Genomic DNA, 70,987 nt, shown 5'->3' on the forward strand with positions numbered 1-70,987 from the left:
TGATACTAACTTGGTAATTGATATCAAGTTAGTGACAGTAAGTGATATTGCCCTTAACAATTTGATAGTAATGTCGGGCGCAGTGGCTCACGCCTGTAATCCAGCACTTTGGGAGGCCGAGGCAGGCAGATCATGAGGTCAGGAGATCGAGACCATCCTGGCTAACATGGTGAGAACCCGTCTCTACTAAAAAATATTTTTAAAAAAATTAGCTGGGCGTAATAGTGGGCACCTGTGGTTCCAGCTACCCAGGAGGTTGAGGCAGGAGAATGGCGTGAACCCGGGAGGCAGAGAGTATAGTGAGCCATGATCGCGCCACTGCACTGCAGCCTGGGGGACAGAGCGAGACTCTGTCTCAAAAAAAAAAACCAAAAAAACAAAATAACAACAACAATTTGATAGTAAGATTTAGAGAGCAGATGAAGTGTAAATAGCCAAGGGATTGTTGGTCTTTTAAAAATAGGTTAATATTTATTTAAAATATCTGCATATGTCTTATCCATTTTCTAATTGATCTCCTTAAGTTAATTTTATTCTTTTGACTATATTTCTTCTGAACTTGTGAATATAGTAACCAATAATTGTATACAAATTTAATTTCTCATAGTTACAGATAAAATATCCTAAATTTTAATGGAGAGGAAATAATTTAATGCATATGTGAGAATTTTTCATATTAGTCTTACAGGAAACTGGCTTTTCTTTTATCTCTACAAATGTTCTGAGTGGTCTGGAGCAGATTCAGTACATGGAAAAATATTAGGTTGGTGCTGCTGGAACCTTGTCTTTTAAGGCCTGCTGAGGTTGAATAAATTAGGTCAAACTGACATAATTTATTAAGTAATTGCAGTCTTTCCATTACTTTTTTTTTTTTTTTGAGATGGAGTCTCGCTCTGTCCCCCAGGCTGGAGTGCAGTGGTGCGATCTTGGCTCACTGTAACCTCTGCCTCCCAGGTTTAAGTGATCCTCCTGCCTCAGCCTCCTGAGTAGCTAGGATTATAGGTGCATGACACCACACCTGGCTAAGTTTTGTATTTTTAGTAGAGATGGGTTTCACCATGTTGTCAGGCTGGTCTCGAAATCCTGATGTCGTGATCCGTCCGCCTCAGCCTCCCAAAATGCTGGGATTATAGTTGTGAGCCACCGTGCCTGGCCTTTCCCTTACTTTTAATGGCAAAGACCACAATTACTTTTGCACCAACCTAATACCAGTGAATTTCATTCTGCCAACCCCACTTCACCCCAAATGACATCATTTTAGTACTCCTTATTACCTCTTTAAAAGAAGTTAAGTGAAAAATGAAATCAGGATATTTTGGGTTCATTAGTCCACCTGTGAGTTAGGTCCACCTGTGAATAACATAAATCTCAAAACAACAATGGCTTAAATAAAACAGAAATTCATCTCTCACTTTAAAGAAGGCTGGAGATAGGTGGTCTAAGGCTGGGATGCTGTTCCAAGTGTTAGGAATTTAGCTCTTTTTATCCTATTTCTCTGCCATCCTCAGCCCATGCATTCTATCCTGTGATCTAATATTGCTATTCAGACTTCAGCCACCACATCTTTATTCCAGCTACAGGTAATGAGGAGCCAAAGAAAGGCAACACAAGCTACAGGAGGAACATTGTTCTAGCAGCTGTGCATCTGGTATTAAAGCGAAAAACGTGCCAAAGTTAAGCAAGAGAGACTTTATTCAAGACTATTGTAATAGAGGAGAGAGATTGAACTCAACTCAGCCTCTGAGTTCAGGGTGAAACAAAGGGCTGGAGAGTTTTTAAGAGCGGGGTGGGGGTAATGGTAAGCCACCTGTGATTGCTAATTAGTCTTACCCACTATAAAAGAAAATTCTGACCTATCTCCATGACGGAAGGTAGGCTTTTGCCCTCCCACAGACTGGAGGATAAAGGCATTATCTTCTTTCAGAAATTACATTTCAAAGAGATGGTTTTCAGGTTTTTGAGAAAGACATTTCTGGGGGTAATCAAATAGGTTAAAAGCTTTTTGAGGAGACATATGCATTTGAAAGGGAGCCAAAAAAGAATTTGCAACAATGAGTTTGTTTTTTTAGTAAATACTTTAGGAAAACGCACAGGAAGAAATCTGTCTGAAGTTTAGTCAACCGGAGAAGTTAATGCTGTCTTGATCACCAGTTAAAAGTAAAGATTCTGTACTTAGGAAAAATGGGAGAATGGAAATTGGAGAAAAACTGATTTGGCCCAGTTTGCTTAAATTTTTTTCTCTCTCAATACTTTGTAGAAAGACTAAAAGTAGAGTATTTAATTTAAAAATTAATTTTTCAAATGGTAGAATTTTTAGGTACCACTACTGCTTGTGTGGTTAAAAAAAAAGAAAAAAGACAAAACAAAAAAAACAAAGGATATGGGAGACCCTTCCATTGTTCTAAAAATTCGTCCTGTAAAGTTAATTTGGGTTTGTAAAATAGAAGCGTTGTTAACTGACCTCTACCTATGTGAGCTATTTTCCCTTCCTTCTATCAACATGCTGAATCCTGACCCAGCGCAATAAACACCATGGCCTGTAGACTATTCTTATAACCTGCTGAGTCTCTCCCACCACCAAAACTGCGTTTCCAAGGAGTGCATGGCGTTTGTTCCTGCACTTGATTATTCTGGCTCTACTTGTAATTACATAAGATAATTAATTGTTATGTGTCCTAATGAAATATGGGTGTGGAGGGAACTTTTCCTATGACAGTTAAGTTCACTGATTCCAAAGAATCAATAAACAGAATCGCTAAAAACAAATTACTGACAATTTAGGTAAGGGTGAGATAACTCTTGGAAGAAAAGTCTTGGAAAAGTCTTGGAAGAAAAGTCTTGGAAGAAAAGCCAAAAATCTTGAGGGATGCTGCAGTTAGATTTCATTAGAAATGTTTTTAAGTTCTGTAGACAGTGTTTTATGGACAATGATATTTATATAAGAAAAATAACATGGAACTCCAATCGTAGACCTACTCAAGGCAAGGCGTTGGCCCTATATCAAAAGTTAATGAATAAATGTTTATACATTTTAAATTTAAATGTTTATACATTTTAAATTTAAATGTTTATGGTACTTTAAAAATTTATTCCTCACTTGACCCAACTTTTTCAGTTAATCTACCAACTACGTTCTCAATCAATGCAGATGGAAGAAATAAACCTACTTAATTCTCAAGTGTTATGATGGATACTGACATCTGAAAAGACTTGTCCGTTACATCAGAGGTGGCGAAGAATGCTGTTGATTGAGGTTCTTTTTCCATTGTCTTCCATTTTGGTCTAAATAACAAATGTTTCCCTGATTCCAAATGAGATAACTTTCATCCCCTACAGACAAAATTAGACAAAACTGGGCACAAAATTATGTTTTAGCTTCAATATTGGGATTTATTTTTTGTGAGTTAGTTTTGGGTTCTGTCTTTTATGGAGAGTGAATATGAGGTCACTGCAGGGAAAACCTCTTTCTTTATATACAAAACTGAAAAAGAAAAGGTAAGTCATTTTAAAGCAAGTGGCATTAATAAAATACTTTCCTGTAAAAACACTTTAATATGAAAATATTGTGGTAGATGTAAGTCTTAGTGTTTATTGAAAGCAACAAACTGTCATTTAAGTGGATTTATTGTTGGATTTTTCCTAAATTAGAAGGGCAGTTAGTGTGTACAAGCTGCCATAAATCGTCATTATTTTTAAGAATTGTTTTCAATTTGTTTTAGTTAGCCTCTTTTGATTTTAAATAACAGAAATGCAGGCACAGCACTTAAAGAGATTACTATTGTTAAATAGATAGGATGCAGGGATAATTAAGAAATAGGGTCCAAGAGCACTTAAACCCAACTCTAGAAATCAGCTATTCTACAGAGCAAGTAAGCAAGTCTAAGTCTAGACTTAGACTACCTATATTGAAATCCTGAGTCTACAGTTTATTTGTGTGACATCAGGCAAGTTACTTTTTATCAGTCTTGGTTTCTTCATCTTTAAGATTCGGACTTAATAGCATCTATCTATCTTTTAGGGTGTTATGTGATTAAATTAAGAATGCAGGTAAGCACTTACCACAGTGTCTTACACTTAGCAAGTTCTCAATAAATATGACTCGTCATTGTCATGATTGTTATAGGATTAGTCTGATGAGTTACGGAGCTTTGAACTCCAGTCTCTGCCATCTTACTGTTAGTTTCTTCCCCTTGTACTTGTACTTGCTTTTCAAAGCCCCAATTCTATCTATGGTTTTTTTTATGTTGTTGTTCTGATCAGTATCCAGTCTCTTGTATCTAGATTGGTTCAAAGATGAATCTACTGTCTTCTTCCTATAATGTATTCCAACTAATATATGAAGGAATAACAGGACTAGAATATCATTTTGCAAGCTCCTAATGAAACAAATGATCTTGCCAGGTGTCAGCCAACTATGGCCTCTAGGCTACATCTGGCCTGCTTGTTTTTGTAAATAAAGTTTTACTGAAACTCAAAAAAAGGAGAATCTACTGTCTTGATTCAGGTACCCAGCCTTGATGCAGTCAGCCACGACTTCCTAGGTAGTAGAAGCTGTGAGTGGGTGCAGAAGAGCACTTCAGAGGAGGTTAAAAAATTGCAAACAGCATTTAGAAGTGTACCTCTGTTGAATTTATATTCTGTCTTGTTCCTTTCTGTCAATGCTCTGTTTTTCTGTGTTAACATAAATTGTCTGTTCTGTTAATCAAATGACAAAACCTCAGAGAAAGATTTAAAGCATATGTCTAAACTAATCACCCTCCCTTTACTCTGCCAGAAGTAAGCCATTTAATACCAAAAGGAAATGAGTTATCCCTCCTATTCTGGAGATTTGAGTTCAACTTATTGGAACTTTAAAACATTATCAGTGAAAATCTCAAGACTTGGAATTCGTCTGTTTTCTAGTCATGATTTTTCTTTTTTCTTTTCCTCTGTACACATTTTTTTTTTCCAGTTGAAATGTTAAGGCTTATAATGACACAGGCTAAGGATCCATAATCTGAAAATCCAAAATCCAAAATGTTCCAAAATGGAAAACTTTTTCAGTGCCATGACTCCACAAGTGGAAAATTCCATACCTGACATTATGTGACGAATGCACAAGACTATTTACAAATATTACATAAAATGCCCCTCAAGCTATGTGTATATAAATGTAAATGAATATTCTGTTTAGGCTTAAGTTCCATTCCTAAGATACCTCACTACATATGAATAAATATTCCAAAATCTAAAAATCAGAAACACCTCTGATATTCATCCTGTATTCCTTCTGGAACATAAGCCCTGAGAACTGCCAAAGGCGAAGTATATATAGTCTGTAATAATTACATGATGCTCAGTAATTCATAGCTTACTCACATTTCAAATAGTCCTGCTTAGCTTATGGAATTATACTAAATTACACTAAAAATATACTATAGAATTACAGTAAAGTGGTAAGAATGCTTTGGATTTCTGCTTCTGGCGAAGAGAGAATAACATCCTAGATGTACCCTCCTACCTGAACATACTCTGCCAGCTGAAACAACTTAAAATCCAGACAAAGGAGATGAAAGTGTTACTTGACATACTGTTTCAGGCAATGAAGGACAAGAGTCCCTGAAAGATGGGAAACAAATGAGGTAAACCTTCCTATCACCCTATCTTATTTCCTGGAGAAAACTTTCAGGCCTTGGAGCAGGTAGATTCCTCTAGTTAAAAGTCCATTGATCTCTTGAATTGAGGAGATGGAGCTCCAGGTCAAGAGAATTCAAAAAGGCAGAATACTGGAGAGAAGGGAGCTGCGTGTAGAGAAAACTCTGGAGAAATGTGAAGAGTCGCCCTCAAGTATTCAGTTAAGTAGTGGTCAGTGCATGCAAGTGACAAAACTACCTGAACTTGGGGAAAAACCCACCTGAAACGAATAAAGAAAACAGTGCGCATGACTCACACATGGCTGGGAATAGTGTCGGTTTTCAACAGCCGAAGTGGAAAACCTCATAATTCATGAACAGTGGTACTAAGTACTAACGAGGATCTTTCCTCAGTAATAAACTAAATTTAACTTAGTCTAAAAGCTGCTCTGGCTTAATCTAACAAAATTTAAAAGCAAGATTCTAAATGATCAAATTGTGTTCAAGTAACTTGATAGTTTTCAGTTAGCTATGTAACATAGCTAGTTAGTTACATAGCTCAAAAACAGTTAGCTATGTAACATAGTTAGTTACATAGCTCAAAAACATTTATAAGAATGCAAAAATATGCATCGCCAAATAAAGGAAAATGTACAGTATTTTCTGTCCAATCAAAAATCATCAGGCATTTAAAGAGGCAGAAAAATGTAACCCACAATGAGAAAAATAAATCACTTGAAACTCACTCAGAATGACAGATAATAAAATTAGCAGATTTTAAAAAGCATTAAAACAGTTGTTACAGCTGTATCCATAGGTTGAAGATGTTAGATGAGAGATTAAGTATGTTAAACTAAATTTATAGAAAGAAAAACTAAGTTATCTGATATTTAAAAAGTCCTGTGTAGGACTATGGCAGATTAGATCATTTAGAAGAAAAGATTCATAAACTTGAAGATGTAGCAAGAAAAACTATCCAAAATGAAATACAAAAAAGAATGAAATAAAATAAACAGATAAGTAAAATGTGGGACCATTTGCAAGTAATTGAAAAACTTGAAAATGAGGAGGGTCACAGAAAAAAAAATATTGGTCATTTCCCCCCCAAATTTGATGAAATCTATAAATACATATATCTAAGAAGCTCAACAAATTCCAAACACAAGACACTTGAAAAATAACCATACCTTGGCACATAATAATCAAATTAGAACCAGTAATAAGGAAAATCTTAATCAGAAAAATAACGTATATCATACGTAAGGACAAAGTATTAAAGTAGATGTTTCATCAGAAACAAAGTGAAAAGACAGTGAAGCAGTATTTTTTAATTACTGAAAGAAACATTGTCATCTCAACCTTGCTTTTTGTATCAATAAATTGTTTTTAAAAAGTTATTAAAATTATTTAAACTCTGATTTGGCTATCAGTGGGGTGCTATGCAGACATTAAAATTATGATATATAAGTGTATTTATATATCATTAAATACAACAGTGAAAATAAATCCACAATATATTGTTGAGTGAAAAGAAAGTTTAAGTAATGTGTACAAAAGAAACCACATTTTTGGTTAAAACAAAAAGAGAAACATCTGATATACATACATAAGCATGCCCAGAAAAATATTTAGAAGGATATATAGAAAGTTTCTCCAAGTGATTATTTCTGGCTAGTAGAATTTCTAAACTCTTTTTGATATTTGTTAGCTGTTGTAAGGAGCATGCATTAATTTGACAATTTTCAAAACGGTAAAGCTATCTTTGAGAAAAATACTTTGTAAGAAAATTATATTACTTCTCTTAGTAATGCATTTTAATGTCTCCTATACCTTTCAATTAGAAATTTATTTTAATTATGGGCTATTGCCCATTGGTGAGAAAGGAGAATTAAAACAAAACTGATTGGCCTTTATTTTTATTCTAACTTGTTCCAGAATACATTCATGCTTAAATTTTTAAAAAATTTCCCTAAGTATTAGGTATTGTGAATTTGTAATTTTGTTATCAGGCTCAATTTTCAAGTTGGGTTTTATTAAGTTTTAGTATATGTGCTGCCGAGGTGAGCACATTAATTTTTTACATTTTAGTAGTAAAGCATTTTTAAAGTTATTTGAAATACTGATTTTCACAGCATTACGTTTGGCATGCATAAGTGTAAGCTCTGAATAAGAGGTAAGCCACCATCCCATCAACAAATGATCAGGTCATCACCCTGCCGCCAAGTCCTTCTGTGTCCTCTGAGGATCTTGTTTTCTTAGCAACCATCTTCAATAGGAGCCAAATCATTGAGCTAGATCATGGCCCAGCTAGTTTATAGGTTCTCTCTTAGCACGGATCAATCCAAACAGTCTGATGGGATCATCATGAATGTTTTCCTCTACTGCCTGACTTTCTGGAGAGAAACTGTCTACTAAGGTGGTCTTAGAAACGCTGGCATCTATTGCATGTAGTTGCTCATGTCCATCCTTGTCTGAGAAATGAGAATTTTGTTTTCTGGGCTTTCTGCGCTTCCCCTTAATGCTGTGATCGAGTGAGGCGTAGCACATCTGTGTTTCATTGGTTGCCTAAAAGAAAGGGATGTTAATTTTTCATTGTTAGCCTGGTCTTTAGCTTGACTTCTGGAAATTTCTATGGTGAATGAAAACCAAGTAACTTGTTTTCTAGGCCTCACCTACCTTGTTTTGCCAAATTTGTCAGTACAAAAAACAAAAACAAACAGAACAGAAAACTATAGTCAGCCAACATATTGAGTTGAAAAAGTGCTTAGATGAAACTTTTTCCTAGATTTTTATTTCTGTCTTATACTCTAACTGTACATGAGCATTTTAGGTTGATTCTTACCTGCCTCTACCTCCACTTCCACCTAAGGCAGTTCTGGCTCTGTGTTGCTCTTACCAAGTAACAATAATCCAGTTTATTAAAGTAGGAATAAGCATGATAGGAAGGAGTTTACCAAATCACAAGGTCTACTTTAGAAGTACCTAACAATTGGTCATTTAATGGTACATAAAAGTCCCCAATCTTTCTACATTTTTAAGATTCAGAAGTATAAAGATAACCATATTCACTTACATGATGGATATCTGGCAAATAACTAAATTTCTTATCTTTCCCTATTATTTTCTTATCTGGCTTCCCCAGCTCCCTTTGGAACTCATTTGGGTTGGTCTTGGAGATATCCATTCACATCCAAGAGGGCCCAATGGGCTTCTCTGGACTAGACCTGGGTGAATACTAAAGAAAGACAGGAAACTAGGCTATCTAGGGGAGGCAACATACTAAAGGCGAGACCTTGAATTTGGCATTGGAAAGACTACAGCTGAATCCCAGCTCTGCCATACACTGATCATGGGATCTTGGTCAGGTTTTTAAAACTATTCTGAGCCTCAATTTTCTTGCCTAGAAAATGCAAATCATCATAGTGTGGTTATGGTTAGTACATAGAGATAATGTACATGGAAGCTATAACTACTGTCCAAAAGTAAGGTAGCATTGTAATTATGAAAAGTTGTAGACTAAAACTTTAAGATAGCCATTGAACAAAACAAAGATTTATGTATTAAGCATTACTCATTAAGACTGGGCCAAAATTGTATTGATTTGCAGGGATAGAGTGAAGAAATAACATTTGGATTAACAACATTTCTATTGCATAAGTAAGCATCTCCCCATTGGCACTTGTTTTCATGCTAAGAGTGAAACGTTTTATATTCTCTGCCAGATAGAAAAAATCGTCCTATTTATACCCTCTGCTTTGTATATGTGTGTGTGTGTGTGTGTGTGCGTGCATGTTTTTTGAGATGGAGTTTCGCTCTTGTTGCCCAGGCTGGAGTGTAGTGGTGCGATCTCGGCTCACTGCAACTTCTGCCTCCCAGGTTCAAGCAATTCTCCTGCCTCAGCCTCCCAAGTAGCTGGGATTACAGGTGCCCACCACCACACCCAGCTAATTTTTGTATTTTTAGTAGAGACGGAGTTTCGCCATGTTGGTCAGGCTGGTCTCGAACGCTTGACCTCAGGTGATCTGCCCGCCTCGGCCTCCCAAAGTGCTGGGATTACAGGTATGAGTCACCGCGCTGGGCCGTGTGATTTTTTTGTTGTCGTTTTTTGTCTAGCTTTTTATTCTTAAAATCCTCATTTCTGGAAAAACTGTAATAGCTGCCTAACTGGATCCATGCTCTATTTTCTTCCCACTGCCATATACTGTCGTCAAGTTATTTCTAATTTAATCTCAACCTGTTTTCTTTATTGATAAGTGAAAGCATTCCAAATAATGCATGTGTGGTCAACACTTGGTCAACTTTATCAAGTGCTACAGAGTTAAAGAATGTGAGTCCTAAGAAAGGAAAATAAATTGTATGTTTAATAGTCACTGGAGACTTCCACATTGCAGTGTTAGTTAAGTGCATGGGTGGAAAACACATAGCCAGGGTAAATGAATGTCTATCTATGAAAAGAAATCAAAACAATAGAGGAAGAAGCTAAGAATCCGTTTAAAAATTAGAAGGAAAAACAGTTCAAGTAAGGTTTTTTTTTTTTTTTTAAATATTGGAGGGATTTTCACATATTGGTAGGCAAACAATAATGATTCATTTAAAAAATGGGAACTGGAGAAAAATTAGATAATTGAAAGTACAAGATCCTGAAATAATTAGGAGAAAGGGTCAAGATCATGAATAAGAGCATTGGCTTTGGAAAGGAGAGAGGATGCCTCTGGAGGAGGAAAAGATTGATTAGAGATTTGGACACGAAGAGAAGAGGAGCAAGCTCACACTTGTGTTTTTCAAATGCTTTAGGATTTGGGAACTCTTGTGAACTAACTTTATTACTAGGCTTTCTGATTAACTCTTCCTAGTTAATAGAAGACTGAGATACTAAAATTACAATTTCTGAACTGTACACATCATTTTCAAAGGCCAAGGGGCCTATTTACATTTTTTCCAATGAAGAAACACTTTGTCTATCAAGCTTTATGCATAATATCCTAGATTTTGACCAAAGTAACAAAGTAAGCATTGTAGTAGCAAACTGGGTAGTGTTTTTTTATGATAATAATCACTGTAGTGAAATGAAATTGAGCAAATACAAAGAGATTACCTCTAATTTGTGAAACTAAATTTATGAGAATAGTATAATAGAAAAGAGTAATTTTCTTGGAAATACCTTTAAATATATAATTTATAAAAAATCAGACTTTAAAGACATTTTAAGGCTTTGCATAATTTTCACTTGAGTGAAAGCCAGATGCAGCTCAAATAAAGCTACCCTGTACAATTGACGTGTATGAAATAGTAACTTCTATTCAGAATTCTCAATACTTTTGTAACTAAAGTGCTGTGAATCTCTAAACTTCAGATAATATAGTGTATTTTAACCTTATTTGAGAGGTTTTCTTTTTATTATCATGGATTTAGCAAATCATATTATATCATGCAGGTTTTCCATATGTTTATCTAAACTATATTTTATAATTAACTAAACATTAGATGACAGATTTGGTGACTATATTTTTCCCAAACCCTACTACATCTTGGTTTCTTAGTTAAAAAATATTCGGCCAGGTGCGGTGGCTCACGCTGGTAATCCCAGCACTTTGGGAGGCTGAGCCAGGTGGATCACTGGGGTCAGGAGTTTGCAACCAGCCTGACCAACATGGTGAAACCCTGTCTCTACTAAAAATACAAAAATTAGCTGGGCATGGTGGCAGGCACCTGTAATCCCAGCTACTTGGGAGGCTGAGGCAGGAGAATCTCTTGAATCTGGGAGGCAGAGTTGCAGTGAGCTGAGACTGTGCCATTACACTCCAGCCTGGGCAACAAAGAGCAAAACTCTGTCTCAAAAAAAAAAAAAAAAGTTTAAAAATCTGATTTATTAGGGGATTTATCTGAAGAAAAAGAGCAAACTTCTACTTCACTGGGAAATTTTCAAGATGTGAGTCATTTTAGGGAAGAGAATGTTCTGTAAGATAGGACTAAGTTTGGATTCTGTCTACTTACTTAGTACCTAAGTGTTCTAGGGCAAGTTTTCATCCTTTGTGAGCATTTGTCAAATGGGAATGATAATGCTGCCTCCCTCATAGGAATCTAAGGAGATAATGCACATAAAGCACATAATACAAGACCAACACATAAAAATTGCTTAGGAAATGCTGGTTCTATTACTATGTCTAGGCAGTAATAAGACAGGATCTGAGAGGAGAAGAAAGACTATTTTAATTGAAATGTGTAGCATTTCAAGAGCATGTAGGCTAAAAATTTCTAATGGCTTTTAGTAAAGTTAGAACTAAAACTGAAGAGGTTGAACAAATTGTGGTAGGAAAAAGAGAAACTAGCCATTTCTTCCTGTTTTTTTATGTTTCTCTTTACGTTTTTGTCCTGCCTACCTCCACATAAACTGTGTGTATATTTTGCAATCTCTTGCAGTAAGACCACAGCCATAGGACTTGCATTAAAATTGAAAGTCATTTGCCTTTTAAAATAGGGATATGATGTTTTATATCTAGCTAATTTATCTTATAACTAAAGGTCTCCCTCTCCCTACCCCAGCTCTGTCTTTTGAATTTCTGACATTTAGGTCTTGTAAGCATTATCCATGTGTCAACTTCTGTATGATATGATCTCTGTGATACACACAAAATTTTCAATCAGAAAGAAAAAGCTTAATAGATTGCCTTTGTGATTGTGTACAATTTTAAAATCTATTGCCTTTGTGATTGTGTACAATTTTGACTCTTGGAATATGGTTTGAGTTCTGTTTACATGATTCTGAGTTAGAGTCAGTTCCCAGAACTTGATACCCGATTGATTGCAAAATTTCTAACAGGCTATTTCAGATGTGTATCATAATGTACTACTCTTATGCTCTTGAAACGTGCAAATATGGAAACAGAAAACAAAACTCACCTGTGCAGATGGGGTGGCTTCGTGCCTTTCATTTACAGATTTCTCTGGTCGGGCTTTCATTTGTTCATAGCAATTTTCATCCATTGGTTCTTGGGAATTAAAAAGATTGTGACTCATGATAGAAAATTTAAAAATACTAGTATGAATAAAAATACATGATCTAAACAACATTTGACTGTAAATATTAACTGCCCAAGAATTACTTAACTAGTGTTTTTGGTGGAGATACAAAGAAGTAAGGAAGCCCAAACTGTTACCTGCAGATTAAGCCGTGAAGTCTCTTGAGCTACAGGGTTAGTAAGATAAAAATAAATCCTTGGCATAAGAACTAGATCATATGAATTTTCTTGTACCATTGCAGGACTTGACAGTCTTAAACTACCATTTAAATGTTATAGAGATCTCACAAGTTAAAGGATTGCCTGTACTCTCTATTTAAGATAGACTGCAAATGGTGCATGGTGCCACAAAGCACAGTACACATACATCGGTGATTACAATTTTGAAATTCATTCCTTGAGTAAGGAGTTTTACTCAGGGACGTTTCAAGTCCAACATCCTCATTTTGAAAAAGAAGGTTTATATTATGACTTTTGTCCCATCAATCAGTGACAGGACATCTCAGTCAGACTGCCTAAGGGTCTGGGACTGCACAATGCTTGTCCTTAGTATTTGGGGCTTTTGTACAGTGTTCAGCAGCCAGCAGATCTGTACTCATTTCATCCTACAGGATGAATCATCCATACCTTTTTGAATCATCCATACCTTTCTTCCCCCAGATATGTCCATTTAAAAGGAAGAAGAAAGTGAAGTAGTGACTCATTGAATGACCAGTAACCTGGCAGAAATGTGGATAGTACCAGTTTGACCCTCAGAGAGAAAAAGATATATTTACTATAACAAAAGCAACTTAATAATCATTGAGCTCTTTTTGAAAAGCAACACCCTGAGAAAGGGTATGTAGAGTGGTGTTTCTCAAATCGTGGTCCATGGAAAATCTGCATCAGAATCACCTGGGATGTTAAGTAGCAGATCTCTAAGCCTTAGCCTGGACCTGCTAAATCAGAATGAGTGCAAGTGGCACCTGGGCTCACTTAAGTATGGAAGTAACAAGTATGATGGGTTTAGAGTCATCAGAATACATAAGAATTCGAGTAGTCAAATATTACAGGTGGCCAACATGATTCTCCAAAGTGAAATGGGGACAAATTATCGAGCACTAGAGGGCACTCTACAATGAAAGGAAAGATAAAAATAAATTTTTGAATCATACAAAAGAGAATTCCCACATTTCTAACTTTAGTATGATTCCATAGTGCTTTAATACATAGATTTTTAGATAAATTTTGTACATTACTTGATGTCTCTGTGTTCAAAACTTGGAGTTCAATAGGATTTAACCCCTAAGTCTCCTCTGATGTATTGAATGAGTACTTGCAGGGAAAGGCTGGTAGCTTCTATCTTCTATCATCAGAACTCTAGGATCAGACCAAGGTTATCTGTTTTGAGAAATGTAGGGATGTTTTATTTTTAGGTGTCCGGGATGATACAAGTGATAAGGGATGCTGGGAATTCAAGAGCACTTATTACATATGAACAAAATAAATATATAAATCACTCAGCAACAATTTGGTTCTTCTTTCTCCCACCTGCCATCAATCCAGCCCTACATTCTCTATTTAAAATATGAGAAACCAAGGAAACTGTTCATTGTTCCATGCTATTCACTATACATTTGCTTTTTATACTGAGCACAAAGCACTTTTTCTGTGGACAACTTTCTGTCCTAGAAATAGCTTTATTTCATAGAATTCGGTGTGTGTCGAAATTCATGGTAATAGAGTCTTCCTGTATTCTCATGACTACTAGAGTGAAATGAAGAGAATGTAGAAAAACAGGATGTTGATTTAGAGTGGCTATTGTAATACAGCTTACAATATGCAGCTTTGGAAATATGGCCTAATTAATATACCAAAAGTACTTGAATTGATGGTTACCACTGGGATAGCTAAGTGTGATTGTGATTTTTTTAAAGTGCTACTTAAATTATTTTGTGAAACCAAGTGTGATTTACTTGATTTATTTATAAATTTAATTTATGGAAAACTTACCTGAAATCATATCATCTAAGTTACCATAAATTGGTGCATCTTCAATATAATACTCATCATCCCTATAACAAGGAAAAATAATTTACCTTATTAGATTCCACTTTTCACATAATTCATAACTGATTTCTCAGCTAAATTCAATATTAAGTGAACTATTGCCTATTCTTGGTTACCCCCAGCCAACCACGGTAGGTGTGTTCCTGTGCAAGTGAGTGAACACATGCCTGCATGTATGTATGTGTATGTGTGTTTCGTGTAAATTTAAAAAGTTGGTTTTTGGACCTTCTTACAGGGAATAATGATAGCAAATACTTATTCAATAGTAACTGTGTATTAGGTGCTACATCGAGTATATGTCATATGTTTGTTCATTTAATTCTCTCAATTCCAACATAGGTGCTATATCATCCCCCGTAGGCAGATAAGAAATCTGAGGCACAGAGAGGTTATATCACTTGTTCAAGATTACAAGACTAATAAGGAGCAGAACTGGAATTAGAACCCAGGTAATCCATGCTCTTTATTGTACAATGTACTGCCTCTTTACTCACCCAGAATATCAGTCCAAACAGTCTCTTAAAATTATGTTTTCTGAGTATTACAGACTGAGGTTAGCAGATGCAATAAAATGATTGATCACCTATTATGTCCAGATGCTGAGTTAGGTGTTTTACATACATTATATCAAAAACTCACAAAGAAAATTCTCCAAAAGTAGTAGTATTCTTCCCTGCTTTACACAGGAGAACCCTGAGATTCACATAAATTAATTTACTCTCCCTAGGCTTATCTCAACTGTCAGCAACAACTACCAATTATGAAACTTTTCTCTACGCAAGTGCTCATTCAACCCTCAGGACAATAATATTTTTATCCCTATTGTGCATATAAGGTATTTGCAACTCATAGAGGTGAATGACATTGTCCACGGATACACAGTAACTGGAAGTGCTAGGATTGTACAGCAAGTTTAGTCCTAAAGCCCTGTGCTCAGTCCACATCATGAGGAAGTTATTCAGAGGGTGATACAATTCAAAGGCTCTAGGGAAACAGTCTAGATACTATACAGGGACCACAGTTTTATGTCTCCCCCTCCCCCAAGTCAAGAGAACTGACAGGAATACACAGCTATTTGCTCTTGCTAGCTGATTAAAGTTCCTTCCAGCCTCACGTGAGTAATGCTATTAGAATTACAGTATACATCCTACCATTGTCACCAGACTGTCATTCTACCAATGTCATCCTACCATTGATGATGGCCCTAGTGACCAGATTTCACAATGGCAGTCTGGGAACTGAGGAACTTATCAGGTGGTGAGAGTGGCATTTCATAAAATAGTACCAACTGCTTTAACTTTGAGATTACATGTCACTGAAAGCTGGAGGGAATTTCATCAAAAGAAAGACAAAAGGACTCTTATCTCAAGGCATAACAGCTGTATTACTCCCCATGCTACTGAAAAAAAGACAGAGTATATGTAAATAGTAAGTAGGTAATAAAAAATAATAACAGTTCAAATGATACCTGTATGAAATGGCTTGAAAAGCTCAGACATGGGCATACATTTCACTCATCTGATAACAAAGGAACTCATCTGTAACCTTTTTTCCGTCCAGTAATTCAATACAGCTTAATATTTGGATATCAAGTAGTCCCTGCTCATGAGTTTTCTCCATGCCAAGAATATAATAGCAAAAGGTGAAGAATTTTTAATAAGACAATCCATCCATTTTCCTAGCCCACATAGATAGCAGATACAACTTGCAAATGATAAATCATGTCCAGAAAATGAATATTGTTTTATTCCCATGAATGAAAATAAGATATGATTTATAATGCAGTGTCCTGTGTCTACAGGCCCATCTCAAATGATTAATCATCTCAAATAAACTATTATTCAGGAGCAACTGCCTAACAAACAAATTAAAAAATATATTCTTGGCAATGCCAAATAGCTCCAGCCTGTTGTAAATTTGTAATAAACCTCAGGAGCAAATGTGTGGCAGTGTTTTATGTGGATGATTAATTACTTTTAAAAATAAATTAATAATTGAACTCATATCTGAGAGGCTAGTGTGCCTCTGAGTTTTCAGCCAGATCAGACTCTCCATTGTTCTGAACATGCCTGAAATAATTCTCTAACCAATAAGTACATTTACTGACACTCCAAAATTAAGAAAAATACATTAATTGTATCTATTACTATGGTCCAGACTCTGTGCTTTCATTTATATTTTTTCTAGTTCCTATTTTTTACATTTTATATTTATATTTATTATTTATTAGGTCTTTCATAAAATTCCTCAAGTAGTTTGCGATCCAAGTCCATTTAAATAACTAAATTCAAATTAAAAAAAAATCTGGCGTGAACCCAGGAGGCAGAGATTACAGTGAGCCGATGCTGCGCCACTGCACTCCAACCTGGGAGTCAGAGCGAGACTCTGTCTCAAAAAAAAAAAAAAAAAAAAAAAAAAAATTCACTACTTTTACCTGATCACCTTGGACTTAAATTCTCTAAGTTTAGATTGTCTTACTTAAAAAATGAGAATATTAAACTAGTTGATCTCTATTGTTCTTTTCAGCTCCCAAGTTCTAGAATACAAATGCAGGATTCCAACATCCAAATAAAATTGAAAGACTTTTTCACAAAATTAAATAAATCTATTTTAGGCCGGGCGCGGTGGCTCAAGCCTGTAATCCCAGCACTTTGGGAGGCCGAGACGGGTGGATCACGAGGTCAGGAGATCGAGACCATCCTGGCTAACACAGTGAAACCCCGTCTCTACTAAAAAATACAAAAAAACTAGCCGGGCGAGGTGGTGGGCGCCTGTAGTCCCAGCTACTCGGGAGGCTGAGGCAGGAGAATGGCCTGAACCCGGGAGGCGGAGCTTGCAGTAAGCTGAGATCCGGCCACTGCACTCCAGCAAGGGGGACAGAGTGAGACTCCGTCTCAAAAAAAAATAAATAAATAAATAAATAAATAAATAAATAAATCTATTTTAAGGGTCTGAGAAGTTGCCAGATATGGGAAAGGACAAGCTTCGGGATATATCAGAAGTTGGTTTTGGTAATTGCTAACCTGATTTGCTTCATAGTTGTTACTCTGAATAGGCGAAGATGTAAGCTTGGGCCCTGAAAGCATGTAAATGTTTAAAGCCATGAGAGAGGATGACATTATTTATGGAATGAGGCCCTGGGCACTCTGATGTTCAAGATTCAGAAACCAGCAAAGGAGAAGGGGCTGCTGGTAAAAGAAGAGGAAAACCAAAGAGGGAGGTGGCTCAGAGCCCAGAGAATCAGGTGTTTCAAGTAGAGAGTGTCAGGGTGTCAAATGCTGCAGAGGGACTCAGCAAGCCGAAACCGAGATTTGATCATGGTAACCTTGGCAAGAGCAGAGCCGGTGTATTAGTGAGGACCTATGGCATACAGTAGGTTCAAGAAAGAAGAAGAAGAAAAGCCAGCAAATATGGAGAGAATATAGAAGGAACTTTCAAGTTTTCTTGTAAAAGAGAAAAGAGCAGTGAAGAGGTAGTTGTAAGACAATCTAGTTTTTTTTTCTGTTTTTTGTTTGTTCGTTTTTTTTTTTTTAGATGGAGTCTTGCTCTGTTGCCCAGGCTGGAGTGCAGTGGTGTGATCTTGGATCACTGCAACCTCCGCCTCCCGGGTTCAAGTAATTCTCCTGAGTAGCTGGGACTACAGGCGCATGACACCATGCCCAGCAAATTTTTGTATTTTTAGTAGAGACAGAGTTTCACTATGTTGGCCAGGATGGTCTCAATCTCTTGACCTCATGATCTGCCCACTTCAGCCTCCCAAAGTGCTGAGATTATAAGCATGAGCTACCACACAATCTAGTTTCAAGGAGATGGTTGGTTTTTTAAATGTATAAACAATACAGTCTGTTTATATATTGGTAGGAATGATACAAAAGGGACAGAAAAAGTAACAATGCAGAAGAAAAAAGGAAACGTTGGCAGAGTGATGCATAGATGCTTATTACATTTTTGCTTTCTCTGGCATGGGCTGTGATATGGGTGTAGATGTCTTGAACTTGGTGTAGGAGGGCACCAAATAGAGAACCCTGATCCAGAGGAAGAGTGTAAACCCTAGCACTATTTCGTGCGACTGAGGCTGAGAAGCGAATCCAGCAGTGTTGTCTCTGAAGTGATTGCTAATGGATGCTCACAGCCATGATACCCAACACTAAATTCTCATTCTGTTGATTAGTGTTCAAGTGCCTCTCTAATATGCGTATTTCTTTATAAAGTCTGTTAAGCACAATGAGCTCACATTCCCAGTGCTTTAGAGCACTTCAAAAGAAAGGTCTTTTGCCAAAGTTTGGCAGAAAAGATACTGGAAAGAACTGCCAGCATGATGATTTCTAAAATGACAGAGAATCCGAGAGCAGCGACGGAGCTAGAGGTGACAAGGGGGCAGCCAAGAATAAGGTTTGGGGAACCCCGAGATTCTCAGAATTACTTAGGAAAGGGACCAGAGTTCTTGCAGTTATACAGGGTTGGGGCTTGGGGTATGATTATTTGTACATTGAAACAAACAGGAGGCTGGAAGACATAGAGACACGTCTTCTGGGTCTAGTGAAGGCCTCAACTGCATAGCCACTTGGACGTCTGAGATGTCAGGGAAAGGCGCCCAAGAGTTCTGTTGTCATCAGGATTTTCAACCTTGAGAACAGGTCAAGAGGACAGATGAGACTAGTTATATTTAGGTAGCATAGTTAGCAAAGAAGGGAAATACAGAAGATCCCCACCCTGCAGAGCTCCAGAAAATCAAGAAATCACCTGAAAGTAGAAGAGTAGCTGAGCTGAATTAATGTTTTATGATAAAAGCACCTCCAGTGTCCCCCAGAAGCAGTTCATGAAAAGCTGCTGGAAATGTGTCCTAAGCTTTTTGAGAGAGACCCTGAAAACTGAGGAGTCATGATAAGCTTAATGTAATTGTGAACCTGACCTGCTTTCTTGAATTAGGGTGTGAACATACTGCAAGTGGGCAGGAATTTTCAGAGACATTAATTTTTATTCAATAAAGCGGCAGCTTTTTAGTCAAGTACGCTCCATAAATAAAGTATTATATTACAAACCTTATTCTTCAAATGATAAAACCAAATTTCACCAATGCTCATTTCCCCCAAGACTGCGAATCCACTAATTCCAAGTCTGTTTAAAATCCAGAATTGCCTGGATCTCAGACCCATGATAGTCTCACAGTGTTATCCTTCCAATACAAACCAAAAGACAAGAATTATGTTTTAAATGAGAAAGAAAGTGACCCAAGGATAAATAGCAGAAAGTGTGTATTTGACTTTCTGCTTGATTTAAACGCTACGGTCTCCTTAAAGTGATCATGTTTCTGACCTACTATTGCAGGAAGGGCAGGGAATGGGGAAACAGAGAAATACAATGAGAGAAGCAATTCCTTTCCCTTCCAACATAAGCCAGTATTGAACAGGAGTGGGGAGAGAGTGCAACAGAGAACTCAGTGCGATGGAAGTTTATTTCCTTCCTCTGTGGCCACAAACGATGTTGGAACTGAAGAGGCATCAGTAATGCAAGCCCCACCTAAGAAACATAGGCTTTGTTTTCACTTGCCCTGTTTTAACATTTAATGGATTGAGATAGTTTTTAGTTTGCTTATTGATTTGTTTGTGGAGTTTCCATGTCCCTTTACAAAAGTGATTTTGGTTCCCAAACCACATAATCAAGAGAAATAGACAAAATATAAAGTATATACATAAACTTGTGAATTAAAATATCAACCCTTTTATATAGAAAAAATTTGCATTGTATATTCAAATTTTGCCTAACTGGAGATTTGTTACAATAGACAATAGACTATTTTATAAATCCTTAAGGAAAAGATTCATGCCTTTCCATCTTTGTATCTTTGTTGTTGCAGGACAGTTATCTGAGTGACTTTACATCAAACTGGCCCTTCCTTTCTCACTTCTAATTTTTAAAAATAACTGGAGAATGTGCTGGAAATGCAACCTTCAGAGATAAAGAAGAATCGGCTGGAACAGCCTAGGTTCTATTCTAGTCTTCTCATAGAAACAGGATATCCTTCAGTGCTTTAGTCCAGCATATCATGTTGCCCCTTAGGGATAAACCCAAAGGTGGGCTGCTTTCTGGGGTCCTTCAGTTGCAGTGCAGGTGGGGAACAGGAAGATGAGTTTCCATCCACCTTGGGCAGCTTTTCTGAATCTTGGGGAACTAGCTCCTAATGTGTCTTAGACTTTGGTTGTCCTTTGCTGAGTATCGGTAAGTAATAAGCTCACTTTATGTAACTCATTGTGTGTTTTGTCTCACCAGGCTCAGGCAAAGTAGTAAATGTGCAACCCAAGACACAGTGGGCTGAAGCGCTCAGACCCCTATTCCTGGTGGTTGGCATAATAATGACCCTTTGCTATTTTACATCCTCCCTTGGGATTGGTAATCAGCAAACTTACTTTGCAATTGTCTAGCACAGTGCCTATTTGTTGAGTGAATATTTATTGAATGAATAAATGCTATAAAAGCTTCTTTTTTACATTTGCCCTACAGCTAAGAGCCTGATTGCTTTGAGGCAGGTATTTTACCAATTTTCCCTCATTCCTCCCATCCTAATTCCTAAACCACCAACCTAATTTAGCTAAATAGTCAAATCACAAGACTTTCTATCACATTGCATCTTAATTGCCCTGCAAATTACAAGTATTAAATAGATCATCAAAGAGATTAGCATTTACTGTGTGGTTATACAGGATTTTCATCATTATGTGTTGTAAAAAGAAACCAAAAGAGCGATAAGCAAATCATTCTTGATATAAACTAATGACTTGAAAATTATCTAATGTTAAAGAATTCAATGTTAAGAGTAGTCGTAAAAGCAGATTTTGTGTGTGAGGGGGTGTGCCTGCAGCCCAGATCTTATACTTGCTGGAGAAATTTTCACATGGAAAAAGAATTAAAAAAAAAAAAAAGACCTTTAAGAGACAAAAAAGGCTTATGATCTTATCCTACCCAGTGAGAAAGCTCTGTGTTTTTCAAAGACCTTTCAGTCTACCATTTCAGAAAGGTCTTGAAGAGCCCTCTAGGAAATTCTCTTTATTTAGATTTTTTTTTTTTACTCCTAAAACAGAAATCTCCAATATATTGACATATCTGGGTCAGAATATACTATCCAAAAAAAGTAAAATTTCTTTACTATGATTTATGCCATCTTTTTAAAAAAAGTATACTACTATACAAATTTCTTTGCACATAGCTCATTAACTATTAAAGAAAATAAGTTATATCTATAACTGCATATTCTTTCAGAGTATCTGTTCATCACATTTCCCTATTGATTGACATTAACTTTACAAACAGCATAGGGCTATGCATCTTTGTATATATCTATGTGTATACACATCTTTTTTTTTTTTTCCTTGAGACAGTCTCACTCTGTCACCCAGCTGGAGTGCAGTGGTGCCATCTCGGCTCACTGCAACCTCTGCCTCCTGGGTTCAAGTGATTCTCCTGCCTCAGCCTCCTGAGTAGCTGGGACTACAGGCATGTGCCACCACACCCCGCTAATTTTTTTTTTTTTGTATTTTTTGTAGAGACGGGGTTTCACCATGTTAGCCAGGATGGTCTCCATCTCCTGACCTCGTGATATGCCTGCCTTGGCCTCCCAGAGTGCTGGGATTACAGTCGTGAACCACCATGCCTGGCCCATGTATATATATCATAAATTGTATTAGGTTGCCAGATTGTTTTCTACTATACATTTTGAAGTGTAGCACAATTCTGTATCTAAGCTAGATCATCATCTAGGATATCTGCCTCTGAAATTAATGAGAATTCTATAGTTACCAGGTTAGAATCTCATTTTATCCTTCAACCAGCTCTCTTGTTGACTCACAGTGTGCAAATAACTAGGAAAGATAATAATGTTATAGCTTCTAATCTTTAGATGAAAGTAAAAGTAATTAAAACTCACTTTTCATTTTATTTTAACCTAAGTACAATATCCATGAACCAAATCTTTAAACAATATAGCATTGTTACTTTCGCTTATTAGTTGAGAATCATGATACATGACTCAATCACAACATACCTGGGAATGTGGTCATTGGAGTAGCTGTACATTTTATCTGAAAGATATTCAGAATAGACAAGTTAAAAGAAATGTTGACATACCTTTGTTAAATATTCTAAAGTGTATTCCGAGGGGAGCTTAGCCTCAATGTCACTTAATATATTTGAACAAGGCTCTCAGGGCACTTCTGATTGAAGTAGGGTTTAAGGTCTCTTGGGCCAATCAGATTTGCCTTTTACCAAATTACCAAGACAGAGAGATTTATATGATTTGAAGAAAAACCAGATGAACGTTCTTGGTAATTTGGGATGGAAACAGTGCAGCTTGGAGACAATGTACAGCCTGGATGCATGGCGGTTTTATGCACAGCAAACGCTAAGTAGAGAGAACCGGAACCTTCCTTCCTGCCTCCCTTGTGGCTCCAGTCCATTGCAGGGCATGGCTGTACTTTCTGCCTTTGGGTTCCATGAAACACCTCTGCATTCTTGTAAGTTTTTATCTTTGCCCATGTGGTTTGAATAGGCTTTTCTTCCTTATCAAAAATGAAAAAAATCAATAGGAGACTTTTCTTTTATCTATCTATCTATCTATCTATCTATCTATCTATCTATCAATCATCTATCTGTATATCTACTTTTAACATTTCTTGGCATGAGTAACAACATAAAAATGATATTAAGGAAGTTGCTCTGATCATGACGCCATTTCATCCACATGGTACAAAGGAGTGGCAAGGAGAAATGAGTGTCCTCGAAAGAAGAGACCTGGAAAAAGTTGGAACACAGGCTCTAAAATTAAGCAAAACAGTAGAACAGTAGGAAAAAAAAAAGTTATTTTTGGTCTGCCAGGGCAAGACTTACCAGAGATGTGTTGTAGGACAACAAAACCACACATACAAAAAAAAAAAAAAAACTATGTGATGAATCTCAGTAAGCAACTCACTGTTAAACCTTGAATGAGGCAGTTCAAAGCCAGATAAAAGTATTTTTACCTCTAGGTTAAATATAAGAATTCAAAAGCTATTTAACAAATATAGTTTTAAGAATTTTTTTTTAATGGAAGGGAATAGATTAATAATGAATTATTGAGAAAAATTAAGGGATATTCAAGGTACAATCTTAAGATCAATATTATAGAAAATTCTGTATTATCCATTCATCAGTAAATTTTCTTTGCTGTTGAACTAGATGCACATACACAGTACAATGTTTATTATATTTGAATGGCTTATTTTTCAACCTGGCATTAAATAAAAACCAAAACCTTGCAAAAAAGTTATTCATGTAAAAATAAAGACCACTATTATCTAACCCTCTGACAATAACCACAAGAAAATAGTGACCAAATGATTGTCTTTCAACTTGAACATATGAAAACACTGTATTAGTGAGGAAATAGCAATAACATCTTCAAATAATTCAGTAAGTCACCAAACAACTACAAAACTTATTTTAGTTAAATGCATGTGTAACAAAGTGGAGTTATTCTCCAGAGTTTATTAACTGTTAAAGAAACATTAGTGGAACAATTTATGAAGGTAATCATATTGGAGGATGAAATGCACATGTCAATGTGTTTGGAAGAACTCTGTGAAGGACTAAATGAGGGAAGATTTTGCAGATGCACTAAGCTGCTATGGGACCAAAAGTGATGAATGTATTCCACTTGGAATATGCCGGAAACATACTTCTAGCCCAGAGGAAATGTTCTACCATGAACTGCATGTAAAAGACGCAGTTATTTTCAACTACTTTCATATTAGTCTTGTGAATATGAGTGCACACAAATGGTGGGAGAAGCCTAGAGAGGTCTAAAATATGTTGCATAATAGGCACAAATTCAGCAAAATAAAAAATCCTGAGAAATGTAAATAGTATCAATAAGCATATAAAGAAAAAAGAGTTAATATAGACCAGGAAATTGTCAACTGATACATAAGACATGACATAAAGTATATGTTGATTTTCTTCTATGTGAAGAAAATGTTTACACTCAGGCCACTAATTACTTTGCAGATTTGCCTGGAGTTAAAGTAGATGCGTAAGAATTTAGTCAAATGGTAGCCTGATGTATAATGGAACAAATCCAGGGTTAAGAATTAGAAGACATGGATTTGGTACCAGTTTTGGAATGCATTTGCCCTGTGACAACACGCAAATTACTTTAAAACTCTGGTTCTCAATTTATCCATGAAGTAGGGACAATAATGCCTATATCACAGAGTACATGTCAGAAGTAAATGAAATAATTTCTGTAAAAAACATTTTTAATGACAAAGTTTGTTACTAATATTATACATACATTCTAAATACATATTATATAACAAGCCAGAATTTAATTGCACTCATTTGAGTCAGGAAGTTTCATTGAACGAGTTAGTTGAAAACAGGTTGGTATTATTAAGATGGTATGATATTTTAAAGTTAAAAGATTTATAAGGAATGCTTGATTTGAAATGAAATTACTAAAATCTCACCTTTGACAAAAGAAAAGTCACCAGTTGAGCATTAATTTGAAAGAAAAGGGAAAACATCAGCAAAAAATTTGAAAACAAAAGTGAAGAATGTCATTGCTTAATAAGAATAGGAAAAAGTAGGTATAGAGTAAAAATAATTCCCCAAACAGGCTAATACTTTTAAAAGATAATGTGGATTTTTCAGTTGGAGGTGCTTGAAGTATGATCGCTGGTGCTGAGAAAGAATGCTAGCGTAACACATAAAAACTAACTCTGGCCAGGCGCGGTGGCTCATGCCTGTAATTCCAGCACTTTGGGAGGCCGAGGTGGGCAGATCACGAGGTCAGGAGATTGAGACCATCCTGGCCAACATGGTGAAACCCTATTGCTACTAAAATACAAAAAATTAGCTGGGCATGGTGTCGTGCACCTGTAGTCCCAGCTACTCAGGAGGCTGAGGCAGGAGAATCGCTTGAATCCAGGAGGCAGAGGTTGCAGTGAGCTGAGATCGTGCCACTGCACCCCAGCCTGGGCGACAGAGCAAGATTCTGTCTCAAATAAATAAATAAACAAACAAACAAACTATATAGAATGGTAATGTGCTGAATGTATTATCAGGAGGGGGAAAAAAAGAAAAAAAAGTAAGGCAAAAAACTGTGTGGGAAAATGGAAATAGAAGCAACCATATAAAGGATACAATATTATAATGCGATGTTTAGATGGAAGGAAAGGGACTAAACCAATTTGGGGGGAAAATAAAGAAAACAAGTAATGGACAAAGGGAACACCTGAAATGGGATTTAAGAAGTTCAAGGGCACCCCATTCCCTGCCACTCTTAGGATGTAAATGTATAATCTGCAGCTGAGCCATCAGTACTTGGGAAATTTTGTTTTGCAGTCCTTCCTAGAAGAAGGTTATAATCTCTTTAAATGAGCAGTAGTAAAAAGTTCAGAGGTTACAGCTAAGAATAAAAGCCAGCAAGCTCAGGCTCCTGAAAAGTTCACTCTGTCATGAAGGCTCAAAAGTTTATTTAAAAATAAGTGGCATGACTTAATTTAAAAGCTGCCTGGTGATTTCAATGACATTTAGCAAAATAAAAAAAGTGTATGCTTTGCTATAAAGCAATGAAGTGTGCAAGACGTGCGTGGGAAGAACTAGGTGAGCTCTCATAATCCTCTCCGGTGATTCAGATGCAAACGCTTGTGGTCAGGTTTGTAGTTGAGAGGGTGCGATGCAAATATATTTGCTTTTATGTTTTTCCTCTTAGAGTGTTAACCCTCCTATGTACAAGAATAGACAACAGCACATAGTTTAAACTCCATAATAAAATTTCTCTGATGCATGTTCAATGCGAAGATGCCATAATTTCCTACTGATAGGACTTTGATGTATGACCAAACCATACGCTTGCTTAACCTTCTTTCCAAACCAGAGAGGAAGAGTTGAACAAAGAATAGTTTTTGGATTTAAAGAAGCAAAAAGTTAATGCACTCCTATCAGAAAAAGAAACAAATATAATCCTCCTGAAGAACAGATTTGAACAAAGAATCACATAAAAATGAAGGATTTATTTCAGGGAGAATGAGAGAACTCCATTTCAAAGCTTCTACCCAGCTGCTACAGAAAACAGCAAGGGGAGGCTTATCTGGTCTATCTGATTGAATGTGCAGATATTGTATTGTCGCTGAAATGGAGATTTTCTTTTGAACGCTATTTATTACACCCGCAAAACTTATTCACTGACTAACCAAGGTGGAGTCAGATCTTGCAAGTTTCTTAGCCACAAAGAGTAACACAAAGGTACAAACATAAAAAGTTACATGAGGCCAGATACAGGGGCATTGTGTTCACAGCCCAAGTGGCAGAAAAGCTGCCTGATACAATAGAATCTCTTTTATTATAGTTTGTTTGTCCAAGAGAAATAAGGCAGGAAGGCGTCTTCAGGAAGACTGGGAAGGAACTGAACTGTTTGCAGAGCAGTTCTGAAATATATCTGAAATCTCTGGGTTAGAAACAAAGATAGTTCTGTTTGTTCATATGGGATGAAAAGAATGGCAGAGCTATTACTAATACTTGGGAAAAGATGTTAGGAGAAATTGGGGCAGAGAGAAAGGGTGGAGGAGAGATAAGAACAAAGGACATTCTTAGCATTGATGAATACATCAATTGCACACCAATAAAATGCAAGTTCCAGTGTATGCTCCACCTAAGGAGGGCAAATTCTGCTCAAATAAAAAGTTTTGTGATAAGCGAATGTTTAGAACCAATTCCATAAAACCCTACAGAAAACTCTCTGAAATGGCCTGAATGTGACTTACATGACCACAACAGTTAGTGCTAAAGCTCAGGGTATTGTACAGATTTGTTAAATAATATAGAGATGAGGAAAGTGAAGTTGGAGCTGGAGAGGACTTAGAGGGGCTTACGGATGGTGGGAGCAGCAAAGTAGCCAGAGAAACCAATGTTCACCAAAATAACAGATGTGAAAATTAAATGGGATGAGATGTAGCCATAGTAGATCCTTAATACTTATTTGTGGAAAGAGGGAAGGAAGCAACAGGGCCACCAGGTATGGTGATGGGCTGTACCAGATCTAGGATTGACCTACTAAGTCCCCAGTGCTATGCAAAGATTGTGTGTGTGTGTGTGTGTGTGTGTGTGTGTGTGTAATTCTTATAAGAACCCTAGGGTCTAGATGGTATTTTCCCTATCTTGTAGATAAGGAAACTGAAACTCAGAGAAATTATGTTACTTGTACAAGATCTCCCAGCTAAATACTGAAGGCGGAGTTATAATTTACATCAGGTCTACTTCAAAGGTATACTATTAAAAACAATTGAGAGATGCAAAATTTATTTTAAAAATACATCAATAAATGCAATTTATTGTTTGCTGTTTTCTTAAAAATGTTCTTTCCCATTACACTACTTTTAGGTAATACAGCCATTTATAGCATGCCTGGGGCAGTAAGAGTTTGCACAATTGAAAAGAAAAAAATCTGTCCTGAAATAGCAAGATGAAACAGTGTTGCCTTTCTTTTTTTTTTTTTTTTTTTGACAGAGTCCCACTCTGTCGCCCAGGCTGGAGTGCAGTGGCTCTATTTCAGCTCACTGCAACCTCTGCCTCCTGGGTTCAAGCAATTCTCCTGCCTCAGCCTCCTGAGCAGCTGGGATTACAGGCGTGCACCACTATGCCTAGCTAATTTTTGTAATTTTCGTAGAGATGGAGTGTCTCCATGTTGGCCAGGATGGTCTCGAACTCCTGACCTTAGGCGATCCACCCACCTCCACCTCCCAAAGTGCTAGGATTACAGGCGCTGCTTTTTTTAACTACCAAAGGTGCTGCTTTTTAAAGTAAGGCTACCATCTTTCTGCAGTGGTCAACTTACCATAATAAGCAACTACAGAAAGGAGTTTGCATGGAGGCAAAAAGGTGTGGATGTGGGTAAATAAATCCCAATGCACAAACTATCAAAAATGAGAATTGTAAAACCTATTTACAATGAGTTGTAAAAGACTAATACAGCTGAATACTTCTGGGGCGGAAGTACTAGATTAGTGAAATTATACCAGTCTTGATCTTGATGATGTTGATAAAAAGTGGTTTTTAACATCCATAATTCAATGCGATCATATGACTGAAAACACTGACTATTTAGGTTGAAAGTAAATAGGTCACATTTGCTAGATAACTTTTAAGTTAGACAAGTGAGCTCAAGGTAAACATATCAGTGTCTACCTGTTACCTGGCCCCTCAGCAATCTTAAAAGGATTATCAGTGGAATCAATGAAGGAGTGAGGCACTAATTCAGGTTACTATTCTTGTCTTGGTTGTCACCTTAAATTATTTACTCTCTGTAGATCTCAATTCACTTTTTTTTTGTAATTCAGACTATAATATTATCTGGATTTATAAGATATCTTAATGAAGAAGTTAAAATAGCCATTTTGATATATAAAGCAAAGTACTACTCTGAGCTCATTTTTATCTATAAAAGAGGGATACTGTAAGATGTTTGATGATGGGTCATTTACACATCTGACTTATAAAGTTTATGTTTATTTGAAAATATATTTGATTTTTAAAAGACTTACTGAAAGCATTGCTAATGAAAAAGGATTGCTTGTCATAAATTTCACCTTAGCCGTAGAATTGATATAACAGAGATCCAAAAAGAGTGTTGGGTTTCTGGCTGAGGACAACTGGTCAACAATGTCAAAATAGGATGTGCTGGTAGAAACCTTTTGGGACAGAGAATTAGAAAAACTGGACACTTATCATTGATTTTGATATTGAATAGATGTGTGGCTTCAGCTAGACCGCTCCATTTTCGAGTACCTCTTATCTTATTTTCAAACCTGCATGATGATAATCCCTTCTTCATATTTTTATATTAGTATTATCAATGCTTAAGATATTTCTAAATGAAGTAAGGACATTTGCTGCAATCTGACCATTGTTCTAAATTAGCTCCATGCAATTTTCCTTGGACACATGTGTCTAAGTTAATTTTGTTAACTTAGTTTTATTTCATTTCCTCTGTTAAAAGGAAATGCATTTATCCTTTCTTTTCTTTTATTACCACTTAAATGTCCTGCCCCGAGGGTTTCTTGTTATTTACACATCTTCCAGGCTGGGCGTGGTTGCTTACACCTGTAATCTCAGTGTTTTGGGAGGCCAAGGCAGAAGGATGGCTTGAGAACAAGAGTAGGAGATCAGCCTGGGCAACACAGTTAAGACTCCTATCTCTACAAAAAAAATTCTGAAAATTAGCTGGATGTGTTTGTGCATGCCTGTAATTCTAGCTACTTGAGAGGCTGAGGCAAGAGGATTGTTTGAGCGCAGAAGTTTGAGGCTGCAGTGAGTTAATCAAGCCACTGCATTCCAGCCTGGGTGACAGAGCAAAATCCTGTCTCAAAAAAAAAAAAAAAAAGATACCTTCCAGCAATAGTTGAACTTTCACTCTCCCATCCATCCATATGTATTCAACATGTAATGGATTCAGCATGGATCCATGCATATTCAACGTGAATTGGATGCCTACAGCATACAAAGGCTGTGCCATCTGCTGGACTTTAGACCATTTCAGTTGTGGCATATGCAGATTGAAAGCCACGTGGTTAAAACTTATACCCAGCATGTTGAAAAAGCAAAGCTGACAGTGGCAGATACTCTTGACCTCTCCTAGACGCTGGGAGTGTTTGACAGCAAGCCCATGGTTCAATCTATTCCTTTTCCAGTCGTCTTCTGAGTCCGCTCCTGTGTGTTGCACTTGAGAATGCCTGACTGATCCTGAGAAGATTAAGTTGGCTTGAACGGAATCTTAAAGAGCTAGACATCCCTTTGTTTATTTTGTATCAGAGAGCACCTTGATGGCTGCCCCAGCATAGACTACAATTTCATAGGTTTTTCAATTGGAGGAGGAAAAACATATTTACCAGGATAATCCCTCCCCACTCTACACCCTAAAGCAGAGTTCCTAAATTGGATAATTTTTTCACATTTCTCATATGATTGCATTCTTAAGTAAGAGAACCCTTTGGGTGAGAAAAATTAGCAAATAGATTTTCTATAGATAAAAATATCCTGTTGAATGACATTTCATAAAATTGTCTGCTTCCGTAGGTTTTCCAGTGACTCCATAGTCTCCATTCAAGCAGGTACCATGTGAAATCTGTCAAAATGTCTTACCTTGTCGTTGCTTTTCCACATAGTGGGAAATATTGAAGATCAGTGATATAACCAAAGCCAAGCCCAGCAATGCCAGAAGTCCCCAGAGGAAAAAGGGGCACCCAGAGTTTCCTGGAAATTAAAATACACATACACATAATACAATAGCTGCTTACCCATTTGTTTTGGTCTGGCTATTGCCATGATTAAAGCTGTTGTATTTATTCATAATGAAGGACACATTCTCTACCAGGAAAGTAATTAATATGCATAACTTTTTTCAGTTTTCGAAGTGGGTGTTGGTGTTAAGTCGCTGAATTCAGCATGGGCAAAAGGATTCAAGTTTCTCACATTTTGAATGTTTATGAAATAAACGACTTTTTTGTGTAGCTACTAAAAGGTGACAAATGGTGACTGATAAAAAAAACTTTTGTTCAAAAAGCAACAACATACAAATTACCAAGAATTCTAATTTGCTATACTTTTCACCTTTCTTTAATCCTCAGACTATAACCATACATGCTTTTCTTATTTACAGAAAATCGCCTGTTCTCTTCCATTAATCTCAGTAGTATAGAATACGATGTGTTGGGATAAAACAATAATTCTGGAACCCAGTTTTGTTAAGATGGGCCACAGGGAGCTTTTCTCATACTATGTAGAGCCCCATGAATGGAAAGTGGAAAGTTAATTACACTTCTCTTTCCCTACACAGGGCCTACACAGGGTCAGAATAATCAGTATTACTGTCTTCCACCCCCACATCTTGTCCCAGTAAAAGGTCTTCAGGGGCAATGACACACATGGAGAGGTCATCTCCTATAACAATGCCTCCTGGAATACCTCCTGAAGGACCTACCTGAGGCTGTTTTACAGTTAACTTTTTTTGTAAGTAGAAGTATACTCTAAGGTAATGATAAAAGCATAGTATAGTAAATACATAAACCAGTAATATGGTCATTTATTATCATTACCAGTTATTCTGTACATAATTGTATGTGCTATACTTTTCTACAACTGACAGCACAGTAGGTTTGTTTACACCAGCATCACCATAAACATATGAGTAATGCATTGCACTATGACAGCCCAACAGTCATGATGTCACTAAATGATAAACATTTTTCAGCCCCATTATAACCTTATGGGACCACCATAAAATATGTGGTCAATCATCGACCAAAACACTGTTTTGTGTATGTGTGTGTGTGTATGTGTGTGTTTGAGATGGAGTCTTGCTCTTCACCCAGGCTGAAGTGCAGTGGCATGATCTCGGCTCACTACAACCTCCATCTCCCAGGTTCAGGCAATTCTCCTGTCTCAGCCTCCCAAGTAGCTGGGATTACAGGCATGCACCACCACGCCCGGCTAATTTTTGCGTTTTTAGTAGAGACAGGGTTTCACCATGCTGGCCAGGCTGGTCTTGAACTCCTGACCTCAAGTGATCCACCCACCTCGGCCTCCCAAAGTGCTGAGATTACAGGTGTGAGACATCGGGCCCAGTTGGACCAAAACATTGTTACACAGCATATGACTGTACCTTGTACAATGACAATTATATAATATAACATAATATAGTATAGAACAACTTCCCTACAAACACATTTTATAGTTAATTTATTAGAGTTGACCAGGGAGTCCCACTGGTTAAAATTAAGCATTTAATGGATGCAGTAATAATTTACCTTTGGCCAAATTGGACTTGTAACCCTGCTTTAGACATAGTTCAACCTATAATTATTGCATCCAATTTCTATAGTATATACTTTGGGACCTTGTTCATTCACTCATCAAATGCTGAAAGGATGAGAAACTGATTTCGGAAAGATTATTTTGACCTTGCCTGTGTGAAACTACCTGGATTTACCCATATGGAAGTAAAATAGACTTTGATGATTTTCTATTCTGGGACATGTCCCAGTTATGTTTTCAAAATTTCTTAAGGGAGTGTCAAGACTGCTTCCATCTCACCGACCATTAAAGCATACAATCTGCCTAAAATGGCAATAGAGAGTTGAACTTCATGTTGTAGTCAGAAAATAAAATTTAAAATTCTCTGTTGCTCTTTCTTATTTGCTTCCATTTTCCACATTTGGGCCTTTGTTCTCAGGACAAAATAAAACATGTTTTAAGAAAAAGAACCAGCCATATGAAACTCTCCATTGAATACATTAATTTCAGGGATACTATGAACTGGAAGATATTATTAAATGCATCCCATAGTGTCTCAAATATAAAGGCCTGGGGATTTCCTTAAGAACTGGCACATTTTTGCTATTATATCCCATGTGAATATTGTACTTGGTCATCTGTCTGTCTTTGATACACAATCTACTTTAAGCAAATCTCCAGAACTTTATGATACTCATTTTTGTGAACTAATCGTATCCCTTTTTCCTTATTTTCTCTTCACTTTGACTTATTTGGTTATCTTTTGTACTGTTACACTTATTTCTAATACCCCTTTTTCTGGGGGAGGAGTAAATAAATACATGGAAAATAATAATAAATCTCTAGCACTTATCACCCTTGGGAACACTAATAAAAATCAGTCTCCTTTCTACTTAGCATTTTTTTCTTTCCATTTCCCATAACACATAGCATTTAGTATATACTCAATACATAGTTATGGTTTGAATAAATAAAACATAGTACAATATAACCAATCATACTTCAAGGAAATAAACAGAAAGCCCTAATCTTATTTTTTAAATTACACTGAATCTAGCTACAAATCATCCAATCATTTGGACAAAATTATACTCCAAATAGAAGTTTTGCTTTCTCCTTTCCAATTAAAGAGAATTGAAATAGTTGGATTAGTCCATTAATTGCTATAAGAAGATAATTTGACTCTCAGCTACAAAGAAACAACCTAATCAATATCACAAGCCTATATGCTACACTGAAAGCTTTTGGGAAAGTCCTAATAATTTTCAGGAAATATGTCAGAAACACTGAGGCAAAAACTTGGGTCACACTGTACATTTCTTTAGGGTTGTGTTTTGTCATTTACTGTTAGAGTAAATTTGCCCCACATAACCACCTGGAGGGCTTTTAAAACACAATCTAAATTCTAATATTGGGGAGTAGTTTAAGTATGTGTGATGTAGTTTCACATGGTCTCTGGTTTCCTCTGCTTTTGGGGTCCATAATTCCTAATACTTCTGTTTTCCAAGTTTTTAAAAATAGAATTATATACATTTTAAACAGGAAGATTTTTATTTAGAGGCTTTATATTTTATGACATTCTTAATATCTTTCATGATTTTTTGATTGCCAACAATAAATACCCCCATTTTGAAAACCAATGCACACACATGAGAAGAGTAGACATTAAGTAGATAATGGTGGAAATTTTCAACTTGAATTCAGGTCTGCATAAATGTACAGACACACACAGACACACACACAGACACTTTATACCTCCCCTTACCTAGTAATGCTAAATACGCAGTATAAACATCTCCATACTCTTGTGGGTATCTACTTAGTACAGACAGTGCCTCTTAGAATATTGGACGCACAAAGTGCTTAAAACTTTTTGCCCAACAAGTGTAACCTTTAGTATCAATATCCATTAACTGTAACTACTTTCATTTGTATAGCTTTGATCAATTTTTAAAAACTCCCACACAATTTGAATTCAGCTGTTTACACTGTTAAAAAGCCAAAGGCTTTGAGAAATTATCAGAGCGGCAATGGCAGCTAGGAAAATCATGATTTAAGTTTCTCTCCAGCTTCCAGCTACCAGGGGCTAATAGTGGTGGGTTTAATTATAAAACCTCTGACTCCCTTAAAGCCAACAGTAATTGGCAGGCACTGTCTTTGAAATTCACAATTGTATGTGTTCTGGAAGGAAACCCAGCTAAGCAAATATAATGTCTTTCTGCTGGCAGATTTGATTTACACAGAAGCCTTTACTTAAAATATTAACAATAGGAAAAGCAATAAATAGAATGCCTTAATTGTTTTTACTTCAGGCTGTCTTTAACTGAGACAAGTGTATGAGTTTATAGTATATTACAGCATATAGCTTCTCTTAATGGCTTCCCTTGGCTTGTAAACTCTGTCAGAGCAATGAACATCTCTTTGCATTCCATTAATGTGTAGATTTATTTTAGGCACCCAGATCTCAATAGCAGTATTATGATCCCCATGGCTCTACTCATAAAATGAGGTTTTCTTACCATGGTGGTGGTTGGTACTAAATAAGGCACATTCTTGATGATTTTTTGAATGTGACATATCATCACTACACCCACAATCCCAACCACTGCCCATCATCCCACGATAAAAGACATTTGAATCATGGATATCAGCACAGGAGGGGGCTCTCAAATCAGTTCCAGGCTTTCAAGTAAAATACCATGCTGTCTTTAATGCAAATCTGAAATCCACTGACTTTAAGTGTCTATTATGAACAGGGGGTTATTTGAGAAGTAAATGGTATGTATTGGGGAATGAGCTGTGATGGGGTAAGAGAAAATAGCAATATTAGCTTTGGATTACCTATTTTCAAACTGGAAAAGGGAATGAGAGTAGTCACTAGTTGTGTGGCTGGTTGTGTGCAAATCACTGAACCTCACTAAGACAATTGTAACCCTGGAGTTCGTATCTTCATCTGTGTTACATTAAGGCTACCTCTTCCTAGCACATCATGATTCCCCTCAATCAACACTTTATTTAATTGAAGAAAGTATAAATGTGAAAGTAAGGTGGAGGGCAGAAGAGAGAAATTATGATACCTCCAATGCTAGACTCTTCATTGCTTCTACAATTAAACTTTACCCGAGATTGGTAAACCTCAGAAATTCTACTGAGATTAAAGTGCTGCTGTAGATGAACCTGTCTTTCTCTGTATTTAGTGACTCCATATATGTGTACTTATTGTTTATTTGAGAAGAACCTTAGTAAGATCCTCTGAAGATGGCATGGTTGTGTGGAAACTTTCATCCAATAAAATACTTTATTATGTTTCTTTTAATATTTCAAGAAGGCCTATTAATTTTGTCATCTCTTCCCTTTAATTCTGAAATGCTGAGAAGATTATGTGTAATCAAAAATGTCTGGAAAAGTGCCCAATAATGATTTCTCTTATTCACTAGCAATTTGTGGACATTTATTACTTGGAACTGTGATCTTTAATTGATAGTCTTTCCTGGATTGACTTTTCTTAAAAACACTGCCCAACTCATAATATTACCTAAATTAAATGGAGAAACATTGTCTTTGACCCATCTGAGTTTAAAAGATAATTTACAAGTTAGTCCCACCCAGTCTCTAAAAGAAGGGATTTCATTGTTCTCAAAAGGTGATGAGGCTCAAGAGAAGATAAAACTGAGTAAAGAAAATTGAGACTCCTTTTTTTAAAAAAATGAAGATGAGTAAACTAAATTGTGAATCATTATTTAAATTAATGATAGACCAAAGGACTTGTTTTCACCATTTGATTCCATTAATATTGATTTTATGTAAATGCAGAAACACAGCAGGAATTATGATACTAGAACATTGTGGATAATGCAGTGACTACAGGCATATAGATAGGAAAAAAGAAAATACTCGGGTTTTTGTTTTCATACATAGTTTTACTTAACTAGAAATAATTATTCCTTTGCGTGTGTTCAAATTTATTTTATTTTTTATTTTACCTATCTAAATATAAAAAATACTATCATCTGATTCTCTTCTTTCATGTGAAATTTTGTTTTGTTTTGACTTTTAATACCTGTGAAGCTTTTAAATACTTTGTCTTTGCATCTCTTCTGTGAAATTGTAAAAGTTCTCAACTGATGATGGAGGAGCTCCTGTATTAAACCCAAAGGGGAAGTCTGAACTACAAAATGCTGTGGAGGAAATGTTACCATATCTCTTCTAAATTTAGAATTAATTAGTCCCGAAAATAGTTGAATGTCATATTCACTGTCTTTGGCCTTCCCATGCTTTCTGAGTTCCCCATCATCATCAGCTCATGGCAATTATACTTAGTAATGCTATGTTCATTTCTTGCAGGGCACTAGAAAAATGGGGTCACTTGTTTTTGTTCTTTGCTAAAGTATGAACTGGTAAAGAAAAGGAAAGGTATGAAAATTGTACGTCAGCTTATGGTCCCTGTGTGATTTATGTAATCAATTGATTGTAAGATCCATCAAACAGAACAATGGAAGCCAATTCACAGAAATTATAATATATGCAATCTTTACTCCATAGCTGGCCTATACAAATTGGTATTAAAAGTACTATAAGCATAATAATTAAGCAAAAGATGTAATCAAACTATCGCAAATGATAGAGTTATAAACAGTTTAAAAATCCATGCCAAAATGTTCAACCTCATTATAATCAAAGTAATGCATATTAAACAATGAGTTAGCATGTTGTGCTTATGAAATTAGTGAAGATTTTTTAAACAAGATCAGCTTGTGAGGGAGAAGCACTGCTAGAATGAAAGGGAATTGGCATCACTCTTGGAAAAGCGATTTGGCAATAATGAGATTTAAAATGCTCGTAATCTCTTAGTAATTTCAGTTCTAGAAAGTTTTTCTGAGAAAATAACCCTTACTACGGAAAAAGCTATAGAGTTGTTCATCTTTCTGCCATATAAAAATATTTTTAAAAGCTGTGTACAACAGGGCTGGGCGCGGTGGCTCACGCCTGTAATCTCAGCACTTTGGGAAGCCAAGGCAGGCAGATCACGAGGTCAAGAGATCGAGACCATCCTGGCCAACACTGTGAAACCCCGTCTGTACTAGAAATACAAAAATTAGCCAAGCGTGGTGGTGCGCGCCTGTAGACCCAGATACTCGGGAGAATTGCATGAACCTGGGAGGCAGAGGTTGCAGTGAGCCAAGATTGCGCCACTGCACTCCTGCCTGGCGACAAAGAGAGACTGTCTCAAAAAAACAACAACAACAACAAAAAAAACTATATACAACATAAATGTTCAGCAATAAACAAATGACTAAACTATAACTGAATAGATGTCATTTTTGTTCATTCATTTAAAATGATTAGGCAGAAGTTATATTAAAAAGGGACGTGGTTATATTAGTGAAAAAAGCTGGATATATTATGTACATTATCATTTCAGTTATGTAAAGCAAACATGTAGAATGTATATAAATAAAAATTGAAAGGAAATACAACATATTTTGTGTTTTTAAGGTGATGGAAAATATGAATGAATTTTTAATATGTATTTCACAGTTCTCTCACATTACATAATATTCATGTTTTCTTTTGCAACAAAAAGATGTTTAATAAATTAAAAGTACATAAAAGAATACAGGAGGAATGAACCATCAACATGGATTCACAACAGCAATCAATATGGATCCAACCCTTTCACAACAGCGAGTCAATATGGATCCAACCCTCATGATTAATCGCACAGCAATTGAATTTTCACTGGCCTTTTCAAAATTGTCATCTCTCTGAATGTTGACAATTGCATTGCTTTCTAGAAAATACTATAGTGCCTAATCTCTGAGGAATTAGAATTACACCTATCCTGTTTAATAGCTAAACTAAACTAAAGAGGAATACACATAGTCAACAAAAGCTTCTTTAAAAATAACAAGTACTTCACATGGCATAATTATCAGTGAACGCTTACTGAACAGCTGTAATTAGATTTACATTCTAAAACACTGTCCACATTTTTCTTTCAAAAGAAAAACGTCAACTTATACTCATTAGCATGTTTCAAAATATATTTTAATTATACTAAAAGTTATCCAACATTTTAAAAATAACTACTTTCTAAATACTAAGGGTCTTCTCATTAGGACTTAGAAATTATTAAGTGAATTTTTAGACACACAAATGGAACAAAAACATTTAAAATGCCACTTACCTGACATGCTTCTTTTTTTAGAGAAATCTTTATCTAGCCATAAGACAAATATATAGATTAAAAATCCTCCTACAAACTTCTTTCCTAGGTATGTTGCTATGTTATGTTAAAAGCAGCATGACAGTAAAACTTATCTTTATCTGTGCCTCAGATTCTTTTCTCTTCTGTTTCTTAAAATCTTTTGTGTGTACTTTGTTTCAGTTACAAACAGGAAATGTGGTGAAGGAGGTGTCTTGAGTTTTGATCTGAAAACAGTCGACTTAAATTGTGTAACGTGGGAAGAAAAATCCCACATTCCTTTGTAATCTGACATTTGAATTTTTATCAATACCTGAGTCTAATTGAAAAATAAATAAATAAAGGTATGAATTAAACTAGAAAGGATCTTCCTATCTCTGGAGAGAATCCAGTCAGCTCTTCACAAGTAAATTCACATGGAAACAAAATAAGATACACTAAACTGATGAGTATATAGTAAGCAACCCCTGGGTGTGCTCAGCTATTGTATTTTCTTGAGCCATGATGGAGGACAGGGAGTTAATATTTTTTGGGCACTTAGTATGTATCAGTTGCCTTCTATACTTTCGCTTAATGGGAGGTTAGATGCCTGTCTTATTTCCTGACAGTCCTCACCTTGTCAGCATGAGTTTCTCTGTCCAGTCTAGAGCCACCTGACAACAAGCTCCTGCTCTCAACCACCACCCAGAGTCTTAATAGCAGCAGTTCTTACATGCTGGTATACATAAGTATGCTATATGATGCTAGTTTAAAATCCTGGGCCCATCTGAATCAGACTATTTAGGGTGAAGCACTAGAATCTGCACTTTAACAAGCAGATTTTCTGAGTGCATTTTAAATTACATATATTGTATATGATAAACTATTTTAATATAGATGTTCTGGACAATGCTTTCGGAAACTCATATGGAATAGAATCTATCTTATTCATTATTACAATTTCATAACTAGAATTATGCACACCGGCACATTGTAGGTCTCAATAAATACTCTCAGTGATTGAAAAAACAAAACAATGAGTGGCTTGTGTTTTCTTTTACCTCCATTATAGAAAATAACTCCCTAGTAAGCAAAATACAGTGCATCTTATCCTTTGGACAAAGCTAGCTAAACACTAACAAATTTTTCCATTTCAATCACTTCCCCTCGAATATTTTTTGGTGAATCATTGACTCAGAGGCTGTAAAACTGAAAGAGACCTTGGAGATTCTCTGGTCTAATCTTCCTTAAAAGGCATTTTTAAAGTATGTTCCATAGAACGCTCGGTCTTTAAGAAACTCAGAAGACAAATGTTTCTTCAACAAATACATTTGGAAAATCTATATAGCTTTATTTTTACCTCCGCAGATACATATTAAAGGCTTAGGTAAGTCCTGTGAAAAGGAAACCCAAACAATATTTTTATGGGAGTTTTTCTAAACTTATTTGACCAGAGGACTCTCTATTCAGCAGCTAACCATGAGCAAAGTGACAGGTTTTATGACGCAGGCCTGGATGCTCACAGAACAAGACTTCAGGTAACAGCAGCCTCAGGTTCATGCAGGGATCAGAGGACAACAAAGAATCAGAAGGTTTCATCCTAGAATTAAATGGAACATAGGGAGGAAGACTGCTGAAAAGTTGAATCCCAGACATTCAGGAGGGTTCGGGCACATGATAAATCAGTTTGAGAGGAGAGGGCCTAGTTATGGCCTTGAGGAATTGAGCTTTGGTCCTGAAAGAGGGTAACTGGTAAGAAAAGTAGAAGTCCTAGGCTCAAGAAAGAACTACAGAGGTTATCTAAGCAACACCTTGGAATACGGGCAAAGTCGATGCCCACAACGGGAGTATACAGAGGACATTGGAAAGAGAAAGAATTTCAGGACTGGAAATTTGGGTGCTGGCATTCCTTTGTTAGAACAAAATTATCACAGAGGATGGGGAAAGAAGGAAGGAAGAAGGAAGGAATTGCAGAATTTTCTGGAATTCTGCAATTCCAGAAAAACGGTGTTTAATTATTATTGGCTGTGAATGGAGAGAAGGTCAACTCAGCAAGAATGACTCAGGCAAAAATGCAGAAACTCTGTGGTTTGCTCAGAAGAAGTACCTCTCAGAGCAGCCCAACAGGAAGAGAGACCCAAAGCAAACCCACCTGTTCGGAGAGCAGCTGTCTAAGGGCTTCCCTGCCTCAAGTGTATGCTTTTACACAGACAGCTGCAGGAAGCTGGGGAAGGCAAGAGAAGAGACGTTAGCAAGGATATGTCCTGCTTCAGAGAGAGCCTGAAGTACCTGTTGAGTGATTACCTTATGGTTTAAAAGGGTTAATGTACATCCTATGCATGATTGACATCTCTAAATGGTAAAAACTTAGGCTAATAAATCTGAACCACTTCACAGTTTCTAATTATTATGGTATTTTTGAAAAGTGATCTTCATTACAATGTTCCATTCCATAGATTTAAATAATCTATGGAGATAGAACAAGATCGTTCAAGGTCACGCAGGAAGCCCGTGCCTGCACATTAGTTAGTTCCATAGACGTTTGAAATTTGCCAGGAAAAAAAAAATAGCTTTTCATTTAAATATAGATAGCTGAGCACATGGAAACATTATCAGAATATAAAAAAGCATATGGATATGTATTTGTTATAAAATATATTAGAAAGTGCATTCAGAGATTTGAATGATGGCCTCATGAGCCACGTTTAAATAATAAATAAACATGAGGCCTCTGTAGTACTTTTTAAGGAGATGGGTTACCAAAAGGGAATTTCAAAGATAGCTAGACGAAGCAGAAATGTCTCGACAAGCTTAAAGCAGTTAGAGATGTTGTAGGAAATTTTGGGGGGAGGTTTTGATGGGCACCTGTCAAGAAATAAAAATATTAAGGCCAACAAAATTGAGGTTTTGTTGCCAACAGAAAATGAAAAACATGTCAGAATGGCAGCTGCCATTCAGAGTTTCAGAAAAATGGGTCAGAGTGTAGAAAGAGGCCCGGTTTTTCAAACTTCTTTTTTAATGATCATCTGTCATTTTTATAATTAATTTTCATCACCATAATGTATTTTCTTATATCTCTCTGTGTGTGTGTATATATATACAGACATATATATACACACATATATATATACACACACACACATATATATATATATATATAGAGAGAGAGAGAGAGAGAGAGAGAGGGAGAGAGTCTGAGGGTTTCTAAGCTGCTGAATAGATATATTTACAAATGTATTTAGCTATTGTTTAAATTACTTACAATAGCATGCACCAGTGTTATAACTGGAATAAAAGATATGCCCTTATTTTAAAGGCTCTTTATAATATCTGTTTTATTGAAACACTACTTACCTCTCTGTAGTTTTTCTTTATTCGGGTGAGTTGCTGTTTAGTCATACTGAAGCTAGTACAAAGTAAGCAAACCGCTTGATGAGAGAAAGGAGCGGACGGGCCACCTGTGCTATCAATTATGCTATTTTCACCTGTGAAATTATTCAAAATTATTCAAAATTGATTATGAGGTTGCAGTTGCCGCTGATTAGACTATATTAGTATTTATATTTTCATTGAGTTTAGACTATGAGGTCCTCGAGAAAGCACAATTATTCAGACAAAAAAGATAAAAGCAAAGTAAAAGCAATAGAACAATGCATAGACTTAGCATCAGATTTTTCTATCTTTTTATTACAAGTATCGTGCCTTACACAACCAGAAGTCTTAAAAAGTAAACACTAAAAATAAAACCGTAGACACAAAAACTTCAGAAACAGTAGAGAAAAATGTCTAATATGAGGTAGTCTGTTTTCCTATATGTGAGAGGCTTAAGTATCCAGGTTTTCTAGAAGACAACAATTTGCCCCATTATACCACTTTCTAGGTAGTGCTCTGGAGGGAATACTATCAGCAAACCTAAAGCATTCTGAGAAATCTTGGTCTCATTTGAAACACAACTGATTCCAACAAAGTAAATCAGCTTATTTACCACAGCACTTCTCAGAGATAATATTCAATTTCTCTTCTTAAGGGAAGGCTATGTTACACAGTATTTTAAAAAAGTATTTCATAAGAGTTAACATCCCTTTATTTTTAAAGCATTTTACAAGACTACTGTTATAAAGCATATGTTTTAGGAAACACGGGATCAGGCAACTTTTTCTTCCTGTTGAATTGGCTCTTACTCTCTGGCCTCCTCTGACATTGAGGGCCTGGCGTACTTGAGGAGCACCATGATAATATCAGCTGTAACACCTGAATGTCAATTTTTGTCATTAGAGATAGTTTTCTTAAGATTAAAAAAGAATGAGTCCTTACAACTCAAATGCCCTAGGACACAGTTAGCATCCTCAGAATATCTTACACAGTGAGTCTAGTTCTAGTGAGTCCTCTACCAAATGAGATATATGATAGATTAATTTTGATTAAAATAAGAGACTTGGTGCTAGACTATTTTTAGGAAAAGGAAAATTTTAGTTGAAGGACCCCAGGGAATAGGAGCACTGAGTGGAAGCAGGAACACTAAGAAGTGAGGCACCAGTCAGGGTTCTGGCCGGCAACAGATGATAACAGTCAAACGTGTGGTAGAATGAGTTAAATGAAGAGAATACATTTACGACAGTGCAGGCAGGGCTAGCAGGAAGCAAAGGGAAAGTGAAGCACTTCTGGGTTAACAATAGAGGGAGCCAATGACCACCCATGGCTCGAAAATCTTGGAGGAGCATCAGTAACTGGAAACCAGCAAGTAGCCATGGCAGAGCTGCCTGACAGGAGCTATGGCTTTCAGAAAAACGAAAACAAAAACAAAAGTGAAACAACAACAACAAAAACCAGCCATTGCCATGTTACAAGCCAGCAAGAAGAGAACTGTGGGAAAAAAAAATCTCAATTTTGCTCTCCTCTGCCTTCCATTCTTCCACCCATTTCCTCATTGGCCAAACCCAACAGTCAGAGGAAAAGGCAGCCCTGATGATGCAGTCCGTAGAAGTTGCCCTTGCAAGGCTCAAAGATGGGTAAAGAAGAAGAGAGAGTGGACCTGGAGTGATAAACATGTGAGTAAGATGTGCATAGAATGAGCTTAAGTGTAGATAATTACCCTCTGTTCTGCCTAACATGGATTTCAAAATGTTAGAGGTACACTAATTTTCCAGAGCACAGAAGAGTAAATAAGAGCAACTTATTTTTATATATTGAACTAGATTCATCAGGGCAATTTTACTGACCTTAAAAGAATACCTGAGATGTCTTAATTAACATTTAGCTGGTTCTGCATAATAGAACAAAACTAAGAATAAAATTTGTCCGTAGATTGTACAAAAATGCTGGTAGGAGGGATATAATAATGGAAACTATATACAAAAATTTCCCAGTGTTTAAGAAAGATATGAATTTTTAGAGTGAGAAGACTCAGAGACAGAGAGAATGAAAAAACGATAAGGTCAATGTTATAGATGGTTAGTATTTGAGGAATCTAAATTAAAGGTTTATGAGAATATTTTGTACTATTCTTGCAATTGTTTTGAAAACTCTGAATTATGCCAAAATGAAAGTTTTCAAATATATGTAAATTACTTAGAACAGTGTCTGGTACCTGTGAAATGCTCAGTAAGTCCTAGATGCTAATGTTGTCCATATTACCCTCATAATAAAATCAGATAAAGGCATTACAAGACAAGATAACTAACAGATGAATTCTTCCTCATAAACACAGATAGCAAAAATTTTAAACAAAAGGTTAGCAAGTTGAATCTACCAATGCAATAAAAGGATAATATATAGTGACTGAGTGAGGTTTATCCCAGGAATAAAAAGGTGGTCCAATATTAGAAAATCAATCAATGTAAATTACCATATTAACAGACTAAAAAATGAACAAACAAAAAACATGTGATCATCTTAATAGTAGAAAAATGATTTGGCAAAATCATTAAGCTCTAAATTAAGCTCTGAGAAAACTAGGAATAGAGACTTCCTCAACATAATTCAGAGTATTTACAAAAAAAACCCTACGACTCACATCATCTTTAATTGTGAAATACCAAATGTTTTCTGCCTAAAATAGGTACAAGGCAAGAATATTCACCCTCACCACTTTAATTCAACATTGTACTGGAAGTTCTAGCCCAAGCAATAAGTAAAGAAATTAAATGCATTTGAATTAGAAATGAGGAAAAACTGACTTACAGATGATGTGATTCTAGGGAATCTACAAAAATACCTGCTAGAACTAATTACCAGGTATAGCATAGTGTCAGGATACAAGAATGATATACAAAAATATTGATTTTATTTATAATACTGGCAGCAAACAATCAGAAATTGAAATTAAATTAGAACAGAAATGAGATCAGTAGGTTTGGGGGGTAGAGACTGACTACAAAAGATCACAAGGAAATTTTGGGGGAAAATTTTAAAAAGTGAATTTTTACTGTATCTAAAGTATACCTCAATAAATCTCACTTTTAAAACGCTAAGAAAAAAATAATCTATGAGTCCATTTTGGTAAACAAACTAACAAACGACTGAATAAATGAAAAGGGAAAATTATTTCTTAGAATAGAATGCCAACTAAAAATTGAAAAAAGAATGATGGAGTTAGAAAATCTACCATTTTACAACTATCAAATTAGTAACTGATTCAGAAAAAGATTTGTCATTAGATGCTAAAGTAATATGTGAATAATTAATGAGCAAGGAGATATTTATCCAGTCTCAAAATGTCTTCCTACAAATTATTTATTAATTTAAAAAATCCATTAACTTCATGGTAGAGAAATCTAACAGATACAACCTTAACTAAGTATCAAAGTTAGTGTTACCAATAATGGGGCAAACCAAAATCATTCGTCTCCTGATATAGTGCACTGACAAGTATTTTTCTGGTATTCTTGTGAAAATTGCCAAACGTTAACCAATCATGAAGTCTCAGACATGTCCAAACTGAGAGGTATAACACAAAAATAGCTGACCCACATCCCTCAAAAACATCAAGATCAAGAATGACAAAAAATGCTGATTAAATGTTCCAGATTAAAGCAAACTAAGGAGACACAACAAGTGAAGGTAAGGCATAATCTTACATTGGATCCTGGGCTGTGGGGAAAAATAACTATAAAGAACATTATTGGGACACTTGCCAAACTTTTAATACAGACAAGTAGATAACAATATTATATCAATGTTAAATTTTCTGATTTTGATAGTAGTATAATGGTTATGACATAAAAAGTCTTTGATCTTAGGAAATATATACTAAGGATTGAGAGATTAAGGAGTATAATCTCTGAAATTTACAATCAACTTCAAAATACATGCAAAGAAAGAAGGAGGAAGAGAGAGCAAATGATATATTCACCCCAAAGCAAAGGGGGGAAAATGCTAATGACTCGTATATTTGGATAAAGGGTATATGCAACAACTTTGTACTATCAATTTATGTGCTATGGTTTAGCTACAGTTCAAAAGAAAAGTTACAATGTTAAGCTTTTAACTTATTTTATTTTTATTTATATTTTTTGAGACAAGATTTCATTATGTTGCCCAGTCTGTTCTCAAACTCCTGTCTTCAAGTGATCATCCTGCCTCAGCCTCCCCAAGTGCAGATATTACAGGTGTGAGTGACCACTCCCAGTCAACTGTTAATAATTAAAAGACAATTAAATCAGCAAATCAAGCACCCAACTCAATGAGTTATAGATCTATAAAATAAATCTAAAGAAAATTAATACATTAATTGGTCAAGATAAAAGCAATAATAAATTAGAAAACAATAAAAAATTCCTGCTAATAAATAGATCTAAAGACATAATTTTTGAGACCTCAGCATTGAAATAGATAAATTATTGGCTATTCAAGTATAGTTACAATGGAGAAAGTACAGATATGCAATACAAGAAATGAGAATGGGAAAATAATATAAAAAGGAAATTGACAAGATTATAAGTGTACATTGTTTAACTCCAGGCAAATGTATTTAAAGACCTAGTTGATAGATAAGATTTCTTAGAAAAATATAAATAATCAAAACTGACCCCATTAGAAGACATCTAAACAGGAAAATTCTCATGAAATTGAGAAAAATTATAGTAAGGATCTACTCATTAAAATGTGACAACTCTTCACTATTGGGAATCTTTTTAGTGTTTCGATACTGAACATGATGCCAATTTGGCTCAAGGCAGAGGTTCAGTATAGATGTATATTTGGATAAGCATTTAATTATAGAGACAAGTATGTAGAAAAGATCACTATTATCGTGTTAAAGAAATAACCTTCAAATATTCTGTATTTTTAATCAAAATTATATATATAATTTTATATATAAGTCAAATAGAAGGAGAGTGATTTTCTTCTGGTAATAGTGGCGTGAATAGATTATAGAATTTCCCTTTGCAGAAAGCAAGTATAAAACTGGGGGGAAATATCTTAAACAACTATCTGGAAATTGATCAAAGGCAAACAACAAGTTGTAAAATGTTTATTCTTGGAATACTGCTGCAGTTTCAGGTAAGAATGCTGTAGTACATGGCCTTCTAGCCTGGGCTGCTCACATCCTCTCTCCCCTCCTTTGTCCTTTATCCTACATTGCTTGGTAGGGTGGCATCCTTGATTTGGAGTCGGGCAAGAGTAACACGTGAAAACCCATATATTGCTGGCTAAAAGTGGCAGTCTCCATTGGGAATGAATGTTCAAAGACCATAATTTTGCTAGTTCAAAGTTGCAGATCTGGTTTTGGAGAAAGGGCTCACCAGACACAAATTTAATGGTAAGAGATTTAGCAGGCGTAAGGTAAGCTATCCACACATCCCTGTCTATCTGCTAAACTATGCATGTTGTGGAAGAAACCCAAGAAGGCCCATGGAAGAAAGAAAGCCATGGCAGACACGAAAGCTGGCTGCAACTTTGAATGTTTTCCTTCAGTCCACACATAGCTTAGTAAACAATGGATGGGGAAGGCTTGGGGAATTGAGGTGTCTGCTGAAATCACTGGCTGACCACTAAACTATACGGACACAGGGGTTGCTGCAAGGAAACAAGACTAAGAAATAAGTTAAAAAATTCTCAGCGGAAGCATTGTTGGCCTCACTTTGTGGGGAAAATAAATTATGTAGTTTTAAGTTGAAGCAAGTTACTAAAACACACACATATGCACAAACACACACACACAAACCAGTGCACCTTTGAAAAATAAAATTGCAGAAGTGCAACAATCTATTATTTAAAATTTTAATTTTCACATATACATTACAAGTTATGCAAAGAAATAGAAGAGTATGACCCATGCTCAGGAAAGAAAAAAAAAAAAAAAAGGAAAAAAACAGACCATAGAAACCGACTCTGAGGAACAGAGATGTTGAATTTAGCAGGCAACGACTTCAAAGCAAATTTACAAATTTGTTGAAAGAATTTAAAAAAATATATTCAAGGAATTGAAAGGAAATAACCAATCAACGAGTTAATTAATGGAAAATTCAGCATAAAAATATAAACTACACAAGAGCACCAAACTGAAATTTTAGAATTGAAAAGTATAATAATTAAGACTTAAAAAATTCACTAGGTGAACTCAACAGCATAGTTCAGATTACAGAAGACTCAGTAATTTAGAAGATAGATTAATAGAAACTGTGCAATCCAAAGCTCTAGGAAAAAAAGGGTTGAACAAAAGGAATAGAGTCGCAGAGATCTACCAGACAGTTTCAAGAATTCCAGCACATGTTTATTGGGGATTATAAAAGGAGGGGAGAGAAAGGGAAAGAAAATCATCGGAAAATATAATGGCTGAAAACTTTGCATTTTGATGAAAAACATTTACTTCCAGACCCAAGGAACTCAATGAACACCAACAAATACACTCATAAAGGGAAACATACCTAGACGCAACAAAAATCGAGAGAATTCACTGCTAGCTGACCTTACCTACAGGGAAAAACAAGGGAAGTTCTTTGGGCTGATAGAAAGGACACAGTAACTCAGATCCACAGGAAGAAACGTAGATCACAAGAAATATTTGAGTAAATGAAAAGATTGTATGTGTGTACTTATACCTTTTCTTATCCTTTCTTAATTTCTTTTTGTATCCTTTCTTAATTTCTTTTTGTATCCTTTCTTAATTTCTTTAAAATCAGAACATTGTTTAAAGTAATAATTATAACACAGTATTGTTCAGTTTATTTGTGGTGATTTCATATGTATGACATTAATAACACAAAGGGATGGGGAAAGATAAAATGGAGCTTCACTGGTACAAATTTGCTGTGTTTTACTAGAGTTAAGTCAGTACTAATTTTAAATGAATTGTGAAAGTTAAAGATAAATACTTCAATCTCTAGAGCAACTAATTTTTTAAAATCATAAAAAAAAAAAAGACAGTCAAGTCAGGCATGGTGACACACGCCTGCAGTCTCAGCTACTCCAGAGGCTGAGCCGGAGGATCCCTTGAATCCACGAGTTCAAGGCTACAGCAAGCTGGGAACACACCACTGCACTCAAGGCTGGGTGACAGAACGAGATCCTGTCTCAAAAAAATATAGCCAAAATATCAACAGAAGAGTTAAAAATGATATTCAAAACTACCAAAGAAGACAGTAATGAAAGAATAGAGAAACAAAAAAGACATTAGATATATAGAAAACAAATAGCATAAGGGCAGATAATTTTAACTACAGTCATATGTCACTTAACGACAGGGATACATCTGAGAAATGCATTAGGCGATTTTGTGGTGCAAATATCGTAGAGTGTACTTACGCAAACCTAAATGGTATAGCCTACTACACACCTAGGCTATGTTGTATATAGTCTATTGCTCCTAGACTGCAAACCTATATAGCATGTCACTGTACTGAATATTGTGGGCAAATGTAACACAATGGTATTTCGTGTATCTAAACATATCTAAACACAGTAGAGTTACATTAAAAACACAGTATTATTATCTTATAGGACTACTGTCATACATGCAGTCCATCCTTGCCCAGAATGTCATTATATGGAAAATGACTGTATACTAATGATATTGTTTGGCTCTGTGTCCCTACCTAAATCTCATCTCAGATTGCAGTCCCCACATGTGGAGGGAAGGACCTGGTGGGAGATTATTGGATTATGGAGGTGGTTTCCCTATTCTATTCTCATGATGGTGAGAGAGTTCTCATGAGATCTGATGATTTAAAAGTGTACACTTCCTCTTCACTTGCTCTCCTACTGCCTTGTGAAGAAGGTACCTGCTTCTCCTTTGCCTTCCACTATGATTGTAATTTCCTAAGCCCTCTCCAGCCATGCCAAACTGTGAGTCAAGTAAACCTCTTTTGTTTACAAATTACTCTGTCTCTGTCTTTATAGCAGTGTGGTAATGGACTAATACAACCAATGACACATTAAATGTGAATAGACTGGACACCCAATCAAAAGGCATAGATAGAATGGATTAAAAAACAAGATCTTACTATTTGTAAAAGATGCACTTTAAATTCAAAGGAACAAATCGGGAAGGGTAAAAAATGAAGAAAGAGGTGCATGCATACCATAACAATAACAGAGTTGAAATGGTTATATTAATATGAGATAAAATAGACTTCAAGATGAAGAATTTTACTAGACATGATCTTGTTAATAACATTTTCTAATGATAAAAGGATCAATACATCAGAAATATATAACAATTATAAATATATAGGCTCATAACAGAGCCCCCAAAACAAATAAAGCAAAATGTGACAGAATTTAAAAAGAAATAGAAACTATAGTTGGAGATTTAGCCATTCCTGTCACATTAACTGATGATAAAACTAGAGTGAAATCCAGTAAGGATACGGAAGACTTGAACAACACTGCTAAATTATAAGACCTAATTGACATTTAAAGAGTATTCCGGCCGGGCGCAATGGCTCACACCTGTAATCCCAGCACTTTGGGAGGCTGAGGCGGGCAGATCATGAAGTCAGGAGTTCGAGACCATCCTGGCCAACGTGGTGAAACCCCGCCTGTCCTAAAAATACAAAAATTAGCAGGGCTTGGTGGCATGTGCCTGTAGTCCCAGCTACTCAGGAGGCTGAGGCAGGGGAATCACTTGAACCCGGGAGGCGGAGGTTTCAGTGAGCCGAGATTGCGCCACTGCACTCCAGCCTGCACCCTGGTGACAGGGTGAGACTCTATCTCAAAAAAAAAAAAAAAAAAAAAGAGTATTCCATATAGGAACAGCAAAATACAAATTATTTTCAAGCATACATGAAAGAATCTTCAGCATAGACTGTATGACAATCCATAAAGCAAGTCTCAAAAAATTAAAATCATTGAAATAAGTCTTTGTTATAATAATAGAATTAAATTAGAAATCCACAATGGAAAGATAATTGGAAAATCTCCAAATATTTTGCAATTAAATGACAGACGTCTAAATAACAATTAGTCAAAGAAGATATCAAAAGAGAACTTGTAAAACACTTGAAACTAAAAGAAAATAAAAACACAACATATCAAAATTTATGATATGCAGCTAAGCAATGTTTAGAGGCAAATTCATAGCATGAAATGCTTATATAATAAAGGAAGAAAAGTCTCCATCATACCTTTTACCTTGATAAGCAAGAAGGAAAAAGTAAAACCCAAAGTAGACAGAAGAAAATTCAATAAAGATCAAAGCAAAAAACAATGAAATAGGAACAGAAACACAATAGAAAAAAATGGATGGAACCCAAAGCTGTTTTTTTGTAAAGATCCACAACATTAATAAACATTAAGTACCAACCATATAAGAATTAAAAGAATTATAAGGAAATATTATGAACAATTTTCTTCCTACAAACTTAACACTTAGATGAAATTGATAAATTCTTAGAAAAACACAAATTAGAAAAACTGATTCAGAAGTAACAGAAAAATGGAATAGAGCTATCAAAATAAGTAATTTATAATTAAAAACAAGGGAAGAAAGATTTCTGTGAAAAATATTTTACTTTGTAAAATTCTATGTTATTTGAATCTTTTATTGAATATGATTGGTATGTAGTCCTGAATGATTTATGTGGTAACCAAAATGCCTATCTCTGCTATCTATAGTTGTTAGGGGTTCAGTTTAATAAACTCATAGAACACATTAGGCTTCACCCAGTATGAAGTTTCTTTAGATTTAAGAAAGTGCATAGGAAATAACCCAGCATGCACAACAGCAGCATAGGTGTGGTCTTATATCTCCCAGGACCAGATTGCAATGTTCCTGCCACGCTGCTTATAGAACATGCATGGCCATGAGAAATGAAGCTGAAAATGTGCAGACTGTCTCAACTCAGGGAAGCATCAGCTCTGGGTTTTCTTAAACTTTTGTATCCAATCAGTTACATGGCCTTCTAAGGTGAATGTGACCATCACTAATTCTCTGGGGCAGCTACATCTCACAAACTGCAGTTATTCATTGCTAAGTCTTAACAACGGGGTATGGTGGTTGTTCCTGTACACACGCCTTGATTAGATTAGATTTTAATATGGATCTACTCTAGTTAAATTCCTAAGCTTTTCTTACATTAATATTTCAAGTAGGATTAAATATGGGGGAAAAATCCTCAGGCTCTTCAGAAACTAAAGGAAAGACCAAAAAAAAAAAAGTTTTTAGCTCCTCTTAAAAGTCTGAACAGGCATTGCTCAAAGGTTAATAATAGGTATATGTCAAGATTATTGATGATCTTTTTCTTTCTTATTTAAACTTTTACTTGTTTTGTAATTTCACAATGAGTAGTAATTAATTTTATGTTCAGAAAAATAAAGCTATTTCCAAAAAAATTATAAACAAAATCAAACGTTTGCTCAATTGGAGAAATGAACTACTGATGCAGATGGCAAACATGCATCACACTTGCCAATGTTGAAATGACAAAGAATTTTATTGTCATGTCACATTCTTTAAAAATTACATTTTACCTTTAGTAACTAATTTTTAAAACATTATTTTAAAATTGCAAATACACTTTTAACTAAAATAAAGAAACATATTTTGAGGACATTGAATCTCCCGTTCTAGTTTTGTAGCCTGTTGGGTTGTCCAGGAAGGAGACGCTGAGATGGGCAGTAGCACGCAGCAGTTTGGTAAGGAGTGCTGTTGAGATTAACACTTGTGGAAGGAAGAGAAGAAAGCAGACTGAGCAGAGGGAGAAGTCAAGCTGCAGTGTAGTCTCAGCAGAAGCTTCAGGAGACCCCCTAGCTCTGAAGACAGAATGACCCATCACAGCTGTTCTTACGTTCCAAGTAGCAGTGAGGAGGAAGAGGAGAGGGAAGAAAAGCTGGGAAAGTGAATGAAGGGCCCATGTTGATGCAAGCAGCCCTGGGATGAGGGCATGTCCTTGGTAAGGTGATTCTCTTCAGCTGAGGCAATACCTGAAGGGAGCTGATAGTTTGAGGCTAGTCTTCAAGAAACCCTCCCAACAACTGGGTAATCAGCCCTTTATTCCTGAAGGGGGATTTGGGTGGTACATTACAGTGTTCATTACAATTTGAAAATAACAAATGAGGTACACTAAAATTGTCTTACAACACAGCCTGTATAGCAGATGCCATTAGTTGCCTAATTGAAATTCAACTTCTCCCTGTGGTCTCATTTGTTTGAAACAATGAATGTGCCAAACCCACATGGGGGAACATGAGCACCTAAACCAATTATGAGAAGCCCATTCACTGATTTTTTTTTTCTTCTTCTTCTTCTTTTTTTTTTTTTTTTTTGAGATGGAGTCTTACTCTGTCGTCAGGCTGAAGTGCAGTGGCCTGTCGGCTCACTGCAACCTCTGACTCCCTGGTTCAAGCTATTCTCCTGCCTCAGCCTCCCAAGTAGCTGGGATTACAGGCGTGTGCCACCACGCCCAGCTAATTTTTGTATTTTTAGTAGAGATGGGGTTTCACCATGTTGGCCAGGATGGTCTCGATCTCCTGACCTCATGATCTGCCCACCTTGGCTTCCAAAGTGCTGGGATTACAGGCATGAGCCACTGCGCCCGGCCTATTCATTGATTTTCTAGAGCTTCCCGCTGCTCTCCCATCCTTCGCAGTAGTTAGTTGTAGTAGATCATGTAGCCTAATTCTAGATAATAAGACCCAAGGAAGTGTTTGCTATAGGGATTATGAAAAATATTTTGTTTTATTTATTGTTTAAAATTTATTTATTTTTTTGAGACGGACTCTCTCTGTCACCCAGGCTGGAATGCAGTGGTGCGATTTCAGCTCACTGCAACCTCTGCCTCCCGGGTTAAAGCAATTCTCCTGCCTCAGCCTCCTGAGTAGCTGGGACTACAAGTGACCGCCACGATGCCCGGCTATTTTTTTTGTATTTTTTAGTAGAGACAGGGTTTCACCGTGTTAGCCAGAGATGGTCTTAATCTCCTGACCTTGTGATCCGCCCGCCTCAGCCTCCCAAAATACTGGGATTACAGGAGTGAGCCACCGCGCCCGGCCTTGTTTTATTGTTAAAAGGTACAAATAAAGCTGACATCCCCTGACCTCTCCTAATACACCTTCCTCTTTCTTGAACACAGCTACAGTGCTTGTAGCTGCAACAGCCATCTTGTAAACAAGAGGAGGAGGTCAGGAAAACTTCCCAGTGTGTTCTGAAGTTGCTGAGCTGCTGAAAAGCCATAAATCTATCTCTGGGTTTCTTGCTTTTTAAAGAAAAATAATCCATAATTGTTTAAGTAGCTAAAATGGATTATTCTGTTACTTGCAGCAAAGCATAATCCAAAGAGATCCTAGAGTTATAAAATGGGATGATAACTCTATTGAGGATTTTGTTAAAATATATAGTTGATATATGTGATGTGTGCTTGTGTTTACCAAATTGTGGTGTATTTTTAATAAATTTGAAAACACCAAATACTATACCCTCCTTCTGGGGTTTCATATTGCACATTAGCCTTCATGGTGTTAAAGATTAGCATTTAGATGTTCTGTCGTAAACATGCCTATTTCAAGTTTATGCTTTAGAAAAATGTGCTTCTTAAATTTCTTAAATATATTTGACCAAAAATCACCTGTTAAAACTACCTACTAATACAGAATACATTGGGATACATTATTTCGCTTGTATCCTAACTCACAGTCCACTAACTCATTCCCTATTTCTGTGATTGCTTTCTGCAGTAGTGTTCCTAGGAGCATCCAGTTTAAGTTGAATTAAGTCAAAACAGTAAAATATAGTTACATTTTTTTCTTATGCCTATGATTAGATTACTCCACCAAGCAAACTAGCTCTGATAGATTGACATGTTGAGCTGTGTTTTAGGATGTGGTCAAAGCCTGACAGAGAAATATGCGTAGCAGCACATTTGCAGCATCATTTGCTGGTCACAACTAACATCCTGTGTCTTTCTACACCAGTTATTTTATCTGCCTGCAATCAGTCCCCTTTCACTGCTCTACCATTTTGCTTACGGACAGTGCAGAAACAGAGACATAAGGTGGAAGTATGCAGCTTCCTATGCGGAAGGAGGTCTTCTATTTTGACAAAGGAAGTGATAGTTGTGGTCAGGAGATCAAGACCATCTCTGGCTAACACGGTGAAACCCTGTCTCTACTAAAAAAAAATCCTGAGTTGCATTTGATTATGTAGCTTCACGGCCTGGTATCTCTATATATTATATCATGATCTGCTGCGAGGGACTTAGGTACACTCCCTCCCAGCCATTCTTGTGTGAATGACTGGATACGAGGCTTGCTTTGCTCTTTCACCTGCTCTTTAAAAATGCTTTATTTTTATTTGTAGTAATTCATTCAGGCATTCTGAAGAGTGATACAGAATGTCTTATAGATCTTAATTTAATTAAGAAATTAAAACTCGCTGAAACCTAATTTTTTTTCTTCCTCCATCTTCCACATCTTGATAATAGCACTATCATCACCCAGAAATCTAGTTCCAGCGAGAAATCTGGAACTCATTCTTGCTACCTTGGCATACTCTTTCTGTTGCCCAGGCTGGAATGCAGTGGTGTAATCTTGGCTCACTGCAACGTCTGCCTCCCGGGTTCAAATGATTCTCGTGCCTCAGCCTCCCCAGTAGCTGAAATTACAAGTGCCCATCACCAAGTCCAGTTAATTTTCGTCTTTAATAGAGATGAGGTTTCACCCTGTTGTCCAGGCTGGTCTTGAACTCCTGACTTCAAGTGATCCTCCCGCCTTGGCCTCCCAAAGTGCTAGGATTACAGGCGTGAGCCAATGTGCCTGGCCACAAGACCTGGTAATTGATTCACACCATCCCTCTACTTTCTTCTCCAGGCCAAGCATTATCATCTCTAGCCTCCCTACCTCTTTCTACCCTTCCGAGTTTTATGACCCCTTCCCCACATAGCCTCCAGAATAATATTTTAAAAACTATTTTAGATCAAGTCACTCCCTTAATTAATGGTCATTTTCAATGGCTTTACATTGCACTGAGATTAAAACTTCAACTCCTTCTCATCCCCTAAGACCCTGCAGAGTCTGGACCTTGCCCTGTTTTCCAGTTTCAGTATTTAACACTTTCTCTTCGGCTCTTTACTTCAGAGCAAAGGTTAGGAAACTACATACAGCCCATGGGCCAAATCCACCCTATCATCTGTTTTGCAGATGAAATTTTATTGGAACATACCCACATGCATTCCTTTATGTATCATCTATGCCTGTTTTTATGCTACAATAACAGAGTTGAATAGTTGCAACAGAGAACATATTGTCTGCAAAGCCTAAAATATTACCATCAAGCCCTTTATAAAAAGTTTGCCAGCCCCTCCTTTAGAGCCTCACTGGCCTCCTTTTCTCTCCTTAATCAAGATAAACTCTTTATTACCTATGGTCTTTGCACTTGCCCAAGCCTCTGCTTGGGGAGGGTTCTGTTCTTTATAAATCTTCTTCCATCTTTTCCTCAATGACTCAGCTCAAATTCAGCTCAACTATACAGAAAGATTTCCCTTTAGAACTCAAATAAAATAGAGCACTTTTTTCCCCAGGTTACACACCACTCCATTATATCCTACTTTTTCCTGTATAGCACACAGTAAAATAGAAATATCTTGCTTAAGTTTTTGTTTGTTGTCTACCTTGCCTGCATAAGACTGTATGTAAGCTCCAGGAAGCCAGGCCCCTGTCTATCTTCTTCAGCACTCCTTCCCCAGTACCTGGAAAGTGGCTGTACATACTAAGTACTTACCAAATATTTGTTGATTTAATGTAGTAACAATTGTAACCCACTTTCCTGAATGGCATTCAATCATTTAGCTTCATCTCCAGTATAAACTTCCATAGGAAATATAATGCTCTTTCTTCAAAATAACCTAGAATGCATGAGAGGATAACAATACTCTATTATTGCAGCTCCTAGAGGTAGTCAAGTTGCTAGTTGTATTAATTCATGCGTGCATTTATTCATTCAACAAATATTTTTTGACTGCCAACTCTGGAGGGTATGGAGCAAGACATGATTTACAAGAACTATCCATTTGTCAGAAGTGTGACTAGCATCTTAATATGACTAAGATTTCTTTTTTCCAATTTTTAATTAATGCATAATAATTGTATGTATTTATGGAGTACATGTAATATTTTGATACAGGCATACAATGTGTAATGATTGAATCAGGGTAATTAGGATATCCATCACCTCAAATATTTATTATTTCTTTGTGTTGTGAACATGCCAAATCTTCTAGTTATTTTGGAATGTACATTATTGTTATAGTCATCCTACTGTGCTATTGAACACTAAAATTTATTCCTTCCAACTGTATTTCTGTACCTATTAACCAGCCTCTCTTCATCTCCCACTTTTCCCTACCTGTCCCCGTCTCCGGTAATGCCATTCTACTCTCCACCTCTATAAAATCAACTTTTTTAGCTCCCACATATAAGTTAGAACATGTAATGTATATCTTACTATGCCTGGCATATTTCACTTAACATAATGACTTCCAATTCCATCCATGTTGCTATAAGTGACAGGACTTCATTCTTTTTTATGGCTGAGTAATATTCCATTGTGTACATATATCACATTTTCTGTATCCATTCAGCTGCTGATAGACACTTAGGTTGATTTCATATATTGGCTACTGTGAATAGTGCTGCAATAAACATACGAGTGCAGATATCTCTTCAGTATACTAATTTCCTTTCTTTTGCATATACACCCAGTAGTGAGATTGATGGATCATACGGCAGTTCCATTTTTAGTGTTTTGGGAATCTTCCATACTGTTTTCTATAGTGGCTATACTAACTTATATTCCCAACAGTATACTAGCATTCCACTTTCTCCACATTCTCACCAGAATCTGTTCTATTTTTGTCTTTTTGAGAATAGCCATTCTAAATGGAATGAGATGATATTTCATTGTGATTTTTATTTGCATTTCCCTTATGATTAGTGATGTTGCTCATTTTTTAATATACCTATTGGCCATTTGTATGTCTTCTTTTGAGAAATGTCTATTCAGATCTTTGCCCATTTTTAATCGAATTGTTTTGCTATTTATGTTTGAGTTCCTTATATATTCTGTTATTAATCCCTTGTCAAATGGATAGTTTACAAATATTTCTCTCATTTCTGTTTACTCTGTTGATTTTCTTTGTTATACAGACACTTTTTAGCTTGATGTTATCCCATTTGTCTATTTTTGCTTTGGTTGTCTGTGCTTTTGAAGTCTCAGCCAAAAAATCTTTGCCCAAATCAATGTCCTGAAGAATTTCCCCAATGTTTTATTTTAGAAACATTATGGATTCAGATCTTACATTTAAGTCTTTAATTCATTTTGAGTTGATTTTTGTGTGTGGTGAGAGACAGCAGTTTAGTTTCATTCCTCTGCATATGAATATCCAGTTTGCCAGCGCAATTATTGACGGAACTGTCCTTTCCCCAATGTATGTTCTTGGTGCCTTTGTCAAAAATGATATGGCTATAAATGTGTGGATTTATTTCAAGTTTCTACATTCTGTTCCATTAGTCTATGTGTCTGTTTTTATGCCAGTACCATGCTAATATGCTATAGCTTTGTAGTATATTTCAAAGTTAGGTAGTGTGATTCCTCCAGCTTTGTTCTTTTTGCTCAGAATTGCCTTGGGTATTCTGGGTCTTTTGTGGTTTCATATAAATTTTAGAATTTTTTTTTCTATTTCTGTGAAGAATGTTATTGGTATTTTGATAAGGATTGTGTCAATCCATAGATTGCTTTGGTAGTATGGACATTTTAACAATGGTAAGTCTTCCAATCCATGAGCATGGAATATTTTCCATTTTTTGTGTCCTCTTCAATTTCTTTGGAGTTTTATCGTTTTTATTGTAGAGAGCCTTCACTCCTTTAGTTAAAATTACTCCTAAATATTCTATATTTTTTGTAGCTATTGTAAATGGAATTGCTTTATTGATTTTTTTTCAGACTGTTCACTGTTGGTGTATAGAAATGCTACTCATTTTTATATATTGATTTTGTATCCTGAAACTTTACTGAATTGATCAATTTTAACTCTTTTTTTTTTTTTTTTTTGAGACGGAGTCTCGCTCTGTCGCCCAGGCTGGAGTGCAGTGGCGCGATCTCGGCTCACGGCAAGCTCTGCCTCCTGGGTTTACGCCATTCTCCTGCCTCAGCCTCCTGAGTAGCTGGGACTACAGGCGCCCGCCACCGCGCCCGGCCAATTTTTTGCATTTTTAGTAGAGACGGGGTTTCACCGTGGTCTCGATCTCCTGACCTTGTGATCCGCCCGCCTCGGCCTCCCAAAGTGCTGGGATTACAGGCGTGAGCCACCGCGCCCGGCCAATTTTAACTCTTTAAGAGTTTTTAGGGTTTTCTAAATATAAGATCATGGCATCTGTAAATAAAAATAGTGTTTCTTCCTTTCCAATATGGGTGCCCTTTCTTTCTCTTATGTGATTGCTCTGACTAGGACTTTTAATATTAGGTTGAATCAAAGCGGTAAAAGTGGGCAGTCTTGTCTTGTTCCAGATCTTAGAGGAAAGCCTTTCAATTTTTTCTCATTCAGCACAATATTAGCTGTGTGTTCGATATATCTGGACTTTATATTTTGAGCTCTGTTCCTTCTCTACCAGTTGGTTAAGGGTTTTTATCATAAAGGGATGTTAAATTGTATTGAATGCTTTTTCAGCATCTATTGAAATGATCATATGTTTTTTGTTCTTCTGTTAATGTGATGTATCATATTTGTATGTTGAACCATCCTTGCATCCCTGGCATGAATCCCATTTGATCATGGTGAAGATCTTTTGAGTATGTTGTTGAATTCAATTTGCCAGTATTTGGTTGAGAATTCTTGCATCTATGTTTGTCAGGGATATTGGCTTACAGTTTTATCTTTTTGTGTGTCTTTGTCTGGTCTTGGTATCAGGATAATGCTTGCCTCATAGAATAAATTTGGAAGTAATCTCTCTCTTCAGTTTTTGGAATATTTTGAGTGGAATTGGTATTAGTTATTTTTAAGTGTTTGGTAGAATTTAACAGTGAAGCTGTCAGTGTCTGGGCTTGTCTTTGATGGAAGACTTTTCAGTGCTATTTCACTCATGTTACTTGTTATTCGTCTGATATGTTTTGAATCTGTGTCCCCTCCCAAAATTCATGTTGAATTGTAATCTCTAATATTGGAGGTAGGACCTGGTGAGAGGTGATTGGATCATGGAGGCGGTTTCTCATGAATGACTTAGCACCATTCAGCATCTTGGTTATGTCCATTCACCTCAGCACTTGTGGGACTAGGGAAATTCTCTGCGAATAGTGTTATGTTGGCTGGGGAAGAGAGTGACAGTCTGAAATGACCGTTTCTCTTACCAGTCACAACGTCTTTTGATTCTGTGGGTGCAAGGGGTTCTTCCACTTCTCTCTTGAGTTCTGGTGTACTCAGGGTAATATTGTTGTCTTTGAAGTTTCTAGGTAAATTTTTATGGGGAGAGGGATGCCAGGGGATCTTTTATTCTGCCATCTTGCTGACATCACTCTGACTAAGAGATTTCAAAAGATAACGGGACTTCATTCTGAGATTTTCCTCAGCCTACTACCTGCTTATCCAAAACCACTACCTCAAGGACTGAGCAAGAATGTTGTTATTAACCCCTGGACTAAAACAGTCAACACTGGTCTTACCAGGCCTAGTAGAAACTGCACTGTATAACAGCTAAGCATGTTTAGATAGGTTTAACTGAAGTATTCTACAAGAAGGGATAAAGTAGCTGGTGCTTTTTCTAGTGATTGTGACTCTGGTCAGCTATGCAAGGAGGAGCAGTGTGGGACAGAAGATGTTTTGGAGCTTGGTGATGTTGGCCTTGGATATAGCTCTACAATGGAAGGCTTTAGACAATACAATCACGGGTATTTTGTGGAGTTAAACAATATGTCATCTGAGAGCTAAGGGGAGGGTTTCATAAAATAGTGAAGAAATAGCAAAGACATGATTTTGTGTTAGTCTGTTTTCTGTTGCTATAAAGGAATACCTGAGGCTGAGTAATTTATAAAGAAAATAGGTTTATTTTGGCTCATGGTTCTGCAGGCTGTACAGGAAGAAAGAATAGCACTGGCATCTGCTCTGCATGAGGGCCCCAGGAAGCTTCCAGTCATGGCAAAAGGCAGAGTGAGAGCAGGCATCTCATGGCGAGAAAGGGAGCAAGAGAGAGGGGAGGAGGTGCCAGTCTCTTTTGAACAACCAGCTCTCGCAGTAACTCATTGCTATGGGGAGGGTGCCAAGCCATTCATAAGTTATCTGCCTTTATGACCCAAGCACCTCCCACCAGACCCCACCTCCAGCAGTGGGGATTAGATTTCAACATGAAATTTGGAGGGACTAACATTCAAATTATATCCATTTCCCTTTCTCTGGGTCAGGGGAGGGGGTAGAATCTCTCTCTGTAGCCCAGGCTGAAGTACACGCCCTCGGCTCACTGCAATCTCTGCCTCCCAGGTTCAAGCAATTCTCCCGCCTCAGCCTCTGGAGTAGCTGGACTACAGGTGTGTGCCACCATAACCAGCTAATTTTTGTATTTTTAGTAGAGACAGAGTTTAGTAGAGACAGTATGGCCAGGCTGGTCTCGAACTCCTGACCTCAGGTGATCCACCCACCTCAGCCTCCCAAAATGCTGGGATTACAGGTGTAAGCCACCCTGTCTGGCATCAATTTTCTTATTTTGCATGTAAGACAATTTTTCTCTCACTAAAAACCATTTAATCAATTCTCTTAAATCTGGACCCATAGCTTGCAGGGTCTTAGCTATTTCGCTTTGTAGCACTCAAACTGCCCAGTTCAGATGATTTCACATGGTATCGTCTTAAATATTTGTTGAACCGAATAGCATGTACAACCTGAGAGAAGGTATTTTCCTGATGATTTTATCTACAGTGAATGCAACAAAAGTGTTTGTATGATTTTACTAGAGTAATCAGGTGTTCCATGCTGCTAAACACACAGCAGGCTAATAGAATCAGTTTCTGAAACTTTTTATTCACTGTATATATATAGATCAATTTAGAATGGTAGTGTTTAGAGATGGACCTAAATGCTGTTGGTGTTACAAGATAAAGCTGCTTTATAATTGCCTTCTTATTTGGAAATGGCAAATCATAAGTTTCTAGATATTCTGCAAGCTGCAATCTCATTAACCTGCCCTTGAAGTGACACTATAAGCTGAAAAATGGTTCCTGGGGGGAACCACCACTCTAGTTCTAACCTTTTTTCCCCTACCACTGTGTCTTAACTGGCATCATTTCCAAGGAAGCCCTGCAGAGTTAGCACATTTTTAAGCATTTATATTTCTAGGAAAGAAAAGGAGAAAAAGGAATATATAAGTGTTACATACACAGTTGGTATTTATGTAGTTCTTGTTGAAGTATTTTGCATACATTGATTCCAGTGCTTTCAATTTAAATCTGTTTTCCCTAAGGAGAGAATTAATTTTTTAAAAGGACCTTTTGCCTGTTTTCATTTTCATACTTCAGTGTCTTTCTTGCTAAATTAACCTAATAAGTATTTATACATATTGCTCCTATTTGCCATTGTCCCTCTTCTATCAGTGAAGACTCTGTATTAGAAACATTGAAACAAATTGTTAGCAATCAATGATTATACAAAAAGCTCAGTATTGCTCTGTTGTTAATAAAAGCAAAACTGGGTGGAAGATTTCATAGCATTGGGATATCATTTTGCCCAGTAATCCAGGTTCTCATTTGATACCAAAAAGCTGTCACAATAAGATATTGAATACATTCCAGGCAAAAGAAAAGGCTAATAAATCACTTTGAGAATTATGGCTAAGGATAAATATTGGAATTTCACAGCTCTTTCAGGAACTGCCATGTATTTGAACACTGAATTAGTTAGTGTCCAAAAGAAAAATGTGAAACTAGTTTAGCCAGGTAAGAAAATGCAGATTTTTTTTTTTTTTAATTTTAACAAAATAGTTCTATTAGCTCAGTTGACACTGAGCTATCATGTATTTGAGAAATCAACAGTTTCTCCCTTATAAGTGAAATACACAGATTCACAGTAAACCCCACAAGGCAAAGATTCAACTTATTTACTGACTCAATTAGGATCATAAATATCTGGATTTGTAAGAAAATATAAGTGTCATAGAAATTGTATTTAGAAGCCTTTAAACTGTATTATGTAAGCTTCTTACAGCAGATGACTTCTTTTCTTCTTTTTCTTTTTTGTCCTTTTTTTTTTTTTTTTTTTTTTTTTTTTGAGACGGGTTTTCACTCTTGTTGCCCAGGCTGGATTGCAATGGAACCATCTGGGCTCAGTTCAAGCAATTCCCCTGACTCTGCCTCCCGAGTAACTGGGATTACAGGCGACTGCCACCATGGCTGGCTGATTTTTTTTTTTTTTTTGTATTTTTAGTAGAGACAGGGTTTCACCATGTTGGCCAGGCTGGTCTCGAACTCCTAACCTCAGTTGACCCACCCACCTTGGCCTCCCAAAGTGCTGGGATTATAGGCATGAGCCATCACGCCTGATCCCAGATGATTTCTTATGCATTTTTATGATTCTCCATAATGTCAGAAAGAGTTCCGTGATTGTCAGAGGTGCTCAGTGTTTATTAGTAACAGAATGGAGTTAGTGCTATGTGAAATTGGTCAACCCAGACAGTCCTAAATTACACCATTACTTATCCACATTTTACCATTAAATATTGTTAAAGACTTCGTCATGTACTTTAAAAATTTTATCTCTCAATTTACTTCCACCAGTTTCCCCTGATGCCTTTTTCTATTCCATGTTCACCTCCAGAATATCACATTGCATTTAGTAATCACATCTCTTTGGACTTCTCTTCTTTTTGGTAGTTTCTCAAGTTTCCTTGTTTTTGATAACCTTGGAGGTTTCAAAAAATACTAGTCCAACATTTTGAAAAATGTGCTTCAATTAGAATTTTTTTGATTTCTTTTTCTCGTGACTAGACTGGGGTAGTGTGTTTTGGTGAAGACCACAGAGGTAAAGAGTCATTCTCATCACATCGTATCAAAGGCTCATACCATCCATATAACTTATCAGTGTGGATGCTATTCTGGATCACCTGCCTTGGGGTAAGTTTTGTCAATTTTCTGCACTAAAAAGTTATTCTTTTTATTTCTCTTTTCCCACACTGTACTAGTTGGAAGAACGTTTTTATGCACAGTCCATCTTTTAGAAGCAGAGAGTTATGATCTGTATTCTTAAGGGCAGAATATTTACATAAATTATTTGAAATTCTTCGCGAGATAGTTTTCTTATTTATTTATTTATTATTATTATTATACTTTAAGTTCTAGGGTACATGTGCATAACGTGCAGGTTTGTTACATATGTATACTTGTGCCATGTTGGTGTGCTGCACCCATCAACTCGTCAGCACCCATCAACTCGTCATTTACATCAGGTGTAACTCCCAATGCAATCCCTCCCCCCTCCCCCTTCCCCATGATAGGCCCCGGTGTGTGATGTTCCCCTTCCTGAGTCTAAGTGATCTCATTGTTCAATTCCCACCTATGAGTGAGAACATGCGGTGTTTGGTTTTCTGTTCTTGTGATAGTTTGCTAAGAATGATGGTTTCCAGCTGCATCCATGTCCCTACAAAGGATACAAACTCATCCTTTTTTATGGCTGCATAGTATTCCATGGTGTATATGTGCCACATTTTCTTAATCCAATCTGTCACTGATGGACATTTGGGTTGATTCCAAGTCTTTGCTATTGTGAATAGTGCTGCAATAAACATATGTGTGCATGTGTCTTTATAGCAGCATGATTTATAATGCTTTGGGTATATACCCAGTAATGGGATGGCTGGGTCATATGGTACATCTAGTTCTAGATCCTTGAGGAATCGACATACTGTTTTCCATAATGGTTGAACTAGTTTACAATCCCACCAACAGTGTAAAAGTGTTCCTATTTCTCCACATCCTCTCCAGCACCTGTTGTTTCCTGACTTTTTAATGATTGCCATTCTAACTGGTGTGAGATGGTATCTCACTGTGGTTTTGATTTGCATTTCTCTGATGGCCAGTGATGATGAGCATTTTTTCGTGTGTCTGTTGGCTGTATGAATGTCTCCTTTTGAGAAATGTCTGTTCATATCCTTTGCCCACTTTTTGATGGGGTTGTTTGTTTTTTTCTTGTAAATTTGTTTGAGTTCTTTGTAGGTTCTGGATATTAGCCCTTTGTCAGATGAGTAGATTGCAAAAATTTTCTCCCATTCTGTAGGTTGCCTGTTCACTCTGATGGTAGTTTCTTTTGCTGTGCAGTAGCTCTTTAGTTTAATTAGATACCATTTGTCAATTTTGGCTTTTGCTGCCATTGCTTTTGGTGTTTTAGTCATGAAGTCCTTGCCCATGCCTATGTCCTGAATGGTACTACCTAGGTTTTCTTCTAGGGTTTTTATGGTATTAGGTCTAACATTTAAGTCTCCAATCCATCTTGAATTATTCTCTCCCATGTATTTATGTAATTTTTTTTTATCAGTATGGACTAATAGGTATTTATTTTATACTTTGGATTTTAATTGAATACTACCATATTTTGTTGCTAAAATTGTTTCAGCTTTGGCCATTTAAAGCTCTTTCAGTTGGCTCTTGTGTCTTTTTGACACACCACCATCATTGCATGTATGGTGTTTGTTTATTGTTTTGCTTTGAGAACTTTCTTATTTCCTGGTACTACAAGATGCTCCCAGTTCATCTTGTATATTTCCTGCTCCAGTCCTAGAATTAGTTATGTTTTCTAGTAAATCTGGTTCCTTTTATTGGACAATGGTATTAGAAATCAAGATCTGTGTGCCAGGTGTGCCCATTGCCACTGGACTGTTGTTGCTTCTAGGCTCTGACAACTGACAGAGCAAGGAAATATGTGTGTACACTAATCCATGTATATACTCACATCTGTAAATATTTCTATATGTGTCCATCTGTGTCCTATAGTAAGCTAAACATTAGTTCATACTCACTTCTCCAACTCTCTTCCATTATTATTGTATGGGTGGTTCTATCTTCCTCCTCCTCTGTTCATCCATAAACTCCCACTCCCACACTGAGAAACCTGCCTTCTACCTTTTTGCCATCCATTACTTGATTTTGAATTCCAGCATACCTGTATAGCAGTTTCAGAATTGTTAATCTATACCCTTGAGGGAAACAACCTTATCAACCAGAGTATAGTTCTTATCTAGTGTTTTTTCACACTTCACTTATTTCCAAAGTTACTTCAGTCAGCATCTTATTCTCTCATCCTGTTCAGTAAAATGGTTTCATACATTTGTAATGCATCTAAATTCTTTTGTCACATTCTATATTCTATATTGAGGTACTCAGATCTCATAAATAATTTTAAAAATTTGCATACATAAGGTTTATTCTTTGTACTGTGAAATTCCGACGGTTTTGACATATATTTAATATCTTGTATTCACCATAAAGTATCATACAGAAGAGTTTTAGTGTGCTAAAAAAAATCCTCTGCTCCAACTCCTCCCCAGCCTCCACTTCCAAACTCCCCAAAGCCACTGATATGTTTATCATCTCTATAGTCTTACTTTTCTAGATTGTCATCTACTTAAAATCACACAGTATGAAACTTTTCCAGACCAGCTTGTTTCATGTAGCGATATGCATTTAAGACATGTCCATGTTGCTAGGCATGGTGGTGCATGCCTGTAATCCCAGTACTTTGGGAGGCCGAAGTAGGAGGATTGCTTGAGGCCAGGAGTTTGAAACCAGCCTGAGCAACAGCAAGACTCCTGTCTATACAAAAAAATAAACAAACAAAAATTAGCCAGGAACAGTGGTGTACACGTGTCGTCCCAGTTACTTGGGTGGCTGAGATGGGAAGATCGTGTAAGCCCAGGAGTCTGAGGCTGCAGTTAGTTATGATCACACCAGTGCACTCCAGCCTGGTCAACACAGTGAGACTCTACCTCTAAATAATTTTTTTTAAAAGACTTATTGGCTGGATGCAGTGGCTAACGCCTGTAAGCCAGCACTTTAGGAGGCCAAGGTGGGCAGATCACTAGGTCAGGAGTTCAAGACCAGCTTGGCCAACATGGTGAAACCCAGTCTCTACCAAAAAAACCTAAAAAAAATTAGCCAGGCATGGTGGCAGGTGCCTGTAATCCCAGCTACTCGGGAGGTGGAGGCAGAGAATTACTTGACTCTAGAGGCAGAGGTTGCAGTGAGCCAAGATCCCGCCACTGCAGTCCAGCCTGGGTGACAGAGTGAGACTCAGTCTCAAAAAAAGAAGATAATAAAAAAAAATTTAAAAAGAGTTATTTATGTCTTCTGTGGCTTGGTAGGTCATTTCTTTTCCTTACTGAATAATATCCTATTGTATGGAGGCACCACATTTTGTTTAGCCATTTATCCAGTGAAGGATATCTTGATTGCTTCCAGTTTTTGCCAATTATGAATAAAGCTGCCATAAACACTCATGTGCAAGTTTTGTGCACAGTGTTTTCTAGTCAAATAGGCAAATACCTAGGAACATGATTGTTAGATCGTGTGATAAGAAATATTAGCTTTGTAAGAAACTGCCAAGTCATCTTCCAAAGGAGCTGTACCATTTTACACTCCTGCTAGCAGTAAATGAGAGTTCTTTTTGCTCTGCACCCTTGACAGCAAATGGTAATGTCAATATTTTGGATTTTAACTATTCTAAAAAGTGTGTCTAGTAAGTGTGCAGTGGTATCTAATTGTTGTTTTAATTCACAGTTCCCTAATGACAAATAATGTTGTACACTTTTACATATGTTATTTTTTTTTCCAAATATATTATTTGATGAGAATTCTGTTCAGATCTTTTGCCCTTTTTTTAAAAAAATTGGGATATTTGGCTCCTTGTTGTTGAGTTTAAATAGTTTTAAAAAATATTTTGGATATAATTTCTTTATCAGATATTTGTTTTGCAAATGCATTTTCCTAGTCTTTCTTTTCCTAATGGTGTCTTAACAGAAGAATTGTTTAAACCCAGGAGGCGGAGGTTGCAGTGAGCTGAGATCATGCCACTGCATTGCAGCCTGGGCAACAAGAGAGAAACTATCTCAAAAAAAAAAAAAAAGAAAAAGAAAAAAAGGCATCCTGACCTGGCGTTCGATAGATCAGTGGGGTGACTATAGTTAACTTTAGTGAATTGTAAAATTCAAAATAGCTAAAAGAGAATAATCCAGATATTCCTAGTGTAAAGAAAAGATAAATATTTAAGGTGATGAATACCTCAGTTATCCTGATTAGATTTTATGAAGGTATCAAATTATCGCAGGTACCATGAAAATATGTACATCTATCATGTATCAATAAAAAATAAAAATAAATCAATAAAAGGCAAAAAAATAAAAGTAGCATTCCCCAAAATTAAATACATAAGTGTAAGTCTACCAAATATGCATGGGATCTATATAAGAAAAACTGAAAAAGTGCCAGAAGAAATAAAAAAACTGAATAAATGCAGAGCCAAGTCTATGTTCATAGATGGCAAGAGTTAATATTATTAAGATACCAATTCTTTCCAAATTTATCTATAGGTTCAATGCAATTCTAGTAAAAAATGCTAGCAAGCCACTGTGTAGATGTTGACAAAGTGATTCTAAAGTTTATATGGAAAGGCAAAAGACTTGGGAATATCCAACATGCTACCGAAGAAGAAGAAAGTTAGAGTGTTTACATTACCCAACTTCAAGACAGTGTGGTATTGATGAAAAAATACACACGTAGATCAATGAAACAGAATACCGAGACCAGAAATAGATTCATATAAATCTAGTCAGCTGATCTTTTACAAAAGAACAAAGGAAATTCAATGGAAAAAGGATAATATTTTTAGCGAATGCTGCTAGAACAATTAAACAACTGTAGGAAAATTGAATTTAGACATAGACCTTATACTTTTCACAAAATTTGATTCAAAATGGCCCCCAGGATGCCATTTTTCATAATATTACTTTTCAAGGCCAGGTGCCACTTTTAATAATATTACTTTTCAGGGCCGGGCATGGTGGCTCACGCCTGTAATCCCAGCACTTTGGGAGGCCAAGGCAGGAGGATCATCTGAGGTCAGGAGTTTGAGATCAGCCTGGCCAACATGGTGAAACCCTGTCTCTACTAAAAATACAAAAATTAGCTGGGCATGGTGGCAAGCACCTGTATTCCCAGTTACTTGGGAGGCTGAGGCTGGAGAATCACTTGAACCCAGGAGGTGGAGGTTGCAGTGACCAGGGATCACACCATTGCATTCCAGCCTGGGTAACAAGAGCAAAACTCCATCTCTAATAATAATAATAATATTATTACTTTTTTATATTTCACATTCCAATTTTTATTGCTCTTTTGTATGTTTATAGGTGCATATAGATATGTAATGTACAAAAGCAATTGACTTTGTTTACTGATATTAGATCTTTCTTCTTTTCTAATACAGATGCTCCTCAATTTGTGATGAGATTACATCCTGATAAACCCATCATAAGTTGAAAATATCACAAGTAGAATATCCACTTAATATATCTAACCTAGCATAGCTTAGCCTAGTCGACCTTAAACATGCTCGGAATACTTACATTAGCCTACAGTTGGGCAAAATCATCTAACACAAAGTTAATTTTATAATAGTGTTGAATATATTGTGTAATTTATTGAGTACTGTGCTGAAAGTGAAAAACAGAATGGTTGTATGGGGACTCAAAGTACAATTCCTATTAAATGCATATCACTTTTGCACCATCATAAATTTAAAAAATTATAAGTTGAAACATCATAAGCCAGGAACCATCTGTATAAGTATTTAATGCTATACATTTCCCTCTAAGCACTGCTTTTGCTGCATTCCACATACATTGATAAGGTGGGTTTTCATTTTTATTTAGTTCAAGATAGTTTTTAATTTCTTTTTATACTTCTTTTACCTGTGCATTATTTAGAAGTGTGTAGTTTCATTTACAAGTGTTTGGGAGATGGTATAGCTATCTTTTTGTTATTGATTTTTAGTTTAACTCCTTTATTGACTGAGAACATATTAATACTTTCCATGATTGAAATTTGCTATGCTATATTTTGTCACTCAAAATATGTAAAAACAAGTTTTATTTTTGTCAATACAAATTCCTTTTGGTGGATTTCTGGAGGATATTTTATGTGAACTTGAGAAGAATGTATACTCTGCTGATGTTAAATGAAGAATGCTATAAATGTTAGTTAGATCAAATTTACCCATAGTGCTCTCCATTTCTACTAAATTCTTACTGATTTTCTGCCCACTCGATTTATCAATTACTGACATTAGGATGTTGAAGACTCCAACTATAATAGTAGATTTGTCTAATTATCCTTTCAGTTCCATCAGTTTTTGCCTCACATATTTGAATGCCCTATTGTTAGATGCACACATGCTTAGGATTTTTTTTCGTTTCTTAGGTAATTGACTGTTTTATTATTATGTGGTGCCCATGTTATCCATGAATTGTTTCTTTTTTTTTTCTTTTTTTATTTTTATGAGACAGAGTCTCACTCTGTTGCCCAGGCTGGAGTGCAGTGGCGCGATCTCGGCTCACTGCAATGCTTTGTCTAAAATTAGTGTAGTTACTCCAGCTTTCTTTTGGTTAGCATTAACATGCTGTATCTTTCTATCCCTTTCCTTTTAACCTATCAGTGTCTTTTTACTTAAAACATTTTCTTGTAAACAACACATAGTTGGGTATTTTTAATCCACCTTGTAGCTGTAGGCAAAAGAACTTCAAGAATCTCTAATGTCTTCATTTTTTGTCTCCCATCTTACTTTGGGCTTCCCTAGGTAATCCTCCTTAGACAAAAATCTGTGTCTCATGGGTCTTTCAGCTATAATTTACTGCTATTT

At 36.4% G+C, this 70,987-nt stretch overlaps 1 protein-coding gene across 1 annotated transcript; it reads right to left on the bottom strand.

The window, feature by feature from the left end:
• Positions 1-6,924: 6,924 nt before the first annotated feature.
• Positions 6,925-38,914, bottom strand: LOC126947827 (T-cell receptor-associated transmembrane adapter 1). Its single transcript, XM_050778906.1, has 6 exons — positions 38,685-38,914; positions 30,848-30,958; positions 22,719-22,755; positions 14,624-14,685; positions 12,513-12,601; positions 6,925-8,177 (listed from the first exon to the last, which is right to left on the bottom strand). Exons 1-6 carry the CDS (start codon positions 38,689-38,691, stop codon positions 7,920-7,922), a joined length of 564 nt encoding a protein of 187 aa, XP_050634863.1. The 5' UTR covers positions 38,692-38,914; the 3' UTR covers positions 6,925-7,919.
• Between the last annotated feature and the right edge of the window lie 32,073 nt (positions 38,915-70,987).

Source organism: Macaca thibetana, chromosome 2 (assembly GCF_024542745.1).
Source record: "Macaca thibetana thibetana isolate TM-01 chromosome 2, ASM2454274v1, whole genome shotgun sequence".
Taxonomy (NCBI): Eukaryota; Metazoa; Chordata; class Mammalia; order Primates; family Cercopithecidae; genus Macaca; species Macaca thibetana.

Bases quoted from the DNA above. Each gene is read 5' to 3' on its own strand.
- LOC126947827 (XM_050778906.1), bottom strand. The intron at 22,756-30,847 runs GTAAGACATTTT...AATATCTTTCAG, and splicing joins TGTGGAAAAGCAACGACAAG to ATAAAATGTACAGCTACTCC. The intron at 14,686-22,718 runs GTATGTTGTGAT...TCCTTGTTATAG, and splicing joins TCCAATGACCACATTCCCAG to GGATGATGAGTATTATATTG.